The sequence below is a fragment of the Ambystoma mexicanum genome, chromosome 9 (assembly GCF_040938575.1).
Source record: "Ambystoma mexicanum isolate Mex_15411 chromosome 9, UKY_AmexF1_1, whole genome shotgun sequence".
In the NCBI taxonomy this organism is placed as follows: domain Eukaryota; kingdom Metazoa; phylum Chordata; class Amphibia; order Caudata; family Ambystomatidae; genus Ambystoma; species Ambystoma mexicanum.
The window spans coordinates 644809518-644881606 of record NC_090931.1 but is presented as its reverse complement, the minus strand read 5'-3'; the positions used below and the strand labels follow the sequence as shown (position 1 = coordinate 644881606).

Here is a 72089-nt window from a genome sequence, read left to right as displayed (position 1 = left end):
GTGGACCCATATCACCTCTAGAAAGATTGAGAAGGATCGATACAGGTCTGTGTATGTATTGTGCTTCAGACAAACATTTGGTCAGGGAATGTCCTCTGACACCTCCTCGGCGTTCGGGAAACGCCAGCTCCGATCTTAAATGGAGCAGAGATTCGGGAGAGAGATGTTTGCTCCTTGAATGCTCCTGGACAAAACAGTTTGGTGATACTACAGGCCTTCCTGTTGCCCTCCAAAGACAAGACCTATCCCATTCTGGCCTTGGTGGACTGCGGAGCTATGGGAATTTTCATTGATCAAGACTGGGTTGTTAGTCATCATATTCCGTACGAGACATGAAACACCATGCAGCTGGTGGAAGCAATTGACGGAAGACCCCTCTCTTCAGGGCCCATAAGCCTGCAGACTAAAAAGATCCAACTTTCCATAAACCATCATCAAGAGCGGATTACATTCAACATCATTAAGTCAGCCCATTACCCCATGGTTTTGGGAATGCCCTGGTTACAAAAGCACAATCCGTATATCAATTGGACAGCAGGATTATTATTCCTGGGCTCAGAGTTCTGTATATCCCACTGCCTATCGCTGGACCCCTCCTCTGTAACTTCTAAAGAACCACCAAGAGTCCAAGAAACACCACTCATGGTTTCCAATATCATACAAGTTCCAGAGGCCTATCAGGGATATGCTGATGTATTTTCTACTGCCATAGTCCAAGCCTTACCCCCTCACAGGCCCGAAGACTGTGCTATAGATAAGGATCCCTCAGCTGTAATTCCCTTCGGCAGAATGTTCATTCTTTCCGAACCCGAGAAAAAGTCCCTTCAGGAATACCTAGACACTAATCTTGAAAACGGCACCACAAGACCCTCGAAATCTCCAGCGGGGGCTTTGTTGTTCATCGTTCCCAAGAAGGATACCAAGGAACTCAGACCTTGCCTCGACTATAGAGGCTTAAATCAATGCACCCTCAAGGATCAGTACCCACTGCCCCTGATCTCGGATATCCTGGAAGCTGTGAGAGGAGCCGTAATATTCACCAAATTGGATCTCAGGGGTGCCTACCATTTAATCTGTATCCGGGAAGGAGACGAGTGGAAGACTGCCTTTAGAACACCCTTTGGCCACTACGAGTACCTGGTCATGCCCTTTGGACTAGCCAATGCCCCAGCAGTATTCCAACGTTTTATGGATAGGGTGTTCTCTGATATGTTGTTTCTCTTCGTCATTGTCTATCTGGACGACATATTGATTTTTTCCAAAGACCCTCTGAAGCATGAAGAACATGTTAAGGCAGTTCTACAAAGACTCCGGGAACATCACCTCTTAGCCGAGCCTGAGAAATGTTTGTTTCACGTTACCTCTGTGCACTATCTGGGATTCATCCTTAGTCCAGAGGGGATTGGCATGGACCCTTCAAAAGTAAAGGCCATTCTCGCCTGGCCTACTCCTACGTCTGTGAAACAAATCCAATCCTTCCGAGGACTAGCCAATTTCTACCGAAAGTTCATAGCCACCTTTTCCGAGATTGTACAACCCATAGTGGCTCTGCTAAAGAAGGACACCCCATTTGTCTGGTCAACATTACAAGAAACTGCATTCCAGCGTTTGAAGACCGAGTTCACACAAGCTCCCATTTTGGCTCAACCCGATACAAGTCAACCCTTTTTAGTGGAGACGGATGCCTCTAATTATGCTATAGGAGCAGTGTTGAAGCAGAAGATGGAGGACAATTTGGAACACCCCGTTGCTTATCTTTCAAGAACCTTAACTCCTAGTGAAACACACTACTCCGTCCTGGAAAAGGAACTCTTAGCCATTCACCAAGCCTTCACTGAATGGCGACACCTACTTCTGGGAGCCAGACATCCTATCCAAGTCCGTACTGATAATCTAAACCTTCAGATTCTACAGTCTCTGGAGTGCAGGAACAGTAGTGAGGCACGTTGGGCCTACTTTTTTGCCCAGTATCAGTTCCACATTACCCATGTCCCTGGATCACAGAACCTGATCGCTGATGCCTTGTCTCGCCATCCTGACTACGTGACCACTGAAGATAAGGCATTTCCTAAAATGTTCTCTCCCACGATCTTCGTAGCCCAAGCAGTTGATCTCCTGGAAGAAGTCTGATCGCAAACTTAATCCTCGCAAATATGGAAGGACATCTCAACACGAAATCACTGGAAATTAAGAGCCAAGGAAGGCTACTTATTCAAGGACAATGCACTACTCATTCCTACACGGAAGTTACAGCAACAAATAATAAACCTTTGTCATGACACACTCCATTCCGGGCACCGAGGTATCACCAACACCCTCTGTTTTATACAGAGACAGTTCTGGTGGCCTAAAATGAAGTCCGACGTACAGCAATACATCCAGGCTTGTATAACCTGTGCCCAGAATAAACATGATAACAAAAGACAGACGGGTCTTCTTCTGCAGCCCACTCTACCCTCTAAACCATGGGAAATCATTGCTACAGACTTCATAGTGGAGTTACCACCTTCCCGAGGATATACTACCATCATGGTCACCATAGATTTGTTTACCCATATGGCCCATTTTACACCACTGATGAAACTACCCTCCTATTCAGAGCTAGCTGGAATATTTCTGGAACACATATTCCGACTACATGGGCTTCCTTCCAAGATCATATCTGACCGGGGTCCCCGATACATTTCACAATTCTGGAAACACCTCTGTCAGGTACTAGGAATCCAACGTGCCCTCTCTTCAGGATATCACCCCCAAACCAACGGAGCCACAGAACGTGCAAATCAGACCCTGGAACAATATCTCTGATGTTTCGCCACCAAGGTCCAGGATGACTGGTCTCTCCTGATACCCGTTGCGGAATTCGCTTACAACAACTCCGAACACTCAGTGCTACAGACCAGCCCCTTTTATTGTAGCCAGGGGTTCCATCCATCGGTCTTACCCTCGGTTCTTCCTTACCCTACACCAGTACCTACTGTTGACTCCTGGATCGAAACTCTTATCAACATTCACTGAGAGGCTAAAGAACACTTAGAGAAAGCCAGATTACAGACCAAAAGGTATGCGGATTCCAAGAGAAGACCGGGTCCTTCCCATACGGTCGGTGACCGAGTGTGGTTGTCATCAAAACTACTCCCCCAACACTTGCGACCAAACAAGCTGGCTCCCCGCTACTAAGGTCCATTTCCCATCAAGGAGATTGTCAATCCTGTCTCATATTGAATCAAGCTACCTGACTCCTGGAAAAGAATTCATCCAGTTTTTCACACATCCCTATTGAAGCCCTACATCCAATCCTCTCGAAAATCCAGAAGACCTCCTCCTCTACTGGTTGACAACCAACTGGAATATGAGGTGTCCCGGATTTGTGACTCCAGGTATAACCGGGGCCATCTTCAATACCTAGTGGTGTGGAAAGGATATCCTCCTAGCGAAAGAACCTGGGAACCTGTTTCAAATATCAAGGCTCCTCGGTTGCTCAGAAGATTTCACCTAATACACCCAGGCAAACCTGGAGGGAAAGGCCTTCAGAGGAGGCATGCTGTCATGAACTTCAGATCACGCCCCTTTTGGACCTCCTGGTCCTTGTCTCAACGGGGCTTACATTCCGTACTACTTCCAACATGGCCATCCAGAGCTAAAGCCCTTGCTTGCTCCATGCGCTGAACGCGGCGTGATCTATTTATAGACCACGCCTTCCGCGGCTCCGCGCGTCTCAATGCTATTGCAGAGTAGCCCCAGACGTGTGTCCGTAGCTCGCGGTATTGTTTCCTTTGTCCCAGCGCTATTACCTGCTCCTGACCCTTTCCCCCTTCCTGGTTCCGAGCATTTCTAGCCTTTCCCATACTCCCGGATTCCTGGACTCCGCGCTCCCGGAACTAAACGCAACCTGGAACCAGACGAGACTCGAGCAGCGCTGTTCAAGACCAGGAGCGTTCGCAAGAAGGCAGCAATCGAAGACACCGGCAAACTCCGGACCCAGGTGAGAAGGGGGGGGGGACTCCTTGACACCTGTTACCTTGTTTTCGCAAAATCCTGGGAAGCTCTGGCTCTGTCCCTTCCCCTGACTGGCTGTTGGGTGGAATAACCATATATGGTATTCTGGGGAAGTCCAGGCCGGACTGGTTGGAGTCTTTCCAGTGACAGTATGTTGTGGGTCCACCCTTGGGTGGGACCTAGGTGAATGGAGTGTGTGACCAATATGCATTCCATGTTATGGGTGTCTGGTTTCTGTGTGGGTGATACACAATGAATGAGACAGCCCTGCCCAAAACTGACATTAATGCAGTGTGGTGAGCTGAAAGGCTGGGTGTTTTCCCCAATCCACATTCTTTGTTATGGGTGTCTGGGTGGAAGTGAATGGTCTGAATGCACTGTGAGCCCGATTGGCTGCCTGCCTGCAAGAATGCCCTTCTGTCTGATTGGCTGACTGAGCTTGTCTCAGCAGTGTGAATGGGGGACAGATCTGTATATTTGAGGACCTCTAACTTCCCAATTTGTTCAGAATCTGAAGTTGAAACATGAAGCTGATTATCCTTGAAGCCCAGCAGGAAGAAAAAGGTTTGCTGCTGCTTTCCGTTGACAAAATCTGAAAGCTGTTGAGTCTGTCAAGGACTGATCCAAGAGAGGACTTGGCTATGAGACCTCTCCCCGAGCTACAAGGGAACATTGTGCAGAAGCTGATCTTCACTGAGGCACCCTGGAAGCCATTCCCGAAAGGCTGTCGACTAGAGACAGGGTCTGGGGAGAAATCTTGAAGTAAAGTACCAGCACATCGAGGCCATCGAAGTCCATCGTCGCCGACTAGGGTTCGGAGGATTTCCGTGACCACTGGAAGCCCATCGAGTCGTGTTGCCCAGAAGCGGGGACAGCTTGACGCCGTGCTGCTTGACGACTGGAGACGCAATTCTCCACCTTGCCTAAGAACATTTAAACAAATGGCTCCCTTGCCATCACCGTTGACCGCTTTGTCCCGCTGTAGAAAGTCGAGGTTGTCGATGACTGAGGAAAGTCCGCTGGTAGGTTTCCCACCACCTGAAGTCCACAAAGACGCTGACAAGTGAAGATCTGAAATCTAGCCATGGTCGAGTCCTGATCCTAGCGCCGACACCCGACGCCCGCTGCCGGGCCTACGTTCTTCACCAAGTCTTCTTTGCAGCACCGAACTCTTTACATCGAGGTGCACCGCACGCCTCATCTTCGCAGCACATTCTTCGAGGAATCTTGACGCCCTCGGGCTCCTGCTTTAAAAGAAGTCCACTCTCGAGGGATCCGTCCAAGAACCGTAAAATAAAAAGTAAAAGAAACTCTTCTAACTCAGGTACATTGGGGTAGTTGAACATTTTGACCAGGAAACAAGACTATTTAAACATTAAAGGAATTGGGCTTGTTAATACTCTTTATTACAGGTTGCCCAGGTGGTGCGATCCTCACCCAAAACTTCCTATAGGTAGAGGTGGTCAGTATTCTGCCATTGTTTCATCTAACTTGCCATCCTTCCTATGATCTATGCTGATACACATTTTTATATGAATTGTGTGCCATTATAACTGTCAGCAGTGGCTGCATTTTAAAGGATTCAATAGCTAAGTGTGGTACCATATAGACATTGTAGATATTTATCATATTAGAATTGCCAGAGTACAAACTGTGTTATTAATTGTTGTATATATCTTGAACCTTATTTATATATAAGGAATTGTGTTAGCACATAACATAGTGTGTGGACATTCCTTTGTGGGGGGCTTGGGGACTACACTGTACTTCAGAACCAACCCACATCACCTCCTGAGAGCTTAAGCCGCGGTTGCTCTTCCATTGCTACCCTATAGAGAACATTGGCTGGGGTGCATTGTGCTTCTACTCTGCCATATAGAGGGCAGGAGTGCAGATAACCCCCCTCCAGTCTTTACAATAACAAAGTAGATAAAGTTGGTCAGAGTCCGGCAGAGGGAGATCAGTCGAAAGCATTGGGTTAAAGCAGGTTTGTGTTGCAGCAGATAAATTGGTCCGAGCCCGGCAGAGGGAGACTGATTGAACATTTTTGTGTCAAAGTGGATCTGAACCCAGTGGAGGGGGGGTCAGTGGTTAACCGTGAATCACCCGAGTAATTGGATATGTAAAAATCCTAAGAACATAGTGTTAAAGTGGATCTGAGCCCATGGGGATCTGAGGTGAATAGTAAATCACCAAAGTAAATTGTGAATATGTGAAATACAGAAAGGAAAGGAACTTTATTGTTTGTTTGTTGCATCAGGTCCCCTGAAAGAAGATACTTTGAATGGCAAAGAGACTTTGGGACAGAAGGACATGATGTTGAAGTTATGAACTGCACTCTCGTGCTAAAGAAGCCAGAGACTGTGCTAAGCTTGAGTGAGCCGCCTTGTAGCGTGGTGAAAACATGGGGGAAGGGAAGCCAATGGCTTTAATATCCTGACATATCATTTCTTGAACACTTTTCTTTAGCATAACATTTTTTCCCCACACTATTTGTATTTAGATATAAGGATTGGCAATAGATTTATTAGTATAGGCCCTTTTATTTTGGCAAGACACCATGTGGACTGCGTTATTATTATTTGATGGTCGTAGCTTGCCCCCATCTTTAGATTTAGGATTAGATAGGCATTTTTCAAACCCAATTGAAGTTCAATAAACACCCTTGAACTGTGGTCACTTGTGTCTGTCTTACTGTTGATAACATGCCTTCCTTACACGTGGTGTCAGCAGTGGATTGTGACTCAATTGAGACAAATTGGGGAGCCTTACAATTCCAGAATCTTAGTCATAGAGCCTCGGATCCCTCTATCACCACGAAATAATCCAAAGGTTTTGATATCTGTAGCCGCAGAGAAGTTACTATCCTTCCAGGTAAAAGAGGAATGATTCCTATAGACCTAGTCTTGATACCCTTTCCTGGGTGTTATATAAGATTGGCTCCAAAATCTTGCCTAGCCTGGAAGTTTGGTTTAGATGTCCTAGTGGGCGCCATAGATCCCGACTTCTGGGGAGACATAACGTTTCTCCTACAGAACCATGGAGAAATTCCATTTGAAGTAGACTGTGGGGCCAACATTGCACAGGGAATTCTTGAAAGGGCACTATTTCCCTGTTTTATAGAGAGAACCAGAAGATACTGAGAGGGGTACCTTAGGCTGTTGGGAAGCGGATGAACCATCTACCATTGAAGCAAAAAGGGAAGAACCTACCATGCTTCCCGACCTAGCCTTCAGCCAGTGAAATGATCCAGCACTCGCAGAGGCTTTCTTGAAGGCATTTCCTGAAGGAGAAGGATTAGAGAAGGAAAGTCCCTTTTTCTTCCTAAGGCAAGGATTACTGTACAGAAAGGAAACATCCACAGAAGGCCTGAGTAAAACTCAGTTATTAATCCCCAAAAACCATTGGAAGATTGAGCTAGAAATTGCACGCTCTCATTTGACAGGGGGACACATCAGTGTGAAGCTTTACTGGCAAGGGACCCATGTTGATATAAATAACTTAATTCAGACATGTGAAATATGTCAGAAAACCAGTACACATATTCCCTTGCCTGCCCTCTGAACCCTTTACCAATATTAGAAGTCACTTTCTCCCGAATTGGGATGGATATAATTGAACGGTTGGAAACCTCTAGACTGGGTAACAAATATGTCCTCGTAATCGTTGATTATGCTACCAGATAGCCCAAGGCATTGCCTATGCGGAACAACACAACCCAGAAGATTTAAAAACATCTACTGCCACATTTTTCCAGGGTTGATTTTCCAAAGGAAATTCTAACGGATCAGGTATCCAATTTTATGAGCAAACTTATGGGTGAAGTCAAGGAATTGCTCCATATTATCACCTTAAGAACCTCAGTTTACCACCCCAAACAGATGGACTGGTAGAAACTTCAATAAAACAATTAAAATGATCCTAAGAATGTTGGCGGATAAGTACGGGAAGTACTGGGATCGCATGATCCCCTGGACTCTATTTGCAGTAAGAAAGACCCTCGGCATCCACTGGATTCTCTCCTTTCAAACTACTTTTTGGTAGACAACCTAGAGACGCCTAGACATGCTCCGGGAGATGTTGGAAGAAAGAGAATAAGGCATCTATTCCCCTTTCACAAACAGCTAATAGATGGCAAAAGCATATGAAACTTGTTCGAAATCTAGTCGATACTCATATGGAAAAGGCACAAGCACAACCAAAGTCCACCTACGACAAAAAGGTAAACCTAAGATCGTTTTCAATAGCACAAAATGTATTAGTCCTCTTACCTACCACGGAAAATAAACTTATCTCAAAGTGGCATGGGGCATATGAAATATTAGAATGAACAGGGACCTGCATCTATAAGATATCCCAACCTGACAGGAAACAAAAGACCCATCTCTACCATGTAAATCGCTTAAAAGAGTGGAAGGAAAATCCTTACGCCCACCACTGCCACAATACTATCTTGTTTGGTACCAGAAGAAACAGATAACTTTGAATTAATTCCCCAAGAGCTATCTCAGCAACAACAAGAAGACTTACAAGATTTAGGGCCTCATCACGTGTTTGGCAGTAACCCTTAAATGCGGTGGTAAAGCTATTACTGCCGCATTTAAGGGTCCACCAAATCACGGGCTTGGCGGATTTTCCCCCAGCACCGAGCTGAGGGCAAAAATGTCGCACTTTTGCCGATTTTCAGCGCCTCAGAAGGAGAGCTGATTTTGCCATTTTTAAAATGCCTTTGTTGTACAACCCCCCCCCCCCCCACGGCAAAATCAGCTCCACAGACCAACACAAACACACACACATCAATCACTATCATTCACTAACTCATAACACAAGCATACACGCATCTATGAACAGGAATCGGGAAGCAAGAGGTTCCTGCACGTGGGTGCTGAGAAGCCCCACTGAGGCTGCTCTTTCCGTATGTGCGAGCTGGCGCAGGAGCTCCCCCTCGCACATACAGACATGCAGTTCTCCAGCCAACATTTCCAATTAGCTATGCAAGGCTGGAGAAGCAAAACGCCCCCAGCCTTGCATGGCTCAATGAGAATGTGAGGCTGGGAACCTGAACTGTCGAAGGGAAACAGTGTTTCCCTTTGACAGTTTAGCCAGCCCAAAAGCAGTCCCTTAGCTGGAAAAAGCAGCTGAGGGAGTGCTCAGTGTTTTACTGGGATGGCTCCTTGACTCCTCCATAATAGATGAGGGGGCCAATGGGTCGACGCCCCCTTGCCCATTATGGATGAGTTGCCAGGATCAGACTGGCCTATAGGGCAATACGGCAATGCCTGAACCAAAAATGCAAAATGCCAGTGTGGGCCAGTGTTTTGGGTCAAAATGGGCCCGTTTTTTGACCAATGTGGGCCAGTTTGATGAGTTACTTTGCTATGCAGCTAGTCGTTTTGACCATTGTTGCTGAATAAATATTCTCTAAATATCACAATTTGCTTACATTTTAGCAAAACACACCCCTTTGGGTACTATTCAAATAGTCTGTCACTAAAGGAATGAATTACCTTTTGCAATTGTGGGCCACTTTTTAATTGGTGTCCAAGACAGTTTTATGCTCCGGTTCGAACCTGTGAGCCTCCCCTGCCCATTTCCTCCATTTTTAAAATATAAATAAAGAAATAAAAATGTTTTGAAATTTTTTTTTACATTGCAGGCTTGGCTCGCGCAACCTCCCCTGGAATGCGTCCGCGTCCCCCTGGGGGTTCGCACCCCACAGTTTGAAGACCTCTGCTGTAAGGTATCGAGCTGAGAGTTGGCAAAAGTGAAAGTGTGGCAAAAAACTGTGAATCAAAGTGGTCCTGAAACGGGTCAAGCTAAATCCTGCGCACAAGCGAAAGTCTTCGATTTTGTTACAGTAAAGAAAGTTTATAAGAAAGTAGATAAATTTGGTCGGAGCCCAGCAAAGGGAGATCAGTGAAAAGGTTAACTCAAGTTTGTTACAGTAGATAAATTGGTCTTAGCCCGGCAGAGGGAGACTGAACATTTTTGTGTCAAAGTGTATTTGAGCCCGGCGGAAGGGGATCCGGGGTAAACCGCGAATCACACGAGAAATTGGATATGTGACAATCTTAAGAACATAGTGTTTAAGTGGATCTGAGCGCGGCGGAGGGGGATCCAAGGTGAATCATAAATCACCTAATAAAATTGTGTATATGTGAAATACAAAAAGGAAAGGAAGAGAGTTTGAAAGGCAAAGAGACTTTGGCACAGAAGTCCATGATGTTGAAGTTATGAACTGCACCTTCATGCTAAAGAAGCCAGAGAGTGTTCTACGCTCGAGTGTGCCGCATTGTCCCGTGCTGAAAATGTGGGGAAGGGAAGCCAACGGCTTGAATATCCTGCCATATCATTTCTTCAACACTTTTCATTTGCATAACCTTGTTTCCCGCACGATTTGTATAAGGATTGGCAAAAGGTTTATTAGTATAGGCCCTTTTATTTTGACAAGACACCACTAGGGCTGCGTTATTATTATTTGATGGTCGTAGCTTGCTCCCATCTTTAGATTTAGGATTAGATAGGCCTTTGTCAAACAATAAACACCCTTGAACTGTGGTCACTAGTGTCTGTCTTACTGTTGATACCATGCCTTCCTTACACGTGCAAGCTTTGATCAGGGGGATGTTTCTGTTTTCAAACCATACACTCCAATCCCAGAATCAATCTATAGTCATGGGTAGGTCCCCCTGGGCCAAACTGGCGTTTCTTTAGGAGGAGGATTTGGGAGAAATGGAATGCTTTGCAATATAATGCGATTCATTAGTGAGAGTCAGGGAGACAGGTATAGAGACTAGTAGCTGGAAGTATGGGCACGAGAAAGCGAGGGTCAGAGAGAGGGAGACGGGGTCTGGATAGAGCATGAGTGACACGACGCACGAAGATAAGGAGGCAATGGAGAGGCTAGGGGGCATGGGACGTAAGTGTCAACTAGAGGGAGAAGGATATATAGCATAGTGAGGCGTAGGCACATGACAGAGATAGAGTGAGGGACACGAGAGGCAGGCCAGCCAGGAGATGACACAAGAAAGGTAGGGCCTGGTAGCTTGGATGATGGACATGAGGAGAGGGACGGAGAGGGAGACAGCCAGACAGGGATAGTGAGGGGTTTTGGGAAAGCGATTGCAAGAGTCATCATGCACTACTTGCCTTGCCTCGATGCTGCTGTGTCCTGTCATGGCCACTGGCCTGGAACCACATACCCCACAACATAGAGGGTCCAGTTGGACCCAGTCTTGGCACCTTTTGACGCCAGGCTCATGAATAAGTGTGCATTGCACTTTTTTTTTTTTTGCAAGGTGCCTGCTGGGGCCTCCACGTGCATCCAGTACAGGCGTGGTCTTGAGAGGGAGTTGGGCTGCACATGCAACATCATTTAGGAGTGGCAGGGTGGGGCCATGAGTCAGAACTAATGGGCGTGGCCATAGGCAGGCTATTTAAGCCTGCCCCGCCTGCATGCAAGCGCTTCGTGTTAATCTGCTTAAGGCAGCGTAACGCTCACCACCGCCTGAGCGCATCCTTACCTGTTTCAGCAACCGCAGCTGGAGCGCATCCTTACCCGTTTCAGCAACCGCAGTCGGAGCGCATCCTTACCTGTTTCCAGCTACCGGCCACAGCACTTACCAGAGAATCAGCTTACGGCCAGCATCCTCGTAGACACAGGCATTCTTCATCCGCCTGCAGACCTCCGGATACCAGTGCTCCAGTCCGGCGTCGCAACACAGTGCCTGCAAGAGAAAAAGACAAAGACAAGGTTAGAAACCGCTAAGACATTACGCTTAAGGTCGCGCTTAGACAAATCCTCGCGCTTGACCTTAAAACAATACTCACCATCTGTGGGAACATCATGGCCTACATTCTCTTCCATTTGGCCTCGCTTCTTGCACTGCAACTACCGCTGGGTCGCATATCACCCATTGGGAGAAAGCGGAGGAAAGACATTATTAAAGGGATACGGACAATAATCAAGGAAAGACATTATTAAAAAGATACAGACACTAATCAAGGAAAGACATCATTAAAAGGATACTTACCTTTAGGAGTGGTTCAGCCACAGCCGGTCTGGGCTGCCACGCACATGGACCAGTGAAGGAACTCGGTACATCAGAAGCACCCCTGCAGAGAGAAGCAGGACAGAGAGCTCGCCATCATAAATAAACAGGTGAGACTATATGGGTCGGCGCATGCTCACCACATTCTGGGAAGAAGGGTTTGAGGGAGACAGCAGTCATATTGCAGCAATCTCACGACCTCTCATATCCTCGCAGGGGCAGTGCCAACCACCAGCGCAGTCCACAGCGCACAACCAGGGGAAGAAGCCTGATAAGGGGAAGCCATTTCCAGGGAGGGATACAACCGTGCCCCAACGTCCCCCAGAGGCCAGGTGAGTGTAACAGTCCTCGTCACATGGTTGGCTCAGCTCCTCCTGGCCAAGAGCATATAATAGACAACGTCCTGGCTCAGGCCCTCTGCCGCTCTGCATGCAGTACTGATCTGGGCCTCCCACTGCCTAACGGATCAAATTTCAGTGGCTGTTAAGCAGCAAATTAAAGTTAATGTTATTGTAACTGACAGTCAGGCACAAAAGGAAGTGTCAAAATGTGTGCTGTTTGCGCATCAAATATTACTGGCGGGCCACATAACCTGGCTATTTGCCCATTACTATGCCAACATACATTACCCTTGCTCATTCCCTTGGCCCCTTCCTATTCACACCAGTAAGGTGCAGAATGAGACATGTCTTCTTTTGGCATAAAAAGGCAGCAGATTTATTTTCACACATAATAAAAAACACAGCAAACAATTGTGAAAATAGTTCCGAAGGTGCGGCAACTGCTCTGTGTCCAAAACCTGCTTCCCCCTTTTCCAAACAAAGTCCATATTAGGCACAACTCTCCCAACCCTTCCTGTCTGAGACCCGCCTACCCCTGCAGGTGTTCCTGGGCTGAGAGAGCGCTGTTTATTCGGGGGAAGCTGAGCCCTCATTGCTACCACCAGACGCCCCCGCTGCTTAGGCTCCCAAGAGGCACTGGTCCGAGAAGAGTGAAGACCCTTCCGGCTTTGCAATGGCTCATTGGGAGTCTGTCACTTGTCACTGGTCGTCAAAACACTGCCACGTCGAAGGTGGGTTACCGCCCACCGCGGCTCCCCCCTTTTGTCTTTCATAGTTCCAGGAGCTTTGTGCAAACATTCCAATAAAACTGATCCATCCCCGATGCCGAGAAGTGCACTCCATCCTTCAAGTAATATTCCAGAGATTTCAAATTGATCAAGCCGTGCCTGATCTGGGGAAAACCTCTGCCCCTGCAGAATTTTGCCATTGCGCAATTCTATTTCCTTCTTGACTACTCCACTGCTGATTGACTCTCAGCGCCCCTCCATTCCTGCCTCAGAATGATTTCCGACCACACAATCTCGGTCTCCCTCAGCTGTGCTGACAACTCCTTTAAGGAAAACATCATCTCCCTCATCAGGCTCCCCCTCCTCAAGCTCATCAAGTCATTGCCCCCGAGGTGTATGATCAAGACATCCGGCTTTTGCTGCTTACCCAGCAATTTGCAAATGTGCTCCTGCAGCTATGCCCATCTCATCCCGAGCACCCCGTGCCACCATATCTGGAACTCGCCAGTGGTCAGCTCCTCCTGCTCGGCCGTCCAGCTCGCCCCGGCCCTTGACACAAAGGAATGCCCTACAACCCTGACGGACCACTTCCTCCTCTGTGCTGCCGCTACTAGGAAGGAGATGAGAAGGAAGCTGTTAACGCTACATTTTTTCAGGCCTGATGTACCTCCTGAAACACCCAGATTTCCATCCCCCTATTTGCTTGATTGCTTCTGAACCCAGGCCCATCTCTGCTGCTGATGTAGGTACCCCTATCCCAAAGGAATGAGTCCCGATCACCCCCTCTGTGACCCCCATCTTCTCCAGTGCCATGTCCATGACCCTCCTGAATTGGAAACAGCTCAAGGCTGACCCGTCACTGTGCAATAGAAGGTAGGACCCCTCGCCGTAGGCAGCCTCTGCCGGAGATACGCAGCAACACATCCTACCGGGCACACTGTGCTCCCTTGCGTGCCAAGGAGTGTAACTGTCCTCCCTTTCCCCTTCTGATCGGTCTTGGATTTTCTCTGAAAAATGCTTAACCGACCTTCAGCTATGTGAACGTCTCCCAGTCTCAGAAACCCAGAGCCCCTGCCATCCCTATTCTCCAGCACCAGTTCCCTCACTCTAAATGCCCCAAAGAAAGCTAATGTGAAGGCCACTGTGAACAAAACCCTCTCAGACTCATTGTGACAAACCCCCCATGGGCATTCGATTAGACTGTGCAATTTTACCACATCAATGAGCCGTCTTGCATCTGGCTTCCTCTCAGCCTGCTTGGCCCAACCTCTCATTGCCATCACAATGTAATGCTCTTTCGTGGGATCTGTCTTGCCCCCCAACTTGTAATAGTGAGCTATTGCCGCCAAGTGATAGGCCATCCAAGATCTAGTTCTCCCAGACCACCAACAATATCCCACAAAGGCCCATACTGGCAAATCCCTCTGCATTTCTGTCAGCACCTCATTCTGAAAGGCCAAGAACCGCTCCCAGCACACTTTGTATCTTCTCGCTGTGCCAGGTGCTAGAGCGGTATGGATTAAGGAACTCAGATTGCCCCAATCATGCCGCACCACTGTGCCTTGAATGGGGTCATCCTCCTGCTTGCTTCCGGACAGCTCCCCTGAAACTTCTCCCACTGTAAACGAGAGAGTCAGCGGCTACATTTTTCACCCCTGGAATATGTCGTGCCCTCACCTGTGTGTTCAGTGTCAGCAGGCTTTTTGTGAGCTCTCTAAGCAGTTTCAGAACCTGGCATTACTGGACGTCCCTTGATTGATGATCTGAACCATCGCCAAGTTGTCTGACCAGATCAACACCTTTTTGTTCCTCAACTGCCCGCCTCACATCTTAAATGCAACCACGATGGGGAACAGCTCTAGCAGAGTGATGTCCCTAGTAATCGCCTCACGATGCCATGCTGCAGGCCAAGCCTGGCCACACCACTTGCTCCCCAAAATGGCCCGAATCCATGGGAACCTGAGGAATCAGTGAACAGCTTGTGCCCCTTGCCTCTGTCCAACTCCTCTCTCAATAGCAACACCCCATTAAAGTCATCCAAAAAAACCATCCCACATTCTGAGATACTCTTTAACCTCCGAACCTAGTCGGACATACTGGGATGCATGCTGCAAACCAACCATTTTAAGCTCAATGCTCCTAGCGAACACCTTACCAGCGGGATGACCTTACCCGCAAAATTGAAGTTACCTGCCAATGATTGAAGCTGCCTCAGAGTGGCCTTCCTCCTGCCCCTCAAAACCTTGATCGTTTCATTCAATGTCCGCACTTAATCACTGGGCAGCCTGCACTCCCCTGTGACCGAATCAATCTCGATCCCCAGAAAGGTCAGTGTCGTGACCGGAACCACTGTCTTCCCCATGGCTAGCGGGACCCCCATTTCCTCCATCAATCCTTGAAATTATCTCTTGAGCGATCGCCACTCCCCCGTTCCCTTCTTCCCAATAAACAAGAAATCATTTAGGTAGTGCAAGACACCCCCCCACTGGGTCCCTCTGCTTCAATGCAAACTCCAGAAAGCTGCTGAATTTTTCAAAGTATGCACACGAAATAGCACAACCCATTGGCAAACATTTGTCAAAGAAGTAATCATTTTGTACCTTGATGCCCAGCAAATGGTAACTCTCCTTGTGGATTGGCAATAACCTGAATGCAGACTCTATGTCATCCTTCCCCATAAGAGCACCTCTCCCTCCGGACTTCACCATCTCTACTGCATCATCAAATGATGCATAGTGCACCCTGCACTGGTCTTCATATATGCAATCCTTTACAGATTCCCCCACAGGGAAGGAAAGGTGCTGTATTAACCGGTACTGCCCCTCCTCCTTCTTTGGAACAAGCCCCAAAGGTGATACCACAAAATTCTCCAGCGGTGGAGAGGGGAAAGGGCCTGCAACCCTCCCAAGTTTGATTTCCTTTTCAACCTTTTGTGCCAACACCTCCGGCATCCCCAGTGCTGACTTCAAATTGTTGGCCTCTCTGCCAACCTTAGCCCCAGTGAAAGGAATCCTGAACCCCCACCCAAAACCTTCCCAGAGGATTTTAGCATCAATACTGTTGTGGTAAACGTTTAGAAAGGAATCAATGCATGCAACTGAACTGGTGTGGGTAAATGGCTTTTAATCACGCTTTGCTTTATCCTTAGGTTTGGCACTGCTTCGCTGCTTCCCTTCACCTGACGAGGAGCTGCGATCCCCTGTGCCTTTGCCCTTTGTGTGCTTGAATCTATAAGCTTTGCCGAAGGTACAGTTCCCTTCTGAAAACCTCCAGCATTCAGGCGGCTCCCCCTGGAAGCTGGAACGGTTGTTCCAGGAAAAGTTCCCTCGAAAGGACCTCCCTACCTCGGTGTGAGTAAGACCCTCTGTTTTTCCAGTATTGCAGCTTGTCTCCTTGTGCCTTGTCCCCAGATTCCCTGGCAGGTACCCTTTTGTTTATGTACCCACCCACATCCACTTCATCCCAGGACATTGCGGGCCAGACCTGCATCTTAAGCCTAAAGCCCCTGTCCTAATTCAGCCAGGCATCGGTGCCATACTTCAGATACAGATTGTGAATGTACTGCTCATATGCAATCATTGCAGATGCATCCTGCGGAAATTTCTCAATCATGATGGACGTATACATCCTAAAAGCCCTCAGACAATTGTGGATAGTAGCCTCCACCTTTGGTCTATCCCTGTCCTTCTTTTCCCTCTCCTTCTCAGATAACTCCCCTAACCCTTCCCCTTTGGGTTCCATTCGTACCAGATCCAGGATTTCCCAAAAATCTTTTTGCCATACCATCTCCTTATAGGCCCTTGGTATGTGCCACACCAAGGTATTCACTGCCACCCTTGCAGGGGCAAAGCCTGGCATCGGCCTCTGGTACTGTGTGACATTGCCCACTACCCCACCCTGCACCTGGTTGACTGTTGGCACCGGCTCAGCCCCCTGGCTGTCCTCCACACCAGAGGTGACCCCGGGAACCACCACCCTTTGTCCCCACCATGTTTGCCCTATCGCCTGCGGGCCTGCTGGTGGTGCACTAACCTGTGCTAACTGCCCAACACCTACTACCGGGCCTGCACTGGGCAAGGAAAAGGATTGCTCCGCCCCCGAACCCAAACCCCTTAACCCCAGGTTCTCCCCTTGATGGTGAACAGCCTCAGCATTTCTTCCCAACTGGTTAAATGCATTCACATTACCACATAACATTTGGCCATTGCCCCCATTTCCCCATGCTTGCATACACTGCATGAACATACCTTTACCACCTCCAGGGATGTGGGGCCCTCTGCTGCTACCACCGAGTTGGCTACAGGAGCGTTGGGTGCACTGCCACGATTCCTTGGAGCCTCAGCAGGTACAGGCGCCGTCAAGGCTACAGGCTCCTGCGCCCTCCCACTGACTGTAGGGCCTTGGCTTTTTACATCATGATCCTCTTCCTCTTAGCTACTGGATCTTCCCCTTCTCTCTGTCCCTCTTCTTCCTTTCTGCCTTCTTCTAAGGCCTGAATCTCCTGTAAAGCCTCCTCATTGGACATAGACTGAAACAACAGAGGTGATTCAGCCCTTTGGCTGTGCCCGGCTGCCTCAACCCCAAGATGAGAGGCTACCAGATCCATCCAGTTTGGGCAATGCTTGTCCGCCGCCATCTGAGTCATGGCTACAAAGTCCTCCAGGTCCTTTTTAGGGCAGGCAAACCCTCTATCCCCTTTACTCTGTACATCCATTTTATTTGTTCCTCTTTTCCTAGTTACTGTCCAGTGCTCTCAGCGGTGTCCACAATTCTGCCTTACTCAAACAAACCTAGGTACATGCACTGCCCCTGCAGCAGCCTGCCAGGTTATTCCGTGTAAATATCCCCCTCTCTTTGTTCCTCTGTAAATCTTGCAAAGCAAACAGTCTTTCCCTTGGATGCAGCGGGATAACACCTTCCTCTGTGGCTCTCTCCCGTTAAATGCAGTAAATTGTAATCAAAATGCACCGGCTCCCGTGTAAACTTTCACCCAGGCAGGGTCGAATTGGCCCCTCAGCCTTTTGGCTAGTGGCTGGGCCGAAATCGTCCCTGGGGAGTGGGGGACAGTTTCTGGCCTTGCCCGGGCCGGTTTGGAAGCGCCCCACTAAGTATTGTTCCAAGCTATTGCTATCTAGGTATGATTGTTGAAGGACTCCCAAAATCATATGGACAGATGGAGAGGCTCGAGTCCAAGCTAGTTTCTTCTATCTCCCAAGCCCGGGTTATCATGCACAGATTTGGCAAATTCTCTATTCTTCCAGCATGGCATTATTGGACCAAGAAAGTTGTCCCTACATTATTATATGGTTTGGAGACTCTTCCTGTAGACTCTCCATTCAAATTCGATCAGTGGGAAGCAAAATATTGGCGTGCACTCCTTCATCTTCCACAATGCATTCCCACCTCATGGTTGAGATACGAGCTTGGTCTGTCCTCTCTTGAAGCCCACTATAACTGGCGAATATGTTCACTCTTTGGGAAATGCTTGTTGTCAAATAATGAAAATGTATTACTAAACACGCTTTCCTGTCACATATTTGCATCAAAGAAATCCAGATATATTGCGGACTGGCTAACAAGAGTATACCAAATCATGACGAAAGCAGAAGTTTCACTTGATTTATTACTGCTGAACCCCGAAAAAGCTAAATTTAAAATACATCAAACAGATTGGATTAAGACATGCGAATCAAGCACCAAGTATCGTGACAGCGATACGGTACGCTTCCCTCCAAAAAAAATCAAAACACTACCAGTTTACCTGGTACGATCACCAGCGCCCAAATATAGAACAGGAATAATGCGTCTTCGTTTTAACCTCTGGGCCACTATGGAAGTTAGAGCCAAACGCAAACTAATTAGTCCAGAACAAAACATTTGTAGATTTTGCCAAGCCTCACCTTCGGGTGAAACATTGGCGCATTTATTCACAGAATGTGTACCACTTAGTCCTATTAGACAAATCGCTTTCTCTAGACACTGTCAATATTTGGGTAACATTTCACAGGATGAATGCTGGTCGGTTTTGTTAGGTTCTAATAACATTGCCATTCAAATAGCAGCTGTTAATTTTCTTGTTAGTCTTAAATTAGACAATTAATCAAACCGAGAATTTAAACAAATGTTGCATTTGATGCCTTTTACTGGTAAAGAATGTAATTAAGATGTTGTCCCTTTTAAGATACACATGATCAAAGTCAAACTATGTCAAATGTTATACATTTCATCCATTTTATCTTTTGTACTGATTTCTAAATGGTAAATAATATAAACAAGATGTTGTCCTTTTTAAGATATATATGATGAAAGTCAAAATTATGCCAAATGCTGTACATTTCATTCATTTTATCTTTTGTACTGTTTGAAAGGTTGATTAAATTCAACCAAAACAAAAAAAATAAAAAAAAAAAAATAAAATTGAAAAAAAAATCTTTTTTTTTTTTCAAAAAGCCTTTTATTCTTTCTTAGATCGATAAATGTGTACCAACACAGGTTGGGTGATATTGTATGCATATTTGTTCTATAAAAAAAGAGTTTAAGCATAAGTTCCATACAATAACATATTATCATTTGTGTACTTAGGAACAATACAATTTGATTCCACGTCCTGTTTTGTCAAGGGGTGACAGGTTGTGTTTCTTTGCTTACCGGGATGCCACTTTGGGGTGGATCAAATGATATCACTTGCAGTGATGTCATCGGAGTTCAAGGGTCGTGAAGCAAGGGGTGGGCCACTTTTTTGAGGCGAGGGGTGGGCCACTTTTTTTGGGTGGCCGGCCCTATTTCTTGTCCCAGTCCGACCCTGCACCCAGGCGAGCCCAGCAGGGATCAAATCTCTTTTGCTCCACAATCACTTTGCTTGCTTTCGCCTCCGGAGGCCCCATTTGCCAGACAAATTTACTACTTAGAATGTTTACCCCGGTTTACTTATTTCACCCACAAACGGCCCAGGTACTGCACAAGTTAACCACAATGCTTGGACGTTCCACTGCAGCTCATCCCACACTGGCCGTTGCCTTCCTGCGTACCTTTCTGTGATTGCCGCCCGCTTGATCGCCCGCTCTGCGACCTTGAAGTGGCTTAGCAGCCCCGGTCTGTGGTTCCCAGCTGCTCACCGTCCAATGCTGCTACTCCTCTGGATATCCATGCGGCGGCCTGCACCACGGCTCTGCCCTCACCGACGCTGCAACGGCTCCTTTGTGGCTCCGGCGCCCACAGTGGTCCCAAGCACGAGCACCGCGGCTCCCGACTCCTCAGCTGGCTTCTGCTCGCAGGCTCCCGACTCCTCAGATGGCTTCTGCTCGCAGGCTCCCAACTCCTAAACTGGCTTCTGATCGCAGGCTCCTGACTCCTCCGCTGGCTTCTGACACAAAACTAAAATCACCTTCTGCTGCGGCGGGCGTCTCTCTGCTGAGGGCTGTAATTCCCTGCAGCAGGACGCCCGCTGCTTATATGGGGCTTGGCCCGCCCCTTTCTTTTGTTGCCCTTTGCGGGCTTTCCAAGCGCTTTGGCGCGCTTGGCTTATCCCTCTCCCTTACCCTAGGGCGAGGGAGGAGGAGGAGCCTGCCCTGGTTTTCAGGGTGCCTCCTCCATTTTGTTCTTACTTTTCATCATTACCATCATTTGAGGTGCCCCACCTGCCACTAAATGAAATGCTTACACTATGTGGTCTTAGACCTTCTGGCTTGGGCAACTGTGTATGAAAAACGTGCGTAGTGATTGGGTGCGCCCCTGAACCTGAATGCCACACTGCATCCGCCCTGTGCTCGGGCCCAGGGCAGGACATAATTATTTATTTTAATAAAAATACCTATTCTTTCCCAAGTATTTGTGCATTTGAGCGGACTTCGCAGTCAGACTTCAGTGCACACTGCACCCTCTGGGGAGAGCAGTGCCCCTCTTCTCCATACAAGCAGTCACCATTGCCTGGGTCCTTCCTTTCCCCCACTGACTCCACTCTGCAACACTGTTTTACAACAGTTCTAGCAATACTGAAGAAAACACAATGAAAGAAAATGCATTTAAATGACCACCATTAGTGTGTCATTGTCCCCCAAAGCATGAAGCTTTATGCAGCCTCCCCTTCATCACCCACCATTCGCCCCTTAACGGACATGCCCACGACTATAGCCGCACACAACCCTTCCCATTATCTGCGCCTACAGTCATTCGTACACAGATCGCTGTCCAGCTGGGATTTTTGGCTGCTTGGGGATGGGTTTTATGTCCCAAGCAGTCTATTGAAATAAACAACACCAATCCTGCACTTGCAAGACAGTGGGACTGTGGCAGTGGGATGTTACACAGGCCTGTAAGTAGATGCGAAGTTATGCGTACTGGAACAGTACTTCGGGTCCCATAAAGTAAGAGAACGATGACGGATTGCCCCGAAAAGTAAGGGAGTGTTGCACCCTTTAGTTCCTGCCTACTTTGACCTCGTTCTTTGTTTCATGTTCCCCAAACTCCATTGATAGCAGGGCCACCGTACCCAAACTGCATTGTCAGTTCTCCAGACTGCTTTGACAGGCCTCTCTCCCACTATACAGGCGTCTCAAACCTAGCAGGGCCACTGTGCCCAAACTGCACTGTCGCTAAGGGAGACGGAGACTAGAGAAAGCCACTGTTAGAACCCAACTATATAACTATACAACCCCCAACTCCACCCTTACACCCCGACCAAGACAACAACTAGACTAAAAACAACTCAGAATCGTACAATGCCGCGCAAACGACCCACCCAGAGGGAAAGAAGAGAAGAAAGAACAAACACCCCGAAACTTCAACTAAGAACCGCAACAACAGAACACACCCCCACAGACAGGTTCAAAGATCGGACCAACACTGAAAGAAGAGACAAATCCCTTTACCTAACTCCATACCTCGCTGAGACCTACTCAGCGGATCGAACTAACGCGACGCCAAAACCAACTACACTGAACAACCTACCAACATCACGAAGAATGACAAACCCCACCAGATACAACAAGCACATAACTGAAGCTATAACACCATACATCACCAAAGCAAGAACCCCCAACCCACAACCATGTCCCCTGGAAGATGAACCAGATGAAAACAAAAACCCTAGACTAAACCTAGAAAAACTACTCGAGAACGCCGACAACCTGAAAACTGCTCCTGAACAAGATCAGAAAACGACCCTAACAAAACAAGGCAAACCAAGCTACACCTCTAAACTCCACTGCAATCTAATAAATGCAAGATCCATGTCAAAACACTCTACAGAGATCTTCGACCTACTCGACGACAACGGCCTCGACATCCTCTTCATCACAGAAACTTGGCTGGACGACAACTACAAAATCACACTCCAAAGCTGCTTTCCAGCAAACTTTAAATGCCTTCAAATAAACAGGAAAAACAAAAAAGGAGGAGGCATCGCAATAGCATCTAAAGAACAGCTGAAAATAAGAACAGACGAACCACTCAACATCCCCAACTGCGAGTCCATGATCTTACACCTAACAGCTAGCCCAAAAACCAACATCACATTCATCCTGGTGTACAGACCCCCAACTTATGATGCATCCTTCGTCGACAACTTCATAGAAGCCATAACCAACATAGCCATCAACCACGAACACCTAATCATACTGGGGGACTTCAACATCTGGTTCGAAGACAGTCATGCCAACTCACAAAACTCACTGATTGAACAACTCGCCACCATGAAACTACGACAACTAGTAAAAGGGGCAACTCATTCGGCAAGACACACCCTGGATGCAATATTCGCAGAGGAAAAACTCATCACCACGGCACCGCCGATACAAATACTGTGGAGCGACCATCTCATCATCCCATTAGTAATCACTCTGCCTACTCAAGCCTACATCCAACCTCCCAAACTCACAGCCACCACAAAAAGAAACTGGAAAGATGTCAAAAAAGCAACCTATTCGAACAACTGGAGTTAACCAAGCCCTCAACAACAGAACTAGACCTAGCTGACCTAGACGGGAAAGCTGAGATACTACACAAATGGGTTGCAGATACAATTGACAAGATGGCCCCAGAAAAACCATTCACACCATCAAAAAAGAGAGCAATGGCAAAATGATTTACCCCACTACTAAGCACCATGAAAGAAGAAAACAAAAAGATGGAAATGGAATGGAGGAAAGATTACAACCCAAACATAAAAACAATGTTCCAGAAGCAAATTTGCGCATACAAGAAGGAAATTCAAAAGGCAAAGAGAAGGCATTATGATGTCAGAATCACAAATGCCACCAACACACAAAAAGAAATGTTCCGTATCATTAAAGAAATGGGAAACCCACCAGGCTGTGACAACACCCCAACCCCCTCGGAGAAACTATGCAACAACCTTGCAGACCACTTCAAAAAGAAAATCAATGACATCCGACAAACCATCCAACAGAGACCAACCAGCAGCGACTTACAACCAAACGAACCTAAATCAGAACCGCTGCACAAACTCAATAACTACCCAGAAATATCAGCAGAGGCATTCGCAATGCTGATAAAACACAGCAAGAAAGCGGGCTCACCGATGGATCCCTGCCCCCCGGACATCTACAAATCAATCCTCGGAAAAGGAACACCAGCAGAATACTTCAGAAACCTTCTAAATCTATCACTGGCAACAGGAACAGTACCAAGGATCTTCAAATCCGCTTACATCAAACCACTTCTGAAAAACACAAGCGGGGACGTTGATGACCTCTCCAACTACAGACCAATCTCCAACATCCCCTACCCGGCCAAACTCCTCGAAACCTACGTATACAAACTAACCCAAGAATACGTTGAAGAACACCACCTGCTAGACCAAGCTCAAGTCGGCTTCAGAGCCACAAGAGGTACAGAAACAGCTCTACACAACATCTGCCCTTATCCTGCTCGACCTCTCCGCAGCATTCGACACAGTTAGCCATGACACCCTAACCAAAAGACTAGAAGACATAGGCATAGCAGACACAGCGCTACGCTGGACTAAATCATTCCTAGCAGACAGAACTGAAACCGTCTTGATCAAACCCTTCAAATCCACCCACGAGTCAACGACTGTGGAGTACCACAAGGATCCTCACTATCACCACTGTACTTCAACATCTGCCAAACCCCAGTATATCAGAATCTTCAAGAAACACAACATCAAATGCTACAACTATGCAGACGACACTCAAATCATCTACAAGATCGAAGACACCCAAGCCGATCATTCATTCAAACTTAACCGACTGTCTAAAAGAAGTCTTCAACTGGATGAATGCCAACAACCTGAAAATCAACCCAGGAAAAATCGAAATCATGATCATATCCAAAGACCAAGAGAAGGAAACCGCCATCCTGTGGTTGTGGCCAACGGAAATGGGATCTGCACCATCACCATCTAAGGTAGTAAAAAATCTGGGAGTCCTGATGGACAACACCCTAACCTTAGAACCGCAAATAAACGCAACAGTCAAGAAATGCTTCTTCCTCCTCCATACGGCAAGAAAAATACTACCTTTCCTCTCCTCCACACACAAAACACTCACCATCGTCGGCCTCATCATGTCAAGTATCGACTATGCAAACAGCCTCTACCTCGGTATACCGGAATACCTACTGAAAAAGTTACAATGGATCCAAAACACAGCAGCCAGACTACCCCTCAAACTATCCAGAAGAGAGCACATCACCCCGGCCCTAAAAACACTACACTGGCTCCCAGTAAAACAGCGTATCATCTTCAAAACAATGTGCATAACGCACAGGACAATCAGCGGACAAGGAGCAGAATTCCTACAAAAAAAAATAACAATCTACAAGCCAATGAGACCGCTCAGATCAACCAACGAAATACGATTGGAACAAAAACCTTACATCAAGAAACTCGGAGGCACTGCTTTCTACCACTTAGCCGCGAAAACCTGGAACAACATCCCAAAAGTAATACGGAACACCAAAGATCACCTTAAATTCAGAAAATTACTAAAAACCTACCTCTTCAACACCAGAGACTAAAACCGAAACAACAATAAGACAAACGACTCAAAAAAAGGACATTGACAAACCCCTAGAACGACAGAAGTACTCCGAGCACCAGTAGGGCTGACGCTGGACACAGGGGTCCACCCGCGAGACCCAGGGAGACGGAGGCAACAACTCCAGCCAACCCTTACCATTCCCCACCGCCTATACAGTCACAACTAGGTACCACAGGGCTGTGGAACAGACGAGATACCAACAATCACCCCACAATCGGAAGTATGGACACTAGCAGCCGCGCTAATCATGTGGGGGGGTGAGGAGCATGCAAAGTTATTAAGGAAGCGGGCAGAGGGGCCAGCTAAATCCTCAAACGGCCTCGAATGCAAAAACGGGCACATACCTCCTGAGGCACAGGGCGTAAAAGCATCCCGTCGTGTAAGATTACACGAGCCCAACTGGCTCAATCCATGATAGAGATACCAACTAACCAATACCACTAACAATTTCCTTCTCTGCATACACCTCTCAACCTCCAAATCAAACACAACCACAAACCTCTAGCGCAGCAAACCGCAAGAACTTCACTACACCGCAACAACAAAACAAAACACACATAGACTCGCACATCAGCACACGACGACTACCGGCCGCATACACCCCAGGCCCAGCCGACGGAACCACCGGGCTGAAGCTGCCAACAGCACATCACTGCAATCTTGCACTTTTCCAGCCTCCACCCACTAACCCACCCCACCCTCCCTCTTTCAGAGCCGCCAGAGCGCCAGGGGACCACTCCCGTGGTGATAGTGCGCGGTACAAATGACCTTTAACATTAACATACCTGCCTAACTTTCTGGTCCCGCCCAATCCTCCATCTGATTCGCTCCCGGCAGCGGTCTGTTGCAGCCAGTCGAATGGAGGATTGGACAGGACCCGGAAATGACGCAAATGCAGTATTACCGCCTTTATTTTGCTTAAACTTTTATTCTTTTTGGCCAGTTTGCCTTATGTTTTAGTCGCCCTAAATTGAAGCTGAAGCAAAAAAAACACGTATTTCTATTTTTTAAGCTTCCATTCTTTTTGGCCAGTTTGCCAGGGCTCAAGTTGAGGGGTACACGCGGGTGGACGGAGTCCCCCCCAACTAAAATGAGAAACATTGAAGGACCTCTTTCAATGCATGAATTAGCCGACCTCAGGTATTGAACCACAACCATCATGTTTTCAAGGTGAACACCTCACCACCGCACTATATAACCTCATGAAAAGTAAACAACTAAGGTGAAAGGTCCAATTTCGGTACTGCAAGTTTCAGGGAAACCTTTGGATTGGTTCTTGGGAGTTTAAAACATTTACACGTTAACGTTTTCAAAAACATTATTTGAAGAAAATATCCTCTATTAGTTTTGTGTGTGTATTGCTTTCATGGAAGGAGAATGCCCTTCGTCCTATGCAATTTGGGTGGTTATGCATGTTGTTGGCCATTCACACTTATTGCATTCCACACGTTTGCAGATTGCACTTTACGGTGGAATTTCCACTGCAAAGTGCAAACTGCAAACGTTTTTAATGACGGCTACAACAGCCGAGTTTACCCTTTTGTATTTGTATTTATTGTATATGTATGTATTGTACCTTTTTGACAGGTGGGCGGGGCATATATCTCAGGGTTTTTGCTTTTCAAATGTAGGGAGGTATGCTTTGTTTATGACAACTGCTAACCATTACATGATGTGACCGTCTTTTTAAAGATCGCGATAGTTTATTATATCATGCCAACCTTCCTAGTTATCATTGTCTGTATTACTGAATAAAGCAACATAATGAAATTGGCTAAAAAAATACAATTGGGTACGATGCTTCCGAGAAAGGTGGTGTGGGGGGGCTGATTAGCACAGGCAGAAACAAATGAATGGGTGGTGTTTCAGTGACCCATGCATCTAGAGAAATGGGAGATAACAGGCAGAATGAATTGCAATACCGGTAAAAGGACATACATATTTTAAATGACATTTGTAAAGCTCATCATTCGTAGTTTTCTTCTTTCTCACTGTACACAAGTTACAGGGCACTGTGCGTTTCAAGCCTCGTTTTGGGCGCCGCTTGTTTTCTCCCAGTATGAGGAAGTTGATTTGTCCTGGTCGTCGTTCTAAAACACTCTTCGGGTCACCCCCACTGTACACGCCACCCGCAACCTAGGCATGGCACCACTTCGCCTGCTGTGTTTTCACGGATACCGGCAAAACGAGCGCACCTTCCGAGAACGGGCGGGTGCGCTGCGCAAAGTGCTCCGTGGCCGGGCGGAACTTGTGGGCTTCAGTGCCCCGCTGCGGGTACCGGAAGCAGGTGAGACGGCGGCCGGGTGACACCTGGTGTGGGAACTAAAGTCGTTACGAGTTTTAAGGGGCGGGGTTTGTCACGTGGAATCAGAAAGACCCAAAGTGTGTTACCTGTTTTTGGTATTGCAGACCACGTTATCTTATTTGGTCTCTAGTGCCATCTTAGTTGTTATTATATTTTATTTTTTATTTGAATGAGCTGAAATCAATCAACCTTTCCTAAACTTTTATACATAAAACTAAACATCAGAATAGATAAATAAATATAAACATAAAACATCTGCTATCTTAGTTAAACCATCCATCCGTCAAACTTAAACGACCCTCCAAAAAATCTCCACTGACTTGGGTGGTATATCACCACCCGGCTCCACATGTTTGACTTTGACATCAGACTGTGAGGAGCATAGTGAGTGTCGCAGTGTGATACTGTGCAGTCTCATGCTTGTAGTTATATAATCATTGGGTTTCATTGATCCAGCTTTTCACAGATCATTCCAACTCCTCTGCTCTAATGCCGATTCTGACCTATCTCGCCACAGCTTAGGCTATTTCTCGCGACCTGATTTGACAACGTCCATAATCATTTTTGTCTTCAGTTGCATCTTGTCTTTGCAGGGATCCAGTGTGTGTTATCTGACATAGGAATATAGTGTGTGTATGTCAAGTGAGCGGAGGGGTTGAGATTAGGGTGACTGACATTCAGGAGGGAATTTAGTGTATCTCATTTGACCAGAGAGCGATGTGGAGAGTGATTCGGGCGAAGGATGGGGTGCGCCGTGTGGTCTCATGGTTGATCTAAAACACCAGGGGAGTCCAGTCTATGTTCTCTGGCCCAAAAAGGTGTAGAAGGTGGATATTCCGTGTAATACAGGGGTCAGAATCGGATTTGTTCAACAGGAGCAAAAAGCAGCTCCTGGGTATCAGGCATAATCAGTTAGGCCTGAGCTACCTGTGGGGAACTAGGAGTTAGTACGTAGCGCACAGCAAATCTAGCTTTGCGCAAGATGCAAACTTTAACGGTTTGTCCAATATGCTCTAAATGTCCCTTAGTTGAGTTCTTTATTCTCCTTAATATACATTCCCAAACATACACAGTTAATATCACATAGCTAGGTTTGTGTGGCACCACTTGCAACAGGAGTCAAAAGTAGCTCCTGGTAGTTGTTGGTTTCAAGCTAACCATGCTCCTCTTGGCTATAACCAGGAGCTAAATAGCCCCCAGGTCCTGGCAGATTTGAACCCTGCAATGCGTGTGGTGATGTCCCTTTTAAAGCTGGAGTCATGACGTGCTCCCAATAAAAGGAGCGTCCTGCCGGCAAGTGCAGTAGTATGTCAGTGGACTCCATGAATGGTGCATCTGTGTCTGGCTCATTATTTCATGTAACGGTGTGTGTCCACGGCACTGTTCCTGTGTAATCACAGATTTACTATTTTCAGAGGTCTGTGTGATTGTGGCACCCCTACTGCCTGTGTGATCATGCCGGTAACATCACCCCCCTGCCGTGTGCCCATAGCAACAATCAGGAAAGCCAGTGAGCTCATGGACTCCCCCCACAACAATGCTGATAAGCGGTCATGAGGGCTGAAGAATCCCGATCCCAGCCTGCTGACCTGACGGTGCGCTGCTTCTCCCGACACCGATCATTGCCACTGTCAGGCGTGCCGAGCGGCGTACCAGACAGAGGCATAGCCAGGATTGTCTAGCAAGTGGAGCTTGAAGCTAATGTGGTTGGGCCCATCACAGTGACGTTAACATCTGTAAAGGCTCACATAGTGCTTTTGAGTGGGCATTTACATAGGTTCGGTGGGCCTTGCCCGCTCAGGCCCTACCTTGCCTACGCCACTGGTACCAAAGAGCAGTTTCGCTCGAGCAGTCTGTTTGTGCTGCCGGCTGCGGAGGCCTACTTCTGTTTGCAGATACCGGTAGTGCATGTCTGTACTGGCTGGCACAGCAGAAGTGAAGGAATAACAAACAAAAACGGGCCGCGAGGGTGGTGACCTCTACATGCTGCGGGATTGGAGCTGGAAAAAATAAAAGCGGGCCCGCAAAGACAGTGAATGAGGAAGGCTCTGTGATTTGGTGTGCTCCATGCTCGGAGCAAGAGGGGAAAAAAAGAAAGGTGCCAATCTGTGCGCCCTGTGATCAGAGCTGAAGGAAAAAAGGTGTTGGTGCGCTCAGTGAGCAGAGCTAAGGAAAAAAAAAAGAGTGAGGTCTCTGTGCACACAGAAATAGGAGCTGGAAACATAAAACCAAGAAAGATGAATCCCGTGTGCTCTGTGATCAGAGCTGAAAAAGGAAATAAAAGCAGATACTATGCATAAGAGGAGCGGGGAAAAGTCATTTTGACGCACTTGATGAACGAAGCTAGAAGGAAAAAAAATGCAGCTGATGATGTAAGCCTGCCAGACACAGATGTGTCTACAACAACAAGTACTGGTGGGACTGGGAGGGTTGCGACTCCACTGTTGAGTGCTTGTGTGCCCTGGACATTTGGGAAAGACTGGGCTCTGAGTGTCCCTAACACCTCGCACGCGTGCTCATGAAGCCCTGGTTTGGTGGGGAGTTTAACGTGTGGTGATAGGCTGAATAAAGCCCTCCCACATGTGTGCATCACAAAGTCAGGAAAAGAGAGCACAATCTTTGTGGCAAGCCAGACAAGTGTGGGTGGATACGCAGCTGGACACAGGCATTGCGCAGGCACAGACCGCGCGCTGCCCGCTTGGCATACCCAAAACAGTAACCGCAAAAGAACCTCCTATGTCTGATGAAGAGGATGGAGCACCAGCAGCTGGCAGAGCAACCCATCAACAGGGACAGCAGGCTCCGCTAGTTGAGTTCGACCTATCTGGGGCCCCATCCAGCCTTGGGCCTCGGTGGAACTCATGGGTCGAAAGGCTCAATTTTTTTTTGAGGCTGTCAAGATCAATGAACGTGCAAAATGACCTAGCATGTTGTACTCTGTGGCCCAAGTGGTCCAAAAGATATACAAGACACTTCGGCCCAGAGATAACTCCTATACTGCATTCGTCAAGGTGGTCCATGAATATTTTACCCCCATGGCCAATTTTGACTACAAGTGCTTCCATCTGAGGTAAGCGAGACTGAATGAGGGTGAGAGCCTAGATGTATTTCACAAGAGATTGAGGCATTTTGCGTTGTCCCGTGCACTAGGAAATGAGGAGGAAGAAATCGGGCAGCAGATAATCTTTGCGTGCAACTCCACAAAAATGAGCAGAGAGATCCTTAGGGAGCCAGGCATAACACTGGCTAGAATCCTGGAGTTGGGGTGATACCATGAGCTTGCAGAGGTGAGAGCATCTGCCATGGACATGACAATGAATACTTTAAAGCTAGAAGAGGTCTGTGCAGTAGGGAAAACATGAGTAGGTAAGATTTTCAGGAACAGTGAATGGCCCAGGAAAGATGCTTGCGCTGGACGCGCCCCATCCTGCCCACAGTGTGGATGGGACCTACCGCTTGTAAATGAATGACCTGCCAAAGGCCACACATGTGGAAGGTGCTGTCGGGGTGGTTTCCCAGGGGTAGGAGGGCCGTCCGCAGACCTCCGGGGTTTCCTCCCGCGTCCCAAAGGAGTATGAGGCACACACAAGAGCAAAGAGTTACTGCTGTTTATTGCACAAAACAGACAGGGACAGGTTCTCGGAGTGTAGGTACCCAAGGAACATCTCAGCGGTGATGGGCTCGCAGGCCCTTTTTCTAATCAGATGACGCTACCACGTCCATCACCTGGAAAAGCTTGCCCCTAAACCTAACGCTACCCCGGGTTGGCTCCCCGGGTGGTAGGGTCAGTATGGATCAGTATAGGAGAAAATATTAGTGGTGGAGAAGAGGTCAGGTGGTACGCTTGGGTCGTCCCTAAAAATGGCTACATAGAAAGTGTTACATGAAGAAAGTTAGTGATTGGTTGAATTATAGTGTTGTCAGTGATTAGCACCTCGTATTCTGATTGGTTCACCCGCGAGCCCCCTAGCCTAGGACCATCGTCGTACCCAGCTCATGATGTACCTGGTGTTGGCAACAATGTATGACTGTGTCAGTGGCGGACAATGGACATGTCTTACTACTGGCTGTTGAGTGTCCCTTTCCCATCGCCGGTGTCCAACTTGTAACTTCGTTGTTGCAGTCTGGGTCCCAGGCGTGAGACCCCAGAGCTTCTCTGGTCCTTGGAGCTTGGCATCGTATCGGGTCGGCATGGTCACGTGTTGAGAGACCGTCGCTGAAGCAGAATTACAGGGATTTGATTTGTATTTCTGCTCCGAGGAGTGTTTAGCAGTGTCAGGTGTAACCTTGGAGCTGGGAGCGTGGCGTTTATATTGCAACTTCGTGTCCTTGGCTGTGGGGCTCCTGTCAGGGTTTGTTCTGCATGATCAGCACCTTGCAGATCCGTTTGAGCTGCTCCGGGCCTGGGGACTCTGGTTTGCGGCCTACCTTGGCCTAGTCTATGGGTGGCGGCATATAGTCCATAACACAAGGTTAGTGAGGTGCGACTTGGGTCCTTATACATTAGTCCAACTACAGGGTGACATCTTCAGGGTTTTTTGTAGCAAAAAGCGTCTGCAAGCATATACACAAGCTCTTCTGGCGTCTTGCGTTTCTGCAGTACATTAGTTAGCCTATGTGATAAAATAACAACGATGCGTGAGTGTGAGTGGTCCTCTACGTCATAGCACTGAGTATTTTCTTCGTGTGGGTTGGTGTGTGTCTGATCCAGGTGCTTGGTGGCACGTGTGTTCTTGTCCTTTGGCTATGTCGTCATGTCATCTCTAGCGATGGCGATTTTGGTGGGTGACGTCTAATCGAGTTGGTCCATATGGTCGGTCTCAGCTCCACCCGAGGTCCCACCACGTGCTTTGGATGACGCACAGCTGGCCTGGGTGTGTGGGGCGTGGCCACGGTGGATCTTGACGTCCGGGGCAGCAGTCAGAGGGCTGAACTCATCCTGTGGTGGGTGCTTAGGTCGTGACATCATAGGCCATGGTCTGGACGGGAATCAGGGGAAGGGATCGTCCCATTTTGACTCTTCAGTGCGGAATCGCTGACCACTTTGCGAGGGTTTGTCAAGACCCATCACCAACCACCCTGTCAAGAGAATGTAAAGGAGTGGCAGGGGCAAGGAGTGGCAGGGGTAGTCATAGCAGCTACCCTGATTACCAGCAAGAGGGTTCTTGGGCCCCAACAAAATCCCTGCCGCAAGAATGGAAGACTGAACCATAGGGCAACTTTTACTGCCTTTATTATCAAACAAAGTGATGGGGATCACGCTAGATTGGCATAGCAGTCCACCGGTTCTCATTCTCCATACGTGTCACACCGTTTTAACCATAAGTGACGTCCCAAAAACAAGGTGCATCCTCCTCCAAAACCTATCGGGGATGGGGATTAGTCAGTCCAGGAAAACTATACATGCCACACATAGGGGCTAGCCTGGCCACCAGATGGCCGCATGCTTTTTCCCCCCACCGGATCACCTCCAAATGCAACCAACACAAAGCTGCAGGTCAACAGAGAAACCACTGGCTATTGCAACACAGTTTTCCCCCGCACGTGAAAGGCAGCCAAGGATCGGACAAAACGTGCCCCAGCCCCGTGATCTCAGACAGCCACCAGGCCGAGCACAACCACCAAGGCAATGGGAATGACCACGAAGGTGATGCACGCCCCACCATCTCCGATCGACCCAAGCTCTGAGAGCGCACATCCAGCCCCGAACCTGTGCCTGTGCATCTCTCCACCCCTGGCTTGATGGGAATAGCCCTCCTCCACCTGCCCCAAATGAACAGGCACCGGCCCAGCCCTCCAGCCAACGCGCGTGTGGACCATGAATTGGTGCTCCCCCACTCGCAACCATGAGGACCTCCAAGCTATACTCCCTGCAGGTGCCCCATTGCCCCTGTAAACTGCAAACACCCCATTCCCAGCCCAGGATGCGCACCACGTCCACGCTGGATCCCCGCCCGCCCTCCTCGGAACCAGGCCGCCAGCACCCCCATGCATTCAAAGTCTGTCCTGCCTTACCCATTCACTTCAGTGCACCTATGGCTTCCATCTTTGTTTTTATGGCCATCCAAGTTAGTCGCAGTTAAGCATGTGCAAGCTGATTGTACGTATTTTTGGCGTCTTGCTGTTTCTGCATAGCTTAACATTTACTGCTGTAAGTGTATCAGTACTCCAACTACCATGAGTCATAAGCATTTGTTTCGTGTCTATCTGCCATAAACTAAGAAGTGTTTGTGTAGCTTTGTGCATGGATGCCTATATGCTTCATGTCTAAATGCATATACGTTGTGTTGACAATAGTGACCTCATCAGTTTCTGAAGTTCTAGTCAGTCGACTTGTTCATCAGATGACAACTCTATCTCCTCCATATTATCAGTTGGGTATGGTTTGAATGGCTGCTGAGTGAGTAACGTTTCTCACATCTGCAATACGTCGATGCTGGTGATGAAGGGGCCAGGAGTGATGTACATTCCTCATTTCTCTGCCTTCAGGCTGCAAGTCGAGTGGGGGTCATGAGAGTCATACTTGGACTTCTGTTTTCAGGAATATGCCGGACCAGGCTGGGGGATTACCGCCCGAACAGTCTGTTGCTCAAATCGCAGGTGCTGAGCCTAAGTGGGAAGAAGAAAGCAATGAAGATATCTTTTTCCTTTTTGGCATACAATAGGACAAGCAGGAAGTTAGACAGCACATGTCCGAAGACTACAGCTCTTTAAAAATGGCCACCCGTGGTGAAACTTCCAGCAGAGACCTGGTCACCCTTCCGAACTACAGAAAGAGCCTAGCATAAATGACAGGCTGATGAAATCTACACTGTAGCCAGTTGCCTATGTGAATGAAGAGGGCAATGGAAAAGTCCAACAAAGAAGGTGACCCTGACTCTCGAACCGTGCCTGTCTCAGGGCATCAATACAAGAGAGCATATAGGTAAAGCCTCAAGCGGGCATGCCGCCTTAATGGAGAACCCTTACTGAGATAAAAGCCATCATGGCCTGGAGGACGAGCAGAAGAAACATTCAGTGGTTGCAGTTCCATCCGGAGGCTGGATCAAGACTCTGCGAGATGAAGTAAGGGACACATTTGACCTAGGAATAGAGTATCCAGTTCCGACCTAGGAATCCCAGGAGTGTTGATGATCAGCAGTTTAATTACAGGACTATTTGTCCCAGCTAGTTAGTGAGATGGGTACAAGGACTTGAATACACCCGCAGTTGTGATGTTAGTTAACGTATGCGATTGTTCTATTGTTATGAAAAAGAAGGAGTGTGGTGATTTCCCCATTAAGACTTGAGTCATGACCACGTCATGACATGCGCCCAATAAAAGGAGCCTCCTGCTGGCAAATGCAATAGTACGGCGGTGGACTCCATGAATGGTGCATCTTCGTCCGGCTCATTATTTTATGTAAAGCTGTGGCCCATGAGACTGTTCCTGTGGAATTCGTGTGATCACGGATTTACTATTGTCAGAGGTCCGTGTGATCATGGCACCCCTACTGCCCATGTGATCATGCCGCCAACATCACCCCCTGCTGTGTGCCCACAGCAACCGCCAGGCAAGTCTGTGTGCCCACAACAATGTGCAAGCCGAGCAACAGAGCCTTTTGTAAGTCAAAATTTTCTTTAGTCAGCAAGGAACAGTCGATAGCTAAAGGTGACCATGCCTGAATACCCTATTGTTGAAGCAACTATGCATAGTGTATGCATAGGTAAGAAACCGTTCAGTAACCTCCTTAGATAATGTATGGTGGTTGTGTCAAGCAAACAAGGTTCAAACTCTGTATGAGGTGGTAATATGTGCAGTGTACCATGGTCTAATGTTACCCTAGCCAGTAAGCCTTTCCTATGCCTCTTTAGCACCTTGGACAGCGATGTTGCATTCTCCTGTTGGAAGTTCTCTTTACTTGTGAGTCTATGGACCTCTCTAAACATTCACATTACCTTCACGTCCCTCTTCCTCATCCCAGTACTTACCTTTTGAGACTCTCTGCCTCCTTCCAGGAACCCTCTTTCAAGCTTTCCTTTCCTTTTGTTGGCTCCGTGGGAGGTAAGAACTCCTTGCTACCCTGGAGCCTTCCGTTTGTTTCGTTCCTGCTGGGGCAGTTTCAGGCTCCCTCTATGCGCTGGGCATGGAGGGGCGTCGGTTGACGACCCTCGTTCAGTCGGTCATCCTGTGGCGCATGGGGATCGAATGACTTGTGGATGCCTCCATGGTCCCCTGCAGGGCCAGGGGACCCGGCAGAGGACTTGGTTCTATGGGCATTGTTGAAGGCCCTGTGCGGCCTGGATAATTTCCCTGTTGGTGCAGGCCCGTGGCTGGGTGTGAAAGGCCCGAGGCAAAGGGCCTCAGGGATCATCTCTCCTGAAGTGGGTTCCAAGTGAGTGGTGCGGCACAGCACTCTCAAAATAAAAGAACAAAAAGGGAGAAGACCTGACGTAAGCTTCAATGGTTGCTAGGCAATGGTTAAAGCATCCCAGTTCTGCCACCACATATGCACCCCTCTCCCAGATATAATGCAGTCACGCTGGTGTTGCTAGGAAACACCCTGACCTTACTCTTAGCATATCCCAGTACAACTGGTAGGCCAGCATAGGGCTACAGAGACCGACTCCTCTCCGAAACATGTCTGCAACAAGAGGTAGAAGTCCCATGAGGTTTGTACAGCTCTATTTCTAAAAAGCAACTGAAAATCCTTTTAAAGAAGCACTAGCTGAAAATAAAAGGAAAGGGAAGATAAAGAATTTGCCTTTCCCTTCCTCACCCTCGTCTTCCTTATCTTTGCAGTCTTCTTCATCCTCTTCCTTGAGCACTCCGGCCTCCTTAGATTATGATGAAGAAGCTACAAGGAAGTAACTGGATAGCGAAGAAGTGGAAAAGGTGATGGAGCAGATTTATGAGTCCATTAGAGTTCACGAAACAGATGGCAGTGGTACGTCCCTGGACCCAAAGATAAGCCAATATAAGCATGCTCCTAAGGTTGGTATTCCCATAATTTCAGACATCAGAGACAAGATTTTAAGTATTCCATGTCCAAATGATACCCATTAAAGGGTGACAACACCATACTACCGGAATCCGTGGAAGTGGATGACATTCTTGCCAGACTGGTGAGCGATCCTTCATGTCAGCTGAAGTAGCCGTAAGGGACCCGGTCGGACACTGCCCTGGAGAGATCCTATGTTGGGTCCCACCTGGTATTGTGATTGAACACCTGCGGCTCTTACGCCCCCGAAACTGTATTGACTGGGTTCAGGAAACTTAGTCAATGGAGGAGGGCTAAGATTGTGCCTATATATTGATAGACATCTAGAAACCTGTTTGACCTGTTTATGATGTCCGAGGGACAGTGATGGCGGTTACCATCTTCGGGAGATCTCACATGTATCTCAGAGATTGGAAGTGCAAAGTCTTTCAGAAATGCACAGCCCTCAACTCACCTTTGAGGGCCAAAAACGGTTTGAGGCTCTTTGGAGACCAAAGTCCACAAGGTTTTCAAAGCTGATAAGCATGCAGATCAGCTGAAGAAGAAGGCCCACCTCTACGACTAGTTCCTTAGGTGCGGACCGCATAGGAAGCTATGCTTCTCCAGATCAAGAAGCAAACGGTAGACGATTGGGTTTCAAGGTCCCTTAAGTTGATTCCTTCCAATCTTTACAATTTACCAGAACCCAATTTTGTGCAAGGGAAGGAAATGTGCCTCTGGACAGATCTTTCAAGGTTCAAAATTTGCTAAGCAAACTTTCACTTGCTTTGCTCAAGTCACCCCGAGTCGGACGGGTATGCCCAGACATTGGGTCTCGAGCCAACTGGGTGTAGAGCCCCGAGCTACTCCTCTCTGATAATGCCCAACAAGGCCGAAACTTGTCTGTGCATGCTTGTGGTCTCGTGCAGAATGGATGTGACCTAGCAGTTCGGGCTGGACTGCCCCTTTTTTGGAGTGGGACCAAGCCTGATTTGCATATGGTCTTTCACCTTCTGTAATGGCATGGCAGGCTGAAAAACGATGGTCTGTGGGGTTGCCCACAGCTGTGCCGCCCATGGCTATGATTAATTCAAAACCTTCCAGCCATTACCTTTTTTGCTCCAACTGCTCACCATGACATCCAGGGACCTGTTCAAATTCCAGAGGCACATGACCTCATGTGTATTTGTAGACCCGTGGGAAAAGGTTTATCTGATGCCACTTTTGATCCACCTCAACGCTGTTTGGCCCGCTATGTCTCCAATGTTCAACTGCAGGATTCCGATCGTGGACTCCCGTAGGAAAAATCTTCAATGGTAGTCCTCTGTTTCACCTCCGGAGGGGCATGCGCTTGTCTCCTTACAGGTACATCATTCTTACTACAGGCGCTAGCAGCCTGCGATGGAGGTGATGTTACAGGGGCAGGGCCATCAATATAAGTGGTCCCCGGAAGATCTCGGATGTCCCTCCAATTGGAAGGAGCTAGCAGCCATTGGCGGAGCGGTGGTGTTTTTCAGTTGCCTCATTCAGAATTAGGCGATAGTGAGAACAGGCAGTAGTACAGCCCTGTCTTATAAAAATCATAAGGGGGAACGAGGTCGCAATCTCTGCAGACCCTAGCAATGTCAAATGACCTTACAGTAGAGAATCGCCTATTTTCTCTGCTGGCGGCCCACATCAGGGGAACAGACAATGTGGCAGTAGACCGACCCGGCAGAGTATTTCTGTTATCGTGGGAGATGACTCTGCGGTGGTAGGTGTTTGGGTAGATTTCTAGAGGTGGATGATATATTTCTGTCCCCTAAAAATGCTCAGGTCTGCAGGTTCTGCTACAGGTTCCCAAACACAGAGGTCTGAGGAGCGGATGGCTTACTCTTATATTGGACCCAGACTTTGGTCTATGCCTTCTCTCCTATTCATCTAATCTAGTGAGTGGTCAGTGAAATGAGGGAGAGCCAGGTCGTGGCTATATTAGTGGTTCCTTACTGGAGGGGCTAGTTCCCTGTGCTTCTCAAGCTCACATTGGAACCTACATGGGTGTTGCCCGGGTGGCCGCCTCCTCTTCAAAGGAGATGCCACTTTCCTCCTTCTGACCAATTCAGTGGAGGGTTTGAAAATTGAAAGGAGGGAATCGCAGCGACTATGACTTTCTGTTGAAGAGGCGGAAGCAGTTCAGAAGGCGCAGATATCTTCTACCATTTGAGTGTTATGACTTCTACCGGGCCAACTTTGAAGTATGGTGAGGCAGGGAGAATCTTCTGGCCTTTGAATGTGGGATTCCTGAGATATTGCAATTCCTTCATGAATGGGCTTTGAACAGCTTGGCATGTCCTCCTTAAGAGAATAATGGGCAACCATTACAAGAAGTAAGGTTCTGTTGAAAAATATACCCATTTTTCACAGCATTTTGCAGCTTTTGCCATCTCATGTCCGGCATGCAGTAATTATATATCAACATAAGTAAGGTCATTGTACATTTGTTAAGTTGTGAGCAACTTTTCTGTATCAATATCATACATTAGTACCTTCGCGACCTATTATTCCTTTTTATTTTTTATTTATTTTCTGCTTGTATTTCTTTGTTAGTAGCTGTTTGTCGCATGAGTGTAGGCTAAGACGGAGACATTGAGTTCCTCTACTCCGTCTGTAAACCTTAGAAAAACACACACTTGTGCCTGCACTGCTTTGCGCCAATAGTAGTTGAAAGATCAATTCTCATTACAATTGGTTGGTTTCATCCATTTTTATTTTGTTTCACATTTAAAGGTTTAGCCCTGTTGGATGACACGTGTTTCGGCGTTCATGTTCCGCCTTTTTCAAATCCGGGCTGTTAACAAAAGAATACAAGAATACAAGAATACAAAACACCAAAATAAGGTTCAAAACGTTACAGACCTTCTGTCTTTTTCTATTCACCTTAGCAAGAATTTGTAACTTATTGTGCTTAAAACCCACACTTCTAATTTTCGAAACACAATTTAACGAAACACAGTCTGTGAAAACCCCTATCACACCTCATGCATCTTACGTGATCTTTATTTTCTCTGAACATATTTTTATAGTCAAGGGCTGAGAGGTGAGGGGGATGGTGGTGGGGTGGTGGGTGAAGGAGAGCTAGGGGTACGGTTACAGGGGAGGGGATATTTTCCTTATCTTGTGATTGATCTCAAAGTAAAAGTTCTGGGTATATCTTACCCTTTAAAAGATTATCTATTCTGTATGGTTCTAACAAGTCCTCGGTTCAATCCCACCTATAAGAAACATGTGTATTTTCGTCATTGCGTTGTATTTCGGTTTTAAGTTAGATCACACTTTGAAAAATAATTTCACACTTAATCTATACTTTTTGTGCTTTCCAACTTACATGTTTAGCATTTGAAAAAATATATGTGTATTTTCACTGTTTTACCGTTTCCTCTTTGCTTAATTTCTAAAGACAAAACTTATTTTGTTGGCTTTCCCACTTAAAGTATTTCACATTTGAAAGAATGTAAGCGTATTTGCCTGTGTTGCCATTTACTCCTGGCTTATTTGGAAAAGCAAGGCAGTTTATTTTATAAATAATTGACAATGCCCTGATTGTGACTAATTACTTTTAGTTCTTCAAAAATCATGCGCCGCGTGCATTACTATTTCTGTCCCAATCCAAAACCCTGGTTACACGTGCAGCACGAATTTGTAACGTGTCTGCAGCGGGTGGTGGGCTTCCCACCTAAAAACCAAGGGCTTACCTGAAAATTATAATGTTCCTGCTTCAGGCGTCGTGGTCGCCCTCTCCCGAGGGTCCCTGAATTGTAATCAGCCCTTATTTCCCCGTAAGTCCCTCTTTAATTTTCACACCATTAAGGGTGGCGGCCATCTTTTGGGATGTAAGTTCCATATTTTCTAAGTAATGAATTGTCCTTGTCCCTTGTTCCTGTATTCACTCGTTTTGACTGAATTAGTCAAAAACACGGTTTGTCTCACATTAATGTTGTTAAGATGTTATGCACCTCTTGCATCGATTTATCAAATGAAAAAACGACCAAATTTAAATGAAAATGTGGTTTATTTCTTCGTGGACAAAGTGATGTGAACTACGTTTTGTTGCATCAAATTATGGGTAATGTAGTTTATTCCTGAAAATCATAGTATTTGGTTTTCAAACTTGATGTAAAAACAAAAACAAAAAAAGAGATGTTGGATTAGACATAGGTTGTTAGTGTGGGACTTCTCCCATGTTGACAACCCCCATTTGATCAAAAAAGGGGGGATTTTGCTTATTCATGTCCAATTTAAATGAACCGGTAAGCCGTTGCACGCAATTCTGGGTAATGTAGTTTTATCTTAAAAGTTATTTTTATTGGTATTTAGAAATAGGTTGTTAGTGTGGGACTTCTCCCATGTTGACAACCCCCATTTTATCAAAAAAAGTGGGGGGGGGGGTTTGCTTATTCATGTCCAATTTAAATGAACTGGTAAGCCGTTACACGTAATTCTGGGTAATGTAGTTTCATCTTAAAAGTTATTTTTATTGGTATTTATTTATCTTGAGGTGAATGGATGTTGTTATTCATCAGGACATAGGCGATCTCTACATGGGTCGGTCTCTACCATTGGCATTATATGTCGTTAATGACTGGTTGCTTTAGTGAAATATAGTGTAGCCTATTTCCTTAAGCATTAATCAATATATTGCGATTTGTACATGCAAATCTTAAACAAAGGCATTTGGCAAGATAACACTTAGACTCATATTTCGGTATAGATGCGCTGTTTGTCCATTTGTTTACATTTTACATCCATATTACATCATATGTGAGCTATATTGACACTTATTATTACTTTAAAGAAAATGAATCATCTCATTGTCTGAATTCAAACCATGTTCCACAGTTTGTAAATGGCAAATAAGTCTAGCTTCCTCTTGTCGTAGACGTAGTTCTTGGTCCCCTCCACGTTTGCCCATCTTGATTTTCTTCAGGCCCACACATCTAATGTCTTTCTTGTTCTGTAATTGGTGATGGTTTTGCCAATGCTGCGACAGTGGAAGGTTTTTATCTTGACTCCCAATTGTAGATAAATATTCTCTGATTCGTATTCTGAGCTCGCGTATGGTGCTTCCAATATATATTAGATTACAGACACATAGTATCGCATATATGACGTATTTGGATCTGCAGTTTATTTGTTTATTGATCCGAGTTTTCACCCCATCCCGATTTGAGAAGACATCTGTGTCTGATACTGCATACTGGCACATTGTGCAGTAGCCACAATTCCTAAAGCCATACACTGGTTGATGTAACCATGTCTGTGGTGTCGTCTCTTCTCTTTCTGGCAGCAGTGATGGACTTAACATCATTTTCAGGGTTTTTGCCCTTCTGTAGATTATCGTTGGATATTCTTGAATATGTTTACTTACATGTGAATCTAGTTTCAATAGATACCAGTTTCGTTTAAGAACCCTTTTGATCTCCTTGTTATTTGCGCAATACATCGTGATGAATTGGATCATGTTGTCTGATTGTGTTTGCTTTGTTCTTTGTTTTAAGGTAGATTCTCTTGTCATCCTTTGTGCTTTCTGCCTAGCCTTGGTATTTGCTTTCTCAGGGTACCCTCTAGCCGAAAAACGTTCCGTCAGTAGTTTGCATTCTTTCTCAAAAATTACTTGTTCGGTACAATTTCTTCTTGCCCGTATACATTCTCCTTTAGGGATGTTCAAAATAACTGGTCGATGGTGACAACTGGTCGCAAACAAAGTCAAATTCACTTCTTTCTCTTTCCTATATGTTTTGGTATACAGTTGATTGTTTGAGACATAGATGGTTAGATCCAAAAAGTTTATTTCTGACCGACTGCTTTGTCCAGTAAACTCTAGCCCATATTGATTGCAATTGACTTGTTGTAATAACGAAGTTAGTTCTTCCGATGTTCCATTCCAGACAATAAATACATCATCAATGTATCTTGACCATTTTATCATCTTCTCTTTGAAACCTTGCAGCTGATAAATAAACAGGTCCTCGAACATTCCCATCACTAGGTTCGCTAATGCTGGTGCGTATTTCACACCCATCGCAACCCCACGAGCTTGACAATAAAATTCATTATCAAAAATGAAGATATTATTCTCCAAAGTTGCCAAAAGCATTCCTTTCAGCATGCAGACATAATTAAAGTGGGAAGCAGACTGATTCTTGAATGTATAGTCCATTGTATCTAGTGCCACTTGGTGTCCAATTGATGTATATAATGCTTTTACATCCCAGGTGGCTAACACATAGGTATCTTGCCAATGAATTTCTTCCAGTAATTTTATAACAGCAGTTGTATCTTTTAAGTAAGCTTTTATTTTGACTACCTCTGGGTTTATTGCATTGTCAATGTACTCTGCCATTGGTTTTGTTGCCCATCCTATCCCACTTAGGATTGGTCTGCCTTCAGGAATGGTGTCAAAGGTTTTGTGCACTTTCGGAAGAAAGTATATGGTTGGAATTACAGGTTTAATTACACAAAGGTGAGATTTTTCTTCATCTGTGATTAGTCCTTGTTGGTACCAGGCATCAATTGCACTTGTTAGCTCTTGTGTCACTCTTGTTATTGGGTTAGTTGGTAGTTTTTGATAGCAATTTGGTGTCTCCAGATGGTTTTTGGCCATCTTGATGTAATCTTCTCTATTCATTACTATGATATTGCCTCCTTTATCTGCCTCCTTTATAACTAGATTCTTATTCACTTGCAAATTCCGTATAGCTGTTGCTTCCTTTTGAGTAAGATTGTCAGAAGAACCTCTTCCTCTTGATTGGGGTTTTTTTCTTAGGTGATAGAGATCATGTGTCACTGCTTTGTAAAAAGCATCCACCATGTTGTCCGGTGATAATTGTGGTTGGTGTAAGTTTTGATTTTGGTTTGAGTTCTTTACTGGCTAGGCTGGCCGGTTGTATGTCTAGCTCTTGTATTGTTTGATGCATTGGATAGTCACCTTGTTCCTGTAAAGATCTTATTAAATGCACATTGCTTAATTCTTCAATCGTAATATCACTTTTGGTCACGTTTCCTGTTGTTGGTTTCCTTTTGTCTACTTGCGTTGCAAAAAACTTTTTTAACTTCAATTTCCGCACAAATTTAAAGAGATCTACATGTATGTCTATTGGTTCGTAGAGGGTTGTGGGGGCAAATGATAATCCTTTGTTGAGTAAGCTTATTTCGTCTTTGGTTAATGATTGACTCGATATGTTCATCACTAAATTGTTCATTTCAGTTTCCTTGCTGCCTCCCATGATGCTGCTCTGGTTAGGCGCCGGTAAGCGTCTAGCCCGTCTGGATTTTCTACATCCTCCTGTTCCTCTCCTGCCTCTGCTGCGACTGTTTTTTGTGAGGTATCTGGTACTTTGTTGTTCTGAAAACGGACTTGTTTTGTTGGGACATTTCTGTTTCCCTTTTGAAACGCCTAAATTGGTTCAGGAAGCCCTGTCCTTTGGGCTTGCTTGTCCCCTGTGCCGCATCCGTACTTCCCTCCGGTTCTTCTTCTGCCTTCGAACTTCCTGATGAGGTATTAGGAGTACTCTCTCTAGACACTTGTTTAGTTGTTTTATTATATTTTTCTTGAAAAGTATACACTCTGTCATCTTGGTAATCTCTGTCATCACGGTAGAATTTTCTGAGTTTCCGTAATTTTATGTCATCTTGGTAATCCTTAAGAATTTCGTACATTTTTTAATAGTTTTATTCCGTCGTAACTTCTAGAGCCTTGGCCTCTTTGATTTCTTTTTTAATATTTTCTATCTGTTCCACCACTCTTTTATGTTCTCTTTGAGCGTGTTCAATTAGCATTCCCTTGAGCACTGATTGAGGCTTGTTTCCCAATTGTCTGCTAGATCTTTATCATCCTCTTTGCTGAAATCTGGGAAAATCAAAATACGAAGTCCTCTTGGGATCTGTTCTTTGGATAAGTAATTCTTTAGAGAGATTATTTCCCAATATTTGTCGATTTCCCTCCGAGAGGCTCTCTCCAATTTTACAAATTTGTATCTAAGGTCCTCTCTTTTAGGGGTACTTGAGCTGAAGGCATGCGTGTTGTTGCCTCTTGGTGAAAACAGGTTATTGGCTTCCTCCTCCCTGTTTTCCAAATATTCCGCCATTTCACATTTTTTGTTTTAATTATATATTTTGACCCAGTTGGTCTGCGCAGTACTGGATATCTGAAAGAACTATTCTTAAGTTGTGAGGAACTTTTCTGTATCAATATCATACATTAGTACCTTCGCGACCTATTATTCCTTTTTATTTTTTATTTATCTTCTGCTTGTATTTCTTTGTTAGTAGCTGTTTGTCGCATGAGTGTAGGCTAAGACGGAGACATTGAGTTCCTCTACTCCATCTGTAAACCTTAGAAAAACACACACTTGTGCCTGCACTGCTTTGCGCCAATAGTAGTTGAAAGATCAATTCTCATTACAATTGGTTGGTTTTATCCATTTTTATTTTGTTTCACATTTAAAGGTTTAGCCCTGTTGGATGACACGTGTTTCGGCGTTCATGTTCCGCCTTTTTCAAATCCGGGCTGTTAACAAAAGAATACAAGAATACAAAACACCAAAATAAGGTTCAAAACGTTACAGACCTTCTGTCTTTTTCTATTCACCTTAGCAAGAATGTGTGACTTATTGTGCTTAAAACCCACACTTCTAATTTTCGAAACACAATTTAACGAAACACAGTTTGTGAAAACCCCTATCACACCTCATGCAGCTTACTTGATCTTTATTTTCTATGAACATATTTTTATAGTCAAGGGCTGAGAGGTGTGGGGGATGGTGGTGGGGGAGGGAGAGCTAGGGGTGCGGTTATAGGGGAGCGGATATTTTCCTTATCTTGTGATTGATATCAAAGTAAAAGTTCTGGGTATACCTTACCCTTTAAAAGATTCTCTATTCTGTATGGTTCTAACAAGTCCTGGGTTCAATCCCACCTATAAGAAACATGTGTATTCTCGTCATTGCGTTGTATTTCGGTTTTAAGTTAGATCACACTTTGAAAAATAATTTCACACTTAATCTATAATTTTTGTGCTTTCCAACTTCCATGTTTAGCATTTGAAAAAATACATGTGTATTTTCACTGTTTTACCGTTTCCTCTTTTGCTTAATTTGTAAAGACAAAACTTATTTTGTTGGCTTTCCCACTTAAAGTATTTCACATTTGAAAGAATGTAAGCGTATTTGCCTGTGTTGCCATTTACTCCTGGCTTATTTGGAAAAGCAAGGCAGTTTATTTTATAAATAATTGACAATGCCCTGATGGTGACTAATTACTTTTAGTTCTTCAAAAATCATGCGCCGCGTACATTACTATTTCTGTCCCAATCCAAAACCCTGGTTACATGTGCAGCACGAATTTGTAACGTGTCTGCAGCGGGTGGTGGGCTTCCCACCTAAAAACCAAGGGCTTACCTGAAAATGATAATGTTCATGCTTCAAGCGTCGTTGTCGCCCTCTCCCGAGGGTCCCTGAATTGTAATCAGCCCTTATTTCCCTGTAAGTCCCTCTTCAATTTTCACACCATTAATGGTGGCGGCCATCTTTTGGGATGTAAGTTCCATATTTTCTAAGTAATTAATTGTCCTTGTTCCTGTATTCACTCGTTTTGACTGAATTAGTCAAAAACAGGGTTTGTATCACATTAATGTTGTGAAGATTATGCACCTCTTGCATCGATTTATCAAATGAAAAAACTACCACATTTAAATGAAAATGTGGTTTATTTGTTCGTGGACAAAGTGATGTGAACTACGTTTTGTTGCATCAAATTATGGGTAATGTAGAATCTTTTTTTTATGCCATTTTTTTATTCGAAATGGGGGGTTACCCCCATTTTTTTAAAATCCCGGACCCCAAAATAAATATATAATTAAAAAAGAGTAATTCGACGCTTTTTTCCGAGATATTTTGTGGACATTTTTGGCATCCGAATTTTTTTTTTCGAGATTTTGACTGACCACCCTGTTGGGATCGGGCGGCACATAACTTTAGTGAGTCTTTCGCTACACTTATGCCAGAAGTGTTGTATACGTGTACATTGCCAGAGGATATGATAGACGGTCCCCTCTTCCTTTTTGCAGCGTAGGCATTTGGGGTTGGTCGTTTTGCCCCAATTATACAAAGCTACTCGGGGATATTATATCCTATGAAGAATCTTCAATTGAACGAGCCTGATTCTTGCGGAGATGGCAGAGTTTCTAGGATACATCAGAGTCGAGATCCAGCCTTCAGGTAATATTGGGCCCACATCGCATTCCCATTTCATCTTCAGATTCAGCAACTCTTTTGTGGCAAATGAGGAGATCGCGTTGTACATAGTAGACGTGACCTTGTTATTCACACTGTCTATGACTATATTCCTTTCCATAGGCATACATTCCGGCATGTCCGCCATTTGAGCCCTATGTAAGGTGAGTGCATGTTGTAATTGTCCATAGTGATAGTGTTCAGTGTCCGGGAGACCATATGATGCCACGAGCTCGGGAAACTGTATCAACTGATCATTCACGAATACCTGCTGAATGGTCAGTATGCCGACTGTTACCCAGTTTGACCATTTCGGGAGATTGCTGAGGCTCGAGAGGTTAGCATTGTTCCAGATGGGTTGGACCGGGGTAATTTTTGTTGTCCCATCCTAAGTTTTTGTGTACTTCCTTCCACACCAGGGCTGTATGTGCTACTATCGTACGTTCAGGAGGGTGAGTCTGTTTACAGTAGAGGCTTTCAATCAGGGACATGCCGTATCGTGCAGCTAATTCGGCTTTTATATGGGGAATGGACGGGTCTCCGTGCGATATATCGTTGAGTGTCGCCATCTGTGTCACCCAGTAGTAGATCTGGATGTTTGGAAGTCCTATTCCCCCCTCCCAGACTGAGCGTTGGAGGGCAATTCTCGGGTGTTTTCCACCCCAAAGGAGTTTACCTGTTGTTCCATCTATTCTACGGAACTCTTCGGTGGGGAGATGGAGAGGGGCGTTTTGAAGGATGTATAAGAATCGGGGTAGGGCCAGCATCTTAAAGAGCGCCGCCCTGCCTAGCAATGTCAGTGGCAGTGCTTGCCAGTGGGCTGCATCTTGCTTGTATCTTTTAACTAGTGGATGCAAGTTTTGTTTTAAATAGCTATCCAGCCCATTGGTGATTAGAATGCCCAGGTAGCGGAACTGAGTGGTTTCTACTTGATATGGGAAGCCCGATGCTGGTATGCAGTCTACCCCTTTTACTGGAAACAGCACAGATTTGGACCAGTTTACTCTAAGTCCACTGAAGGCTCCATAGTTAATCAGTAGTTGCGTGACCACGGGGCAGGAGGTCGCTGGGTCGCCCAGGTATACTAAGAGGTCATCCGCATAAAGGGATATCCTATCTTCCCAGTTCGACCCCCATCTGAAGCTAGTCCACGTGGTGGTGTCCCACATAAGGACTGCCAGTGGTTCCATTATTAGTGCAAACACCATTGCCGAGAGCGGGCAACCTTGTCTGGTTCCTTTCCCTAATCGGATATTACGCGAGGGCCACCCGTTTACTCTGACCTCCGCCGTTGGATTGTTGTAGAGGAGTTGTACCCATTTTATGAACGGCTCCCCAAATTGCATCTTACGCATTATTGCCCATAAGGCCTCCCAGTGAACTCAGTCGAATGCTTTTTCAAAATCTATGGCCAACAATGCGAGTGATTGTTGCAAAGCAGGTGCTCTCTCCAGTGCCAGGTGCAGCCTGTGAATGTTCATTCTCGTGGACCTTTGAGGCATGAAGCCACATTGGTCAGGGTGGATCAGTGACGTAATGACCAATTGTAGCCTGTTGGCTAGTGTTTTGGCTTCACTGTTGATTAGGGATATGGGTCGGTAGGAGGTGCATTCCTCTGGGGGTTTACCCTTTTTGGGGATCACTACGATGGTGGCATTATGGAGGTCTGGTGGGAGTTCACCCTTGGCTAGGGAGTGTTCGAACATGTTGAGCAAGTGAGTGGGTATATCTAGATGGTTCAGCTTTTTCCAGATGTCAAGTGGGAACCTATTGGGACCTGGGGTCTTGCCTGTTTGGAGTTGGGCAATGGCTGTTGATATTTCATCAGCCGTAATTTTGTTGTCTAGAGTGGTAGCTTGTTCTGTGGTAAGTGTTGGGAGGTCAATGTCGTTCAGCATGGTGCTGACTACAGCATTGATGGGGGGTTTGTAAAGGTCCTCGTAGAATTCTGCAAAACGTTCCGCAATCTCCGCATTGGAGTAGACAAGATCTGCATTCGAGGTTCTGATGCACTTCACCTTCTGTTGTCCTTTGTCGCGCTTTTCCAGCCACGCAAGCATTTTGCCTGCTTTTTCCCCCGTTTCGTACAGAAGTGCTTTCATAGCAATGTGTGCCTTTTTGGCACAGTCTAAGGCTAAATTGTGGAGCTTCTTCTGTGCCATTGTAAGGGCTCTGTTCGTCTCCGGGGTGTCTCTGGCAATGTGATCTAATTCCTTGGACGTGACTTCGCTTTCGGCTTCGGTGATTCGCTCGCGTTGTACCTTCTTTTTTGCCGATGTCCATGAGATGATTTCACCACGTAGGACTGGTTTGTATGCTTCCCATAGTGTATTGTGATCGTCAACCGAGCCTGCGTTCAATTCAAAATAGTTGGAAGTAGTTGCCTCCATCTTTTCTTGAAGGTCCGGGAACCCCAAGTAGTAGGTGTTCAGCCGCCACAAGGGGGGCGGTCGTGGTCTTGCCATTTCCAGTTCGAGTACCGGTGGGGAGTGCCCAGAGATCCCCCGCGGGAGGAAGAATGCGCTGCATACTTTATGAATATTTTAGCATGGTAAGAAGAAGTAGTCTATTCTGGACATCGAGGCGTGGGCCCCAGAATGGAAAGAATACTGTCGAACCTCAGCGTGCAGGTCTCTCCACGCGTCACACAGGCCCAATGCTGACACAAAGGAAGCCAATTTGGTAGTGGTGGCGGGATTCCTGGCTCTCAAGTGCGTGCGATCAGGGATATTGTTCATGACTTCATTGAAGTCCCCTCCTAACACCCATGTGTCTGCGGGGTTTGCTGCCAGGATGGGGGTAATTTCGGTTAGCAGGTCATTAAGAAGAAGTGGCGGGGAGTATACTGCCATGAGTGCTAGGGTTTGGCTCCATAGCGTTGCTTGGATGTGTACATAGCGGCCTCCGCTGTCTTGAAGCTTGTGCGTGATCACAAGCGGAAGTCTTTTATGGATTAGTATGAGCACCCCTCTCGCACCCATGGAGCAACCAGCGTGCACTGCTGTGCGGCAGTTTGATCTTTGGAAGAATTTGCACACATTTCCTGCAAGGTGTTTCGGACAGAAAGGCTATATCCGGGGAGTGTCTATTTAGGCGCTGCAGTACCAGTCTTTTTTTGATACTGGATCCCAGCCCATTCACATTTCATGACAGGAGTTTGAGCCTTCTTTGGGTTGAATTAGTCTCAGGTGCCATTGGCTGTTTGGGGTGTAGATTCGCGCATGTGTTTCCTCGGTTGTATACGCGGCAGTTGTACCGCGTTTGATCTGTACAGTGTACTCATCGTGTCTTTGCATGCTAAACATTGAAAACAGAAAAAAACGTCACCCTCAACTCCCCCCACCCCATACTCCATCCCCAACTGAAGCATCTGTCGACCGGATATAAACATTCAACCAATTAAACCTTTAACTTTGATTTGTTGTCTTGGTTGGGGGGCGGCTGTTCGGTCGGCCGCCAGCCTAGATATGTCTTATGTTTTATTTTCCATTATGGAGCGTGAGCTCCGTTGCGTTACTTGTGCGATGTTTCAGGCATCTTCACTAGCTGTTGTAGCTCCGTATATGTTTTCTTGGTGCTGATTCTCAATTTGTTGCTGCTGTTGCAAATCCATGTCGGGTGGATGCTCAGGATGTGGTCTATTGCGTTCTCTTCTCCCCCCCCCCCAGGGCTCCAGTCTCCATCTATGTGCCTCTCGGCCCAACTCCACACCTCCTTGGGATCTTTGAAATGCACTGATGTACCCTTATGGTAAACCTTAAGTTGGGCTGAAAAGATTAGTCCGTTTTTGACACCCAGTGAGTGCAGGCGCTTCTTGAGCGGATCGAATGACTGGTGTGCCTTTTGCACCTACATGGTAAAGTCAGGGAAGAAGGCGATTTTTGATCCATTATACATGATTGTCCCTTTTGATCTCGCCAGCTGCAGCACCGTATCCCTATCTCAATAGTTTAGAAATCTTGCGATAACTGTGCGCGGCGGTGCTCCCGGGTGACCCTGCCAGTTGGGATGCGATGGGCCCATTTGATGGAGAAAAATTTCGAGAAGAATTGCGCATCATATGTGTCCACAAGCCATTCCTCGAGGAATAGTTCCATACAGTCCCCCTCCGCCTTCTCGGGAAGGCCAAGTATGTGAACATTGTTTCGCCTGGGTCTGCCTTCGCTATCGTCCACTCTAGCCTCCAGGAGCTTGATGCATGCCATCATGCCGGACATATTGCGGTTTATCCCCCGTAGGCGGTCTTCGGTTTCCGAAATTCATGCCGCCGCCTCCCCAGTGCGTGAAGTCAGCTTTTGCAGGTCATGTCTTAGTAGGGACACGTCCGCACCGATACTGTCCATCTTTTTTTCCATTGAAGTTCTGGAGCTGGGAATGGCACTCATTATATCTCTGAGGGAGATATCATCATCCATGCAGTTTGACTCAGATATTTGCGGCCTCTCCTGGGAGCGACTCAATGGCGTGGTAGCATATTGTTAAATTCTGCTCTGCGTAGAGGTCTTCCTGGGTTTATCTTTCCCCATTTCCGGGTATCTGGTCCGGTATTGGCAGGGGTTCGTCTCGGGCAGGACGGGAGGGGACAGCGGCGGGGCAAGAGGCTGATAGTGCTGCTGTGCCGGGAGTGTTGTCGCTGAGTCCAGGCGTTGTGTGGGCGTAACACCCAGGGATCTGTGCCAGTTGTGGTGTTGTTGGTCCAGGGACACTTTGTGATCGAGGCACCCACCAGTCACCGAGACCCACACGGAATTGCCCTGGATATGAACTTGCACACACGTGCGCTCAAGCAGTAATGGTCGCACCACACTGTATAGCAACACCTTGTGTTACGCCCTCGTTGTAGTGCTTGCCTTGTTCAGCTTAAGGAGGTGACAGCAGTTCGGGGCACCAGTTCTTTCCCGGGCGCAGGGGTCACCCACTCATCGGGACCCCTCGTTTTGTGTCTAGTAGCCGACTGAGTCCACCCAAAGCAGAGCGCCAGTCTGTGCACCCATGCAGTCCAGGAGATGAGTGATAGCCGGTTGGTGCCCTCCCGGCTTCGTTATAGTTACAAACATGCAATTCTGTGCATTCTATTGAGGCTGCCCAGTTCGTTCCGCACAGAGGTGAAGCACAGGACCGCTTTGTCGCGTGCTCGTGTGCTGAACTATCACTGCAGGCAAAGTTCTCGGTGTTACGAACCGTGTAGTCACTTCAGGCGCATATAGTAGGTACACTAGTGTCCATCACTGCCAGGGGGAGGATTCTACAGCCGTTCTGGGATATATGCAATATGGTCTGCAATAAGGAGTGTTGGGGCAGCTCTGCACCGTAGAGATTCGCTCCATTGGCCACCAAACTTTTACTCAGTGATGCTGTGTACCACATACATTCTGTGTATTTGAGGGGACAAAGTGCACGCCTTGTGCTCGTATCTGTTGTGTTGTGGTTCCTTTCACTGGGTGGGGCAGGGTCGGGGTAGAGATGGTTCGTTTGCGCTCCCGTTAGTCCGCGCTCCGGGGGGCAGGGCCCGTGGGTTATTCCAGTCCCGAGCCGCTGCCGCCCGTTGCGCAGTAGCCTGTTTGCCCCAGTCCACGATTCCCCCAAGCCTGCTCCGTAGATCCAGGGGGGACACCAGGGCTTCAGCAGGGCTGCCCCAATGAGCAAGGGGAAGGTCAGGGAGGGGGGGGGCGACAGTGTCTTGAAACTCGAGCCCCCGCCCGTTGCCGCCCCACTCTCCTTACCGCACAGTTGTTCTCCAGAACGGAGCAGCAGGTGTCAGTAATTGCAGGGCGTAGATGACTCCGCAGGCGCTCTACGCAATGCGGAGCGCCCGCGCCGTTGCAGGCGGTATATCAGGCAGTGGCCGCTTCGCTCCCGCGCCGCTGCAGCGACCCGATGAGCAGGCCTCGACGCGTCTCAGTGTGTGAAGGATGCCACCGGGGGTGGGTAAGTGGCACACAAATGTGTCCCCTCTGTCGCAGAAGTCGGATCAGCGCCGCATAACCCCTCGCCTCACGGCGGGAAACCACCCGGCTCTCCTCGGCCTTACAGAGCAGCCAGGGCACATTTGGTCGTGCAGTGTCGCTTCAGGGGCAGGAGCGCCGGTATCACAATACGTGCGCCGGCTCGCACAGGGGGCGGAGGCTGGCAGGCACTCTTTGCTCTCGCCCGTCCCCTGTGTCCACAGGCACCAGGAGGATCGGTGTCTCGCTGCTACAGGTGGTCCCCAGATGATGGGGCAGGCTTGTTTACACCTCCCTGTAGCCTGCCTTCCGCTATCACGTCTCGATCCCTCCGTCCACTGCTTACATCGGTCTCATGGCGGCCATCTTGGGAGCGCTGCTTGGTGCGGAGGCCACGGCCACAAAACTACGATTCTACGGGATCGTACAGCACCTCTGCTCCGGTTTTTGTCGGGGGCCGATGCAGCATGTAATCACACAGCTGTAGGAGGAATTTTAAACCATCTAGGGTGGGTAGATGCGCAGGATGGATGCAGGATTCGGCTGGCGGCAAAGGAGCAATGGAGGTTTACGTCTCCATCGTTCGGCAGTTAGCCATGCCCCCCTCAAATCCCCTAATTGACCTCCCCCACCACCCAAATGTACCCACCCCCAACCAGGCCCCAATATTCAAACCCCCTAATTGACATCCCCCACCACCCAAACGTACCCACCCCTCACACCCTTCAAGTCCAGATGTGTCCTGCAGTGCCCGACACACATGCCATCACTTCCGTGTGCGCTTCTGTGCTTGTGCATCCTTGCCCGAGAGCCCTGGTAGCCGACTCGAGCGCCTCCGCGGACTGGCAGTGGTGGAGCTGGATGGGGTGGTGGTATTGGATGGCACAGAATCAGGAATAGGTGGCATATTTCTAAGACTTGCCTGTTGGCCAATCAACATGGACTCAAATGAGCCAGGGTGACTATAGTGCTGGCAAAGCGTCCAATGGACCTTCAGAGGCGACGTACTGATGTGCTGTAGCACTCCCTCTGCAGCCTAGATTCCTCGAGCTGCCTCTCCACCTGCTGGGTGAGGGTAGCCTGCTGCTCCTCCATCCGCTGCATGCAGTAATTTAGCTCTGCCATTGAGGGGGTAGGTAACCTCATGGGACTTCGGAGTGATGTGGGGATGAACTCCAGCTGATGGAAGGATACCAAGTCATCCAATGTGGGCATCTCCCCCTGTGGCCCTATAAGAGACTGCACTTCCGGGGCACTGTTGTCACTACATGCGGCCTCCTCTGCAGTGCAGCTGCTTTCTGTGGTGGGTTGGGTGGACATGATGGGTGCCAGTGGCACCTGTGTTGCATCAGGCAGCGTGGAGACGGTGGGGATGTTGGTGATGGTGGCCGGCACATGTGTTGCAGTTGCTACTGAGGGCAGGGATGCCGAACTGCTGGCAGCATCGTCCTGTGCAGGGGGGCTGGCTTGGACTCGTGCCGGAGCTGATTGCCTGGGCTGTTGTGCAGTATCACTGTCACTGGATACGGCTGTGGGGACACAGAGGGCATGCAATTAGTTATATGGTTGTGCCTGATGGGTGCATCACATGCATCATACAGGTTGATCATTTAAAAGTGGCATTTACATACATCTGCTTGTTGGCGGAAATGCATTGTAGTGATATTGGTCACCATATGGATCATGATGGGTCCTTTGGCCCAGTCATGCACTGCCTGGGAGGGTGGGGGGGTTGTTAATGGGTCCTTTGGCCCAGTCATGCACTGCCTGGGGGGGGTTGTTAATGGGTCCTTTGGCCCAGTCATGCACTGCCTGGGGGGGGGGGTTGTTAATGGGTCCTTTGGCCCACTCATGCACTGCCTGGGTGGGGGGTTGTTAATGGGTCCTTTGGCCCAGTCATGCCCTTAACATATACTCATATGGCATTCATGTTTGCACACTTACCAGCATCTGCAGGTGGGCTCACTCCTGCCTCAGCCTCCCCGATCCCATGAATGCCCTCAAGGTGGAGGACACTGCTGTAACGCTCCTCCCATGCTTGCAGCCTCAGTGGGGAAGGGGGTCCTCCACCTGTCCCACTGCTGCATTGGCGGTGCGTGGAGATCAGGTTCCGCACCCTCAGCCTGAGGAATCACCGCGGTCCGGACCAGAAGAGTTGTAATGAGGCCCATAGTCTGTTAGAAGACCTTTGTACTACTTTTTCAGCACTTGATAAAGGGATGATTCATGAAACGTATAACACACCTTTTGAAAGTAATGCAATGAGCAGATTGCTTTCCTGTAATCTAAATTAAATCTTTTTGCGTCTTCCCTGTTACTGTCATTGTATGTCTGAGGGGCAACCGACTAAGAAAGGTAGGCTTGACTTTTTAAAATTATATAATTATTTTGTACGCCGTCACACCTGGGTCTGCCCAAGCCCCTCCCCTTTAGTGGGAGGGTATACAAGCCTTCCAATGACACTGTAATCCCAAGCCTCTCACCCAAACCTATCTCCACACTTCACCAGCGGGAAATATGACTGTAACAAGGAAGATGGACTAGTTATAATGAAGATTACCTCATTTACTGTTCCTCCGTCTCCCTTTCCACAGTTCTTACATGTCTGAGGATGTACCAAGCAGGAGGAGATACAGTCACATCTGATGCGAAACCCATTGGGAAAATTGTAGTTATTAATTCACTCATAAAGAAACCCTGACCCTGGAGCCAACATTCAAAACGTAGTGCTTAAGGAAGGTGTTGAAAGAGGGCCACCTTACAGACATCAAGGAGGGTTAAGTGATTGCAAGCTGCCCATGAAGCCTCCACCCTCTAGTGGAATTCCTCTGTAACGAAGGAGCAGGATATTTGCCAGTTCAAAGGCCAAGGAAATAGTGACTCTAATCCACCTGCTCAGCATGGAATTTGAGGGTTTATTTCCTGTCCCTGCACGCCGCTAAATTCACAAACAGGGAGATGAAGATCCTGAAGAGGCAGTCCTTGCCAGACAGTTTCTAACCCCCGGCCACTGCCACATCAAGACAGATCAGAGAAGGAGCCCCTGCTGAGGAGTCAAGGTGAGGTGGGGGTAAGAAAATATCCTAGTTTAGATGTAATTAAAAGGGGACCTTCGAGCTAAAAAATCAGGAGAGGAATGCAAGACCACGCCTTTGGGTAAGAAGCAGAGAAATTGATCCAACCTGAAGAGCTCGAGGTCCCCTCCCACCTCCCACTTCTGGCTCAAGTAATGGCCACCAGAAGTTCGAAAGGATGGCTCTGTAAGGCTCTAAGACCCAGCAAAAGGACCCAAGAAGGGAAAGGCAACCTAATTGTGTGGCATTAAATCTCACATCTAGGGTGCAGTAAAGTCCCAGCATCGCTATTTTGTTCATTGGCCACTGAAGACCCAGACAGCTTTTAGCTGGGCTCTCAGGTTTGTAATGAATAGCACCAACTCTAACCCCTCCTGCAGGAAATTCAGGCTGTTTATGGGATCACAAGCTAGTGGCTCCAAGCCCCTCTACCGCATCACCTGGAGAAGGAAGACCAGTGGTGAGTATAGGCTTTAATGGTGGAGCATCTCGTTGAGCCCAGTAGGACTTGGGGGAACTGAATGGGTGATACCCTTCTCCTGAGGCTGGAGACCTCTCCTTTCAGTCTCCAGAGAGTTGGTGTGAAAGTCCAGCCATCGCATCGGGGAAGGGACAACAGGTAGCGAGAAGGAGCCCTCGAGGGTCATCTTGAGGAGGAGAGGGAACCAGGATTTCCTCTTCCAGAAGCGGATGGGCAGAATACTGATGCACCTGCCATCTATATCTTCACTACCACCTTTGGGAGGCAGGGAAACTGGGTCATACGAAAGCAGAAGAGGCCAAACAAGCGTAGGGCACCCTCCTTCCACGCTTGTGGATCCCTGTCCTCGAACAGAAAGTAGAGACAAGAGCACTGCTTACCCAGGGATGCAGATCCAGTTCCAGATTCCGAATCTGGCTGCGTTTTTCCATTAACACATCTAAGCCGAGGGAGCACTCCAAGAAGGAAAGGAGGACCGTGCTCTGGCTTTCTGCCCTATACTTTCCCGCTCCTAAATTGCAAGAGGCCCTGATGGACAGAAGTGATCCTTTGCCCAGTTGAAGAAGAGTCAGCCAGGGAATAGAAGGGAGTCCCTGTCCGCTTGGACCACAGAACAAAGCGACCATATTGTCTATTCTTATCACGAATTTAGAGATGGGGCGGGGAGGGTGAGAAGTGCCTGAACACCGTCACTATGGCGGTCAGCTCCCACCAGCTCTATGACCTGGCCAACTCTAGGGAAGTCCTACTCTACTGAGTAGACCTTGTGTCCAAAATGACACCACACCACACTGGTATCTGTGATGTAAACTGGGTGGCTGAGAGGGGGTCTGGCCCACTCCCGTCAGGAGGTTTGAGGTGTGGAGTCACAAGTGATAGGAAACCCCATATCATACTCTCCTCAATCTGGAAACCAATGACTCAGGATCTGTGCCCCAGTGGGCATAGGTGTGCTCTTGCCCACAGGACCGTGACGATGCAGCAACCTACCCTCTCGCCCTGCACCTGGAGTCACTAGAATACTGGTGCTTTGAAGTAGGGCAAGCAAGATCTGTGCTTTGGAATGTAGCTTTAATGCCCCATTTTCTGAAGGAACATTCTGTCCTCTGAAATGTCGGCTCTGATGAATACCGGCCTCAGAAAGAAGATAGGAAGATTTCACCCGATTTATGAGCCATCTGAATTCAGTCAGGAGGGAGCAGTCCCTTTTTATGTCCTGGATCACCACTTAAGAGGTCTTGGTGTGAATCAACCATTCATCCCGATGCGAGTGGACAAGGATGACTTATCTGTGAAGAATGCCCACCCAGGGGACCAAGGCATCGATGAAGAACCTTGACGCCGAATTTAGGCCGACGAGAAGTGCTGGGAACTGAAAATGACCAGAAGCGTAACCAAGCAAAGGAAACTTTGGTGTGCTGGAAAAATCGACACAAGGAAGTATGGATGTTCCAGTGATGTGAGGAATTCTCCAGGAACAATCCTCAGTATTATGGTTTGCATGTCTACACTTTTAAGGAGATGGTATCAGCAAACGTGTGACTGGCCTGAATTCTCCAGACATAGAAGAGGATGGAGTACACTGCAAAGCCCCAATTCTCATTCTGTACAAGAATTATTATTCATCCTGGAACAGGCTATGAGTCACCTAGGGGTACCTGGGCCATGATGTAAATATAACACTGACGTTTATGGTTGTTAGATGAACAAACATACATCCTGCAACTGCAGGGTGAAAAAAAGGTTAAGATCTCTGGGAACACTTCCTGGAAACCTTGAACAGGGCACATTTTGGACTGGCACTGAGGACTTTTCATGGTCTTTCAGCTCCTGGACAAAGGTGTTCTTTAAACTATTAAGTATAACTATACGCTCTTTGGGTGTGAAGGCCTTACCCACACCCCATAAACCATACCTACATTTATATTTTCCTTGCTCTGTCGTGCTGTTAAACACAAACACTGGCAAAGACAACAGTTGTGGCTTGTGCATAGGTATAAGATGGGCATATACCATCTTTTATGGCTGGTCTGCAGTGATTAAAACAACCAAAATTAGGTCGTTGTACGTTTGGTTAACTCATTTTGAGCAGGTTGATCAAATATATACGATTTGGTTGAGTCAACCAAATGTACAACGACCTCATTTAGGTTGTTATATAATCACTGCATGCCAGCCATTAGATCGCAAAAGCTGAAAAATGCCGTGATAACTTGGCATATTAAGTTGGTGCCTGGCAAATGCCTCTTTAATACTTATGCTGAAGCAATACTGTTTGCTTTGCCAATGCTAGTTTTTAATGGGACTTCAGTTCAAGGAACAGATGTGGAGACGTGTATATTGCTTATAAATCAAGTGGCTGAAGCATGGTTAGAAAAATGTATTACACCAAGAGCTCATTTCAAACAACAATTAAGGCATTATCTCTGAGAAGAATGTGTAGAAATAACATTAGCAGGACCTGTATGATATGATATGGCATTTATAACGCGCCTATACCCAAGTGTTTCAAGGCGCGACGAGGCAAGGGAGGGGGAACAAAGGGGATACAGACAGCGATCATACTAGGCCAGGTGTCATTCAGATCATGCAAGTGCAAGGGAAGGGGAAAGTGCGGACGGGGGTACAGTGCGGTACATGGGATAATAGAATAAATAATAGTAGGTAAAGTACGGCCAGCAGGTGGCAAGTGCAAGGGTAAGTGCAGGCATTGAGTGTCAAGTGATGGTAGTGGGACTGTAGGGGTACAGAAACAGTCCCCAAGTGCAAGGGTTGCCAGGAAGGCAGTGCAGGTCAGCAACTGGCGTGGGAGAGGACCTGGGCCCGAGATCAGAGGGTGGCCAGGTAACTAGTGCAGTTTCAGTATCAGCTAGGAAGTCAGCAGGGGAGAGGAGGAGAAAAAGCAGGAGCAAAGAGAAAGGTTTTGAAGTGCTTCCGGAACCAGAGCTGATTCTCCTCAAGTTTCAGGGCGGCAGGGAGGCTGTTCCAGAGGGAGGCCCCAGCCGAAGAAAGAGATCTACCACCAACTCGTTGCTTGGAGAAGCGACTGACCCTGAAGGAGTTGGAGGCGGATGAGCGAAGAGCTTGAGAAGGAAGATTTTTAGGAAGAGAGCGTTGAAGGTATAGAGGCCCCAGAAGGCCTTGTGGACAATACCGAGGGTTTTGAGCTTAATCCTTGCAGCCACTGGGAGCCAGTGCAGAGATTTCAGTCCTGGCGAGATACGATCCCTGGGCTTGAGGCCAAGGACACATCTCGCAGTCCTGTTCTGGATGATTTGCAGAGGGCGGAGGGTATAAGGAGGCAGATTAAGAAAGAGGCTATTGCAATAGTCAAGCCTAGAGAGAACCAGAGCTCTGGAGACAGTGAGCTTCTGGGGGAAGGAGAGGAAAGGAAAGGAAGAATACCTCTGAGAAGGTGCAGCTGGTTGTGTGACTTCTTAGAGACGTCAGAGATGTGGCGGAGAAGGAGAGCACAGTTTGATATTACGATGTGATATCACTAGTTCAAAGATTAGAGGGAGAGTGCTTTGAGCGGGGACGGTGAATAGTAAGTGGAATGGCCGTAGGGATTAGCATGGCCATTGGAGGCAGTGGGGGTTTAAATAAGCAAACAATGGGTTGAGGCGTGCTTCCCTCCTGATGTCCCATTTCCCTCTTACGGTGCAATAGTTTTGGCGTACCAGTAGTGGTAAAACTACTGTGTGCCCCACATGTATCCTGTTATATTAACTCTGTGGTTAGTGTTGTAAACTCTGTTTGTGGAGGTCATTTGAACCCTCCTTAGTCTGCACACCACAGACCCCTTATTACTGTGTCGACACTGCATAGTTAGCAAATCTCCACGTGTTTCAAAATCAAAGGTTACCATGTAAGCGCTCTAAAAATCTACTAGCCCATCCGCATTGGCGAGGAGAGTTTATGAAGGGCAAATGCCATTTTCATTTGCTGCAATTGGTAAATAAGTTTTACTGTGCATGGCTGGCCTTTTAGGTGGCAGCATTGCACCAAATATGAAGTGTGCTTCTGGTGACATGCACCATTTTACCAAAAGTACCGGTAAATATGTTGTCACCCGTCACCATGGGGGGCGAGGGCCTTCCTCTTAGGTCGATAGTGTAAAATAAGTCAGTCGCCCTGCAGGTATAGTGGGATTTTAAAGAATTTTCGAGCCCTGCATGTTCGTGCACAAGGGAGGAATGCAGAACGATGCACAATACAAAGGGCCTATTTTAATTCCATATGTGGAGACTACCTGAGCACATATAAGACAGGCACAAGGATCATAGCTAGGTCCACCACCACAGGAAGCTCCTACACTAACCCCACAAATACCCCTCCAGCGGCCACCCCCACGTGCAGATACCTCCAGCTGTCCCACGTCGGGTGACAAGTTCAACTCGTCTTTGTTTATATTCTAATCGTTGTAGCTTTGGTTCCTATTGTAAATGTACGTTTCGAAGAATGCAAACAAAAGAAAGGGCTGACCTTTAGATGTACAGAGCCTTGTGGAGAGACATCGAACAGCGTCTGCAAACAACGTTCTGTACAGTGGAAATATTGTGCATAATGGGTCAATATCAAATACTATCAGATTTCCAAGACTTCCCATTCTTGGATTGTGTAGTTGCTAATTGAGTAAAACATATCAATAGGTGCCCACAGAGCCTGTCTATAACATTCTGCAAGCACCAGGTCTCTGGCACTGTCTAGGCAAAGTGTTGCCCCTGCAAAGCATTCCCCCTGTTAGCCAAAGGTCATTCATTGGTCTGTCCCTTGTCTTCCTTAAGTAAGTGACTCGACGCAGTGAATCGGCATTGACATTCTGTCGGCTGTCTACATGTCCCTTTCATTCCATTACGTTTCTTTAATCTCCTTTGTCTGTCGGAGGTATTGCGTCTTGGTTGCTTCCGCTCCCACCTTCACCTGGGAAGTGGTGTTTTGGATACTTTCCTTTGGGCGATTATGCATTCCTTCTTTTGCTCCTGACCCCCCCCCGCCCTTTGCCAGTTGAATGATATGTTCTAGTGTAACCTTTTCTGTCCCTCAAACATTTTTTAATTGGGTTTACATTTTTGGATCTCTCCATCCCTCTCTTGTCCCTGTGGCCTATCTGTAATCCTTCCAAAGATTTCTACCCTGATTGGATTCTGGCTCCTATGTGATCTTTTTCTAGAAAGATAGGTATATTTGAGTTCACAAATGAAACACTGCACTAGTTGATGTCTCCCAGAGGATTTGTTTGGTTAAATAATGTAATTCTCTGGTTTTTATCCAGAGTCACAACTGTTTTCTTAATTTGTGTTTTTGTTTCCCTCATGGGCAGGACTGCAGTTCCAGGCAGGCGAGTCGAGCTCTCAGCCAGATGATCCCAGAGGCTGGTGGTTCTCGAACCCACAGGAGGACACCTTCAATGCGCTTGAAGTTTCCGACTCCTGCAAGGGGCTGGAAGAGTCGATGGAGGCAGTCGCCAAAGTCTTTGTGGAGCAAGGACCATTCAGTGGGATCTTAGGCTTCAGTCAGGGGGCAGCTCTGGTGGCTATGCTCTGCGCTTTGAAGCAGCGAGGAGACCAGCGCTTCCCCTTTGATTTTGCTATTCTGGTTGCTGGCTTTAAGAGCCGCTCCACGGAGCATCAGGACTTTTATAAGGAGCCCATCGATGTCCCCACTCTTCATGTCTTCGGGGAGACGGACCGTGTCATCCCAGGAGAAATGAGCCAAGAGCTGCTATCTCATTTCATTGAGCCATCCATCCTCACCCATCAAGGAGGGCACTTCTTACCCGCTTCATCACAACAAAAGAAAGTGTATTTAGAGTTTTTGGACAGATTTTCAAAATAATTGCACCCTGTAGAGTTTATGAATTTAAGACATTCTGTGAATTGTAAATGCTTAAATGTATACATCCTGAGTGGCTTCATTCTGTATCTTGATTGTATTGTTGCATTGTATTAAAATAAGACATGCTTAAGAGTAATCCATGGTCTATTCCGGATAGTTACTAGGGTAACATTCACTCCCACTCTTTAAATAATCCCTTAAGGCAGCTTGCAACATATCAAAGGCTCCTGAAGAAGCCCTTCATGTCCTAGCGGTGGTGTATTCTCTGTTGGCACATGTTTGGATGCACGATATCCTCGTATCTAGTGGGAATCCCAATTATGCTTAAGATGAGAGATGAAGTGACACAATTGCAAAGGAAGCGAAGGGACTTTTTTTAGTTGAGTTTTCTTTTAAGGTCTTTATCAAGAAGAGCAAAGAAGCGAAGGCCCCAGTGTGGAAACCAATCAAGTTTCAGGACTTTGTGTCTTAAAAGGCGAAACAACTGTCGCCGCAGCTCAGAAAACCAGATTGAGGGATCACGAGAAGGCAGGCGTCAGCAGACCAGAGTGCTTTAGGATGATCTGAGGATGATCATGCATCGAAGCTAGTAGGATCTTTACCGCACTGTAATGAACTTGTCTTGTTACGGCTATGCCTTAAGGTTTATTCTTTATCAAGCAAAAAACATATGGCACCTTTACTGCTTCTTCAGCACATATTACAGACATGTATAACCAGTAGGGTTTTTTCAGTAGGCCGAGCTGGACATCAGCAGCCTTAATGCTTTGAGGCTTTAGGCTACATTAGAGTAGCTGTGTGCCATGCCTGAATGCGGCCGGGAAATGCCTCCTGGCCATGCCTATCTTCAGTACAGTGCTTGGTACTACATAAATGCTGCACAACTAATTTAGGATGCATCAGTTTGTATCGCTGTAATCCAAGCTTGTGTTTGTGGGGGTGTAGGGTGTCTGCTGAATGTGGACTGGGCCCAGCGCACTTACATTTGGGGCTCTCCGGACCGCCTGAAACTCTCAGATGCTGAGTGCACCTGCATAAATGTGCGCCGATATCCTCCGCACAGCATGTTTGCAGGTAGTGCCATGGCCCTCTATCCCTGGCCTGCTACCCGTTCTCCGGGCTGGGGCGCTTCCAAAATGTTTGTCATGCCATTGGTGGTAGACATTCGACACCTCTGGGAATTTGTCTGCTCAAAGCATGCTACCAAATGCAGTTTTGTACCGAAGCAATGGACATTTCGCTTATTTCCATTGGGCACACCCGTCGAAATCATTGAATGTAACGTTTTCAATGACCTTCACTTATACAGACGGGCCTTGATGGCTTTCTGTAATTCCAAGTAGAACGGTCAGCATGGTGATTGGTGCGAAGTGCTGTTTGTGCTGTCAGCACACTTTGTACATACAGGACTTAATATCCATAGATACAGTGACAACTGCTTGTGAAATATAGGCTTGAGATCCACACAAATAACTCACAGCAATTTTTACCATCAACTTGGCTAAAACGACTTTGAATGATCATCCAGTTGTTGACCATTTTCTTCCATGACCATATAACAATATTCTTCCACGGGATACTGATAAACATACCACCAACAGGAAATGTCATAACAAGCTTGAAGCCAATGTATACAAGCTCTTAAAACCGTGTAAAACAGACAGTACTCTCCAAATAGCGCTGTGCCATTTTTACTTTCAGCGTGGGCTCCACTACTTTGGCTGTCTAGTTATTGACTACTTGCAACATGGCAGTGGGGAAACCTAGCATCACAGTCTTGTCACTGTATAATGGTTATTCAAAATGGTGACATCAGAGGCAACCCAGAAGGGAACATGCCACAACATACATAAGGGGTATTTAAGAATGCTCCACATTATAGCAATGAGGTATCATCACCTCACACAGTTGTTAAGCACAACTGGCCATATAATCTGGCCTACAGACATAAGATCTCATTTGTTTTCTAAACCTAAGAAACGTTTGTTTCAGGAGCGAAGCAGCAATCCATAGGATGTGCCCCAAATCTAAGAAAGAAGAAAATCTGCCCATGCAGCTTGCTGGAACTAATTAAGACTGGAACACACTGCAAATAAGTATGCAGATATTTACGAATGCCACAGTGTTGTAATTGTGTTGTAAGCTATATGGGTTGTTTTCTATGCTGCTTGCAGATGCTGCCGCATCCGCCCGCCCAGAATGTTCGTGTTTGGATTTATGGAAGGTTCGGGTTGGAATGTGTGTAAGGCATTTGGTCAGTTGAGTGAGTGCGGTCCTGGGTGGCGGATGCAGGTGGTGTGCCGGGCTACCTAAATGAGAAATAAACGTACTTTAATTTCATCCGGACGTTGGCCCGAACATGTCGAGTTGGTACAGGCATTACTTTAGATGAATTGATCAGAGATCAGATAATAATACACACGAACGACTCATTAATTTAGGATAGACTTTGGATGGTAGGAACCCCTTTGCTGCCTGAGGCCATCGCAATAGCTAAAAGAGTGGAGCATATACAGCTATGCTCCAAGGAAATGAAGAATAAGAAATTGGAGGCCTCTCAAAGCAATGCTCAGTGCAACATTAAGCCAGCACAAGACCTGGAAGAACAGGTGGCCGTGAATGCTGTGCGCATCAGGAGAGACAGAGAACACGTAGATGATTCCAACAGCAAGATCTACAGATCCAATGGATCAGATTACAGAGAAATGAAGGGTAATCCTAGAAGACCTTGGACAAAGAATGAAGGGAAAACGTATTCCCCACAATTGAAAGACGGGGACAGATGTTTTAATTGCGGCAGATCTGGACATTATGCCAAGTCAAGGAACTGCCACGCAATTGGACAGAAATGTAGTAGAAGTGGGGCAAAAGGTCACTTTGCAGTAACGTGTAGGCACAAGAGGAGGGTGTCTGTTGTGCAAGAAGATGAAGAATCAGATGAAGAGAAAGTAATAGTCATTCGAGAGCCACTTGGGGAAGAATTGAAGTGCCCTCGATGTGAAATCATACTGGATAATTGGAAGCTGTTGGTCATGGTGGACAGCTGCTCACCATATACCATCATCACATGCAGAACTTGGGAAAAGCTCACTCAAGAAGGACTCGAGTCAAAGCTTCAACCACCAGACATCAAAAACCCTGGAGGGTTTGAAGGATTGTGAATCCACATCACAGGGTGGTTCACCAGCATCGTTCAATTTAAGGCCAAGCTCAGGTGAAAGTGTACGCAGCAAAGAAAGGAGTAAACGTGCTTAGTTGGAGAGACCAGGCAGGTTTGCGGATAAGATTAGACCCATGTGAGAGTGAGCCCATACTTTTGGTATGAAGTAATAGCAAATGCATGAGAGTGACCCCGAAGAAGTATTTCAGTCAAGTTTAGGTTTACTGAAAAATTTTACTCACAAAATAAAAATGAAAAGGGAAGCAATACCAGTGTCACACAGCAAGGCTAGGCCAATACCGTTTGCCTTGATAGATAAAGTGGAGCAGGAATTAAACAGACTTGAATAGGAAGACGTGATTGAGAAGATTGAATCGTCGAGGGTGAGCCCCATTGTCATCGCTGTGAAAAAAAGGGCAAACTAAGGATCTGTGTAGACCTAAGGGATGTAAACAAGAACATTGTGGTAGATATGTACCCTTTATCATCATATCAGAGATACTGAATTGCATTGAAGGGGCAGGCACGTTCACCACTTTGGATTTGTCCAGTGCTTACCACCAGATACATTTGACGGAGGATTGTAGAGACTACACCGCGTTCATCATGCCTTTTGGCCTGAACAGATACAAGAGAATGCCGTTCGGGCTGGCCTCTGCGCGGCTGTATTTCAGAGAGTCATGTCGCATGTGTTAAGGGGACTTGAAGAAACTCTTGTATACCAGGATGATATTATTGTTTTTGGGAAGGGTGCGAATGAGCATGATGGCAGATTGCGTGAAGTGTTGGCCAGACTGAGTGAGAGAGGGTTGAAAGTGGAACGGAGTAAATGCAAATTCAAGATGGCGGAAGTTGAATATTTACAACATGTTGTCAATGGCAAAGGTTATAAACTAAAATTGGAAGCAATGCGAGCGAAGAAGGAATCACCTGAGCCCAAAAACAAAGATGAATTGTGGTTGTTTCGTGGACTATGTGAATATTATAATAGGTTTGTGGAAAACTTTGCCAGTATGGCTGAGCCTTTAAGAAGATTACTGAAAAAGGATGTCAAATTCAGTTGGAGTGATCAATGCAAGAATTCAGTTGAGTGCATCAAGAAAGGCATTTGTGAGTCCATTGAACTGGGTGGTTTTGTGTTTGGCAGGCAAACAAAACTTATAGTGGATGCTAGTGGAGTTGGATAGGGAGCTGTGTTGTCACAAATGTCAGAGGACGGTCAGGAGAAAATTATTTGTCATGCATCCAGAGGAGTCACAGACGTTGAAAGTAGGTATTCCGTTATAGAAATAGAAATGTTGGCTTGTGTTTGGGTGATCAATTATTTCAGAAAGTACCTGTGGGGGAACAAATTCATGGTTCATATGGATCACAAACCTTTAGTTGAAGTGCTCTCTGTACGTGGCATGTGCAGGGCGTCTCCTAGGTTGGCTCTGTTGAGCATTAAACTCCAAGACTATCATTATGTGGTGAAATATGTCCTGGGCAAGAGAAACCAAGCTGCAGATTTTCTATCGAGGTTGCCATTTGATGACCCAGGAGTTAGTCAATTTTAAGACATAGAAGGAGCGGCTGCGGTAATTTAAGTGACATCTAGGGAGGAGTGGTTGCGGGAACTCGTGAAGGATCACACATTGGTTAAGGTTATAGAGTACAACAAAAATGGATGGCCAGACAAGGGAGCAGTGGAGGAAGAATGTTTGAAATGTTGGGACGTTAAGGATGAGTGTTCGTTGGAAGAAGGTTTGTTGTTAAGAGGAGATAAATTGGTTCCACCCCAAAGTTTACGGGGAGAATTAGTGGAAAAAGCTCATCAGGGGCATCCAGGTGCTTCAGGTACAAAAAAACAATGTGCGTGCTAAATATTGGTGGCCTGCAGTTGACATTATGGTTGAGAGGTTTGTGAGGAAATGTTGGCCGTGTCAGAACTGTGACAAAAGTTGTAAGATTTTCAAGGGTACACCGATAAGTATATGCAAGGCTATGCAACCATGGGAAAGAGTTGGCATTGATATAGTAGGGCCATATGAAAATTTGGCCAATTGAAAAAGGTTTATGTGGTCATGGTAGATTATTATTCCAAGTGGATGGAGGTCAAGTTGGTGAAAAAAGTAGATACCAGTGAGGTTATCAAGTTTATGCTACACGTATTTAGGAGAGAAGGCTACCCAAGGACGATGATAAGTGACAGTGGTGTTCAGTTTAAGAGTGGGGAAATGAAGGATTTTGCCAAACGCATGGGGATCGAGTGGAGGTTCTCGGTTTATTATCATCCCCAGACCAATTGCTTGGTAGAAAGGTGCAATAGGGTGGTGGAAACCATAGAACAGGCATTAAGAAAGAATATGCAGGTGGAGGAAGTCCTTCAGGAAAAACTATAGAGCAGTAGGATTGCAATCAGTGGTGATACAGATAAGTAACTGTTTGAAATGATGAGGGGCAGAGAGCTCAACACCATGCTGAATCCTGGGTGGGTCAATCATAGGAGGAGGGAAAAGAACACCACAGGGAATGTTTGGCATGAAGGGGAAATTAAGATGAGAATCTTTCCAGGTGATTTTGTCAGGATAAAGAAGAGTAGGGTGGTCAGAAAAGGAGAGTCAAAATATTCTGACCCGGTGAAGGTGATAGAGGTGTTTAAACGCGCTGACAGGGTTCAGGGTGGAACCATTTGGAATCTTGATCGTATCAGCAAGTGGAGATGGCAAGGAGGTGGGTTTGGGGGTCACTTGTGAAGGATAGAGGTTCAGCTAAGAGTAAAAGTAGGAAAGCTAAGAGGCCACCAGGGGGCGCGGGCAAGATGGCTGCCTGTGTCTTCAGCTCCGTTCATAGCCCAAAGGACCTTGCAGAGTTTAGGTGGAGAAGGGAATCAAACCCCCGCTTCAGCCTCAGTGATCGTCAGCTGAGCTTGCCGCCACCCTGAGGGAGCAGTCCCGGTGTCTGAGGAGGCCCCCTAAGCCGAGATAACTGCTGTGTAGGTTGGGGTGCCAACATTGAGAGCGACTTTGAAGGAGTACTGCGAGGCCGCCGGACTACTGAAACGGGCCCTCGCGCGCAGGCAGAAATAGCCTCCGGTGAGCTATCTTCGCAAGAACAGGGCCCCAGACACAGATAGACTGGTGGAGAGAATGCGTAGTCCACCCCTTGGATCAGTGGTGCAGCCGACGGGATGCAGAACCCTTCTGTGTCCCTTGCGACGGCGGCTACCTGGGGGTCTGGAGACCAGAGACCGGCACGGCGAGGCTGGGCCGGTAAGTGAAGGCCCTCTTTTCTCTCTGCCCCAGCCGGCATGCGGGTCTGGCTTGATGCCCATGCCGAGGTCCCCCTCCTAGGACCTCGCAGGGGAGGGCCCAGATGCCACTGAGGACCACAGAGGCCCGGGGGAGGAGACCCAAGGACACACGGCAGGGGGAGCGGGACCTGGCTCGGCTTGGGCACGGGACCTCACAACTCCCGCGGCCCCCCCAGCACCCCTCCCCCGGCCTGGCCACCAATTGGACTGTCTGGCACAGAGGGGAAGACGTGGACCTGTGAAAATCCCCCAGCCAGCACAAGACGCATGACACGGTCGGCATGCCTCACAGACCTGGAGGCAGCAGGTGCTTCACAAGGAATCACTTGGGAGAAGTAACCAACACCCTCCCCTTAACTGCAAGATCCATAGGAGTTCGAGAAACAGGCCCCTTGCCACAGCAAGGAAACTGTTGACCGGATTACCCGGGGAATTCCTCAGCCCCCCCAACCCAGCAGTGGCAGTGTGACACCACGAAGCCCAAGATCACTCCACAAGCAAGACCCAGAAGGGGTTCTAACGATACAGACAGAGAGGAGCTGTCTTCCTATGGGGCTTGCCAATACACTTGCCTACAACTACATGTGAAATTCCTCCTGGGTTTGCGCTATCCTTCTTCTCTACTGGCTTGACAAAGACATGCCTCACCCTAGTTGCTGGATACCACACAGAGACCTAGGGCTAACTGAAAGGGGGGAGCCCATGCCCCACCCCCTTTTGGGACGCTACCTCCTGGACTGAGCACTCTATCACCCAGGATCACTAATAAAACACTGGGGCGACAACCCTGTTCCCTAAGAAGGCCCACACTCCTGAATGAGTGGCAGACCCGGAACCATAACTGCACCTGCTGACCCCGGAAGCACCATAACTCGACCCATATGAGCTGGAAAGAAACTCTGTCTAGATTCCAGTTCCAGGCCAGCAACGGTGAGATGGCGTCCGGAGATGGTGGGGTCGGCGTCCGGGGGCCCCACCCACCCCTGCCCCAGATCTGGGAGCAATACAGAACAACATTCAGATGATTCTCGAGGAGATCTGAGGGATACGAACAGACATGGGGGGCCAAACTGGCCCACCTCACAATAAAAGTAACCACATTGGAAAATCACATGGAAGGGGTCGAGAACAATCAGCTCTCCACAGCACTCTTGGAAACCCAGATGGAGGCAAGGTTCATGGAGGTTCAGCGTTGGGAGGAAGAATTGCGATTCAAGGTCGATGATATCGAAAATAGGGAGAGAAGGAACAGCCTGCGCATTTTCGGCTTGGCAGAATCGGAGGGTGAAAGCCCGGTTGGCTTGGAAGGTAAGGTGCAGGACATTATAAAGATTGTCGTGGGCCCCGAGGCAGGCAAAGAGATTTTACTAGATAGAGTTCACTGCGCCGGGGGGGAGGGAAGGGCCCTCTCTCGGTGCTGGTTCGGCTACACTACTACAGAGACAAAGCAAGGATACTGGACACAGCCAAAAACCTCAAGAACATAAAATATGGGGACTCCACAGTGGCAATATTTCAGGACCTCTCGGCCCTCACCCTCCTGATGAGGAAAAAATGTGGCAATCTTACCAGATGGTTATAGGAAAAAGGGGTCAGCTATCGTTGGGGTCATCCTTTTTACTTGGCATTTGAGTGAAAGGGGGAGAGACACCATCTTGTCTCCTTGGAGGACATCCAGAGAGTTACGGAAGGATCTTGTGAGTGGCCAGCCAGGCTCCTCGGACAACCAGAGTGGTGGAGATGGGGACTCTGCCCGAGGTCCACAAGGTCCGGACATGTTCAGGGGGAAGACGAAGGTGAAGGGGACGCGTAATTTCAGCAAACCAGACACCCTTCCTCAGCTTTTGAGGCACACTCGAAGTGAATTTGCATTTGTTCTCTACAATGTTGGGCATGTTGCTCTCGAATCTACAGCCCTGTGCAAACATGTTGTAAATGCTGGGGGTGGATGGGTTTGAGCGCCACAATGTGAAGGGATTGCCTATTGAGTAATGTTGATGAAGTCTTTACCTTTGTAGTTGAGAAACCAGTTTATGGAGTTCATGGATCACGAAGACCCAGTTGGCCCGGTGGTTCGGTTGGTCACATACTCGGGGGAAGGAGGTGGGGAGATCCGAACCCTATTACATTGCAATAGATGGCTTAGGGCGGTTTGGCCACGAGGCAGGGGGCGAGACCCCCGTTGTCTGATTGAATCGGGGCAGGGAACGAGTTCCTGGTGGTTCGCCGACTGAGCCCAATGAAGTTTGGGTGATGGAGACGGACGCCTTGACAGGGGAAATGGGAGGGAAGGAATGGTGGATGGAAAGGGTAAAAGGTTGGGGGAAAGGGGAGAAACTTGTTGGGGTTGAGGGGAAGGGGAATAGCCAGATCGAGCCATGGCCTTCTGCTTCACAAGGGGCTCTGCATCGGAAACGCACAGAGGCGCACAAAGAGAATGAGATTAAGGATGACAATGGTTGAAGGAAGGATAGGCACACTGAATGTTAAGGGCTTAAACACTCAGAACAAGAGATCCTTGACTAGCAACATGTTTCGCAAGCAACGACTGATGGTCGTTTTCCTACAAGAAACCCACTACAAACGGGAAGGAATCGATGAAAAAGGGGAAGGAAATTGGAAGTAATTTCTGGGTCTCTCACAGAAGTACCAAGAAGAAAGGGGTAGGCATTCTCTTGAGCAAAGCACTCCACCTCACGGAAATGGAAACCAAGAGGGGTTTTGGGGGGCGATTCCTGGGGGTTAAAGGCACCTGCAAGGGTGAGCGAATTACATTGGCCACCCTATATGCACCCAACTCAGGCCAGATACGGTTCCTGACCCATATTTTCAGGATAATGGATGAATGGGCAGATGGGGGCCATGATACTTGGTGGTGACTTCAACCTCATAATTGACCCCCAACTAGATTGGTGGTCAGTGAAGGGTGCGGGGACAAAGTGAAGCACCAAGGACAACTTAGCCCTGCAGACCCTCCTAAGGCAACATTACTGGGTGGGTTTATGGCGCAGAGTGTGGCCAGGCCCGGGGCGATACACCTTCTTCTCATCCCCACACTACAGATAGACAAGAATTGACCATTACTGATCTCTGAGGAAGGGGGAGGGTGGCCGAGCTCCCAAGGCTGGAAGCAATAACTTGGTCAGACCATGAGTTATTGGTGGCAAATTGGTCACTGCCTGTTTCCCCGAGATCCTCTGGTTGGCGTTTTAACAACACGCTCTTAAGGGACCCGGTCTTCAGGGATTTCCTAAGGAAAGAAATGATAGCCTTTTTTGAAATGAACAACAATGGGGAAACTGACATAGTGACGGTGTGGGAGGCTGCGAAAGCCACTTTCCGGGGTCAGGAAATAGCCGAGGGTTCCAGGCACAAGCGGGAAGGGGTCTTATTGAAAACAAGATTCGAGCAGAGTTGAGGGCCCTGAGAGCTGGACTCGGCCTCGATGGGGAGGATCGGGAAGCCCTCCTGTAGGAAATTCAAGTAAAAAGGCAGGCATTACATACGGTCCTCATAGGAGAAGTAATTAAGAAATTGAGATACACGAGACAAAGATACTATGAACGGGGGGATAGAGTGGGGACTGTCTTTGCACACAGGGCAAGGGGATGTAGAGCGGAGAGGAGG

General features: G+C 47.3%; 1 protein-coding gene across 1 annotated transcript; it reads left to right on the top strand.

Annotated features, from left to right (window-relative positions):
* Positions 1-27172: 27172 nt before the first annotated feature.
* On the top strand, positions 27173-62146 carry OVCA2 (OVCA2 serine hydrolase domain containing). Its single transcript, XM_069615356.1, has 2 exons — positions 27173-27426; positions 61496-62146. Exons 1-2 carry the CDS (start codon positions 27282-27284, stop codon positions 62008-62010), a joined length of 660 nt encoding a protein of 219 aa, XP_069471457.1. The 5' UTR covers positions 27173-27281; the 3' UTR covers positions 62011-62146.
* Positions 62147-72089: the final 9943 nt, after the last annotated feature.

What these genes read in the sequence shown, in the direction of transcription:
- OVCA2 (XM_069615356.1), top strand. Translation starts at nt 27,282, where the DNA reads ATGGCACCACTTCGCCTGCTGTGTTTTCACGGATACCGGCAAAACGAG. An exon ending in GCTGCGGGTACCGGAAGCAG is followed by an intron (nt 27,427 to 61,495) that starts GTGAGACGGCGG and finishes CCTCATGGGCAG; the next exon opens with GACTGCAGTTCCAGGCAGGC.